Raw genomic sequence first — 72,089 nt, 5'->3', positions numbered from 1 at the left:
AAGGATTGGAAGGGAAAGTGGATTTGATGGTGGAGGAGACGCACAGAAAGGGAAAATATTCTCTTTATGTGCGTCTCCTCCTCCGTCGATTTAGGGTAGGCAACACATTTGCAATTGCAGATGTCTATGGGCAGCGTTCGCTTTGCCAATTTGGCGGATTTAGGTGGCCGCTTGCTCGTTTGCCACCGTGCTGTATAAAAAAAAATGAGACCCAATTTTAGGCTTCCTATTTGACTTTAAACTTGGTTTCCAAAATACTTTCGAAGCGTTGTCTCAATTTACTGCTATGTGATGGGAATACCTGGTTGAAGCGTTTATCAATATAAGAATTAAAAGTGGGTCTTGTTACTCACCCACTTCACAATAGAGAAGGTTCATTCTCTAACTAAATTGGCCTTAACTAATACGTTTAGTTTATTGAATATTCAAAACACATTATCAAATTAAAATATTTATATAAATTAACACATGCTTTTATTTAATTTTAGGTAAGAGTTTTCATTGGGATTATTGGTGGTACGGCTTTCGCGATGTTCGAGGGCGCGGTGATCGCTATAATCAGAGACCAGCGTGCAGACTACGGGCTGCAGCGGGTGTACGGTAGCATCGGGGGCATGATCTCATCTCCTCTTTCCGGGCTGCTCATTGACTACGCGAGCAGAGGCAAGGGATACACGGACTTCAGGTAGGTAAAAACCACAGAACGAGAACGGTTTCTGAAAAGCTTGTCTAACTGACGTTTAACTGAAAAAGATAATTGGAGAGATTTATACAAGTTTATTTGTGGTTTCATTGGCAATTTAAGCACCGAATGTAAGGAGACCTAATTCTTGTGCTCATCGCTGTAATACTATCAGTTTTGTTTAAATTCTATCAAATTTAATACTTTTTGTTATTGAAGGAATCGGATTTGTCGAGTTAATATACTATAAGCTGTGGTTTCTTGCATGACAATACCGCAATTTGACCCGTATTCAGAAATTTAATATGATGTATCGTGTTCTTTGTTAAATAGGAAATGATTGCTTACAGGCCGGCGTTCTACTTGTATGCGGTTTTGAAAGTTCTGTCCGGAGCGCTCATGCTCAGCATAGATCTAGAATTCAAACAGCCAGCTCAGAATCTTCTAGAAGATGTGATATCTGTGTTCAGGAATATTGAAATCGTCGCATTGTTTATTGCATGTTTTATAATGGGTAAGATATGTTTTATTTACCTTCAAGAATGTGAAGAAAGTAGATGCGAAGGAGGGATATTTTAAACTGCTTAGGTCTACAACCACTTATATTATTTTTGTTGCTATTTAAGTCTTAGATTTCAATGCTAGGCGATGTGTCGATCGACCTACAAACTAACGGATGTCTACGGTCGTCCATACAAATTACTTTTAGCTCGCCGCGCTAAATTAATTTCATCTTCAAAATAATAATTCAGTGAAATCGTGCCATAGAATTTTATATCGACTATTTGCGTTCTTTCGCGAAGTAAAAAAAATATTTTTCCTTGTTTCTATCATTCCACGAATTTTGGGAAAGCTTTCTTTGACAAATATAAAACAAATCTTTGTTCGTTACAACTGTGAATTCGATGTCTGTTTAATCGTTGATTCAATACATGCTTTATAGCTTTTTAGAAAATGAATTTTCTTCTTTTTCCTATTACGGTATTATAAAAGATTCAATGATTTGATAAATGGTACAAATAGTTTTTTAAATGCGCAAAATATTTCGACTCTTACTAGAAATCAAAATCAAGTTTTTAATTATGCAAAGAATAATTTCCAAGACGAAACAAAAATAATTATAGAAAAATTATTGTAAATTCCAGGTACCGCATGGGGCTACATCGAGAGTTTCCTGTTCTGGCTACTACAAGACCTGGGGGCGTCTCGATCGCTGATGGGTATCACTATCACAGTGGGTGGCATCGCGGGCCTGCCGCTGCTCGTCCTATCAGGACCCATCATCAACAAACTGGGACACGCCAATGTACTCTTCATTGGCTTCGTCTTCTATGCTATTAGGTTACTTGGTAAGTTATTGTAAAATAGTCCAAATCTAATCAGAAGGGCAAAAATTTCATTGATTTTTTAGTAGATATGTAACTTTGATTAAATTTCTGTCCTCCAGATAATTCTAGTAAATGTATTTATAATCAAATAAATATTTTACCATTAAAAATTAATATAAAGATAAGTAAGGTTTTTATCAATCTATACTAACATAATAAATCGTAAACACACACTTCTTTGTTGCCTAAGATGTCAGTAATTACAGTATATCTTTGAATATTTTTTTTTAAATAAAAAGCCCTACACTTACGTCACGCTTTAGCACGCCTATATATTTTCACGCCGTCAAACTTAGTAAACATTTTAGATAAAAACCCTAATGTGGGAAAGAGACCATAAGTTGTTGCCAACATAAAGGAAGCAAGGTTGCGATGGTTTAACATCGTGTCATGTCATTTTGACATTTGCAATTGATAATTTGACAAATGTGAAAAATACAAAGATTTTTTTATAATTTCATGCGGACGAAGTCCCATGGGAACAGCTAGTACTTTAATAAACATTTTACTTTAATCTTTCAATAATCCTTGTTTTTCAATTTTGCGGATGTACAAAAGTATCGGTTTTATTTAAGGCGACGTATTTTAAACAAGGAAATGCAACTAAAAAGAATATAAGGAAGTTGCATTTCAGTTTATGAGTAAAGTACACTTATATGACTTAATTTAAATAATTCGATATACGTAAAACAAACAAACAACAAAGGTCAAAGTATTAACTTGTTTTAACTTAACCAATGTTAAGTCACGCAGCTTTATATTGTTTATATAACTGAGATTTAAATTTGCATGTAGTTTTAATTACGTAAAAACTTATTAATAAGGATATAGTAAATGTATTTTAATGTCAAAATTCAATATTGTTAGTAAAAAAATAAATTAATTGAATGTCGCATAATGTGCCACTACCGGCAACAAAGAAATGCGGTGTAAGGATCGTTGACATTTATTGTGACATGTTTTTTAACAAACATATGACGTAATAATTACTTATCAGACATTTGCATTTAATTATCAAGCTGTTAGCAGTTCCGTATTCATTTGTTTTTTTTTTTTAATTTTCTTGCTAGAATATAAATTTGAATTGTAAACACTATACTCACTAACATATTTTAAATGTCTGTGGAAACGCATGCAAACGCTTTTGCACCGAGCTGTACATGTTCTCGCAGATAACTTCGAGCCTTTATAAAGTTTGAATATTATAGTAGCAGTATTATGTTAATGCACTGCCAAGGAGACCTTTCATTTGCGTTACATTCGATTTTTCTAGAACGATCTTATCTCGGCTTACATTGGTACTAATCTTGTCGACATATTTACGTTTGCCTCGGGCAATCTTATTCAGCCACAGATTTGTAACGAGATTTACGAAATATTATTTACATTTTCACCTCGTTTAATCTTAGTATACCTAAGTTTAATTACAGCTTACAGTCACCAAAACATTAGTCTTAAGTTATGAGTCATTTTTACTTATAACCATTTAAGTTTGGTACTTAAATGGTTTCGCGACATTAAGATATCGATACAGATAATCTAATAATTTACACTAATACTTTTATGATATTTCTTTCGTTGATATTTTTGTAGTTTACGTTTTAAGGTATAATTGTATTACTTTTTACTGAGAATTAACCCGGGTGTGAGGCAATCTCAATGACAGAAGTGACTTAACACTTATCTCAATATGACCTTAGATTAAATATATGTACTATGGTATTATGATTGTTGCAGGATATTCGTTGATCTACAACCCGTGGCTTTGTCTCATCTTCGAGGCGCTGGAGTCGGTGACGTCATCACTGTCGTTCACTGCCGCAGTGACGTATGCAGCGCGTCTCTCCTCCGTCACCACCGACACCTCCGTGCAGGGACTGCTCGGCGGACTTTACTATGGAGTTGGTATGTAATATGTTGTTTGAATTATCAACTTTCTATCACTATAATGAGTGCTAGTAATTGGTTGCGACTTTGTCCGCGTGGAATTAAGGAAATATTAAAAAATAGCCTATATTACACACTGGTAACGTAGCTTTTTAATGGTGAAGAATTTTTGCTTCGGTCCGGTTTTTTTTTGAGTTATTTGAATGCATAAAAAAATCCGAAAATACAATTTTTTCATCTATATAACATCAGTATAGATTAGTTAAATGTGACCGTTGGGAGATACTTCTTAACAATTGCATTTGCGGTAGCTGTAACATTTAAAAAAAATGCGAAAATTGTCGATGAGGAGTCATTTACCTTGTCTATTCTCTAACAAATAAAATATTCTCTAACTTTCACCTTTAGTATGCCATTGTCCGAGAGTTCACGTTACCTTATAGATTGTAAAGGTGAGCTTTAACTCTACGCTACATTCTTAAATGCGACAATTAAATATCGATTAATGATAATCGCCAATGATACGTCATTACTTAATTAGAAGTTTGATACTCTTTTGTTTTGCATTTAATTGAATATTTATAATTCCATATTTGAAAACCACGAAGTCAGGATTTTAAAATAAAAGTAAAAAACAGCTACATATTAAACGTCGATTTTTTAAAAAAAATAATGGAAACTTTCAACCAATAATGCTATTTGGAACTTTTTGTTACAGGAAAGGGATCTGGAAGTTTGATAGGCGGATATTTAATGAAATTCGTCGGTACAAGACCAACGTATCAGATATTTGCAATCGCCACGTTCCTAACAGGATGCGTTTATTATCTATTTAACAAGTTCTACATCGGGAAGCGTCCTTTCGACGATAGCAACGACATCTGCAAGAAGAGACCGCCAACTTTGGACATCGAAGACTGCGAAGTAACCAAGAAAGAAAATGATAAATCAAGTGCGCCGCTAGATGTCGTTAGTAGGATTGAGAGTGATAAATTAAAGGGTCCAATTATAGAGAGTGGTCCGAAAAATAACCAATCAATGAAAGGTGTGACGGATATTGACGGCGGCAGTGATTCCGGTGTAGACAACCCGGCGTACGCTGAGAGCGAAGTCCCCAGTGACGTCACACGAAAGGACGACTGTAAAATTACCAAGTAACGTTTGTGATATTAAGTATGTTTAGTAGTTCAAAACTTACAAACTAGATTTAGAAAATTATCTATACAATTGTTGTAAGAAAATGTATAGAATATTATAAATTATAGAATAAATTTGACATATTATTTTCTTTTGTATTATTTGTTAACGGTTTACATGATAATGGTGGATCGGTGGAATGTTTTGTTAATAATTTAAATAAACAAAAATCCGTAAAATGTTCCACGGCAAAGAAAAATAATCAGGTGCTATAGAAGAAATAATAATAATTGGTTTTGAGTGAAACAAAACCATGTCACTAAAGAGTTCTTCCTTACACTTATCACTTAACTACTATTGCATAGGTTAGTTTTTCCACGACTCTATGACAAAGGCATATTTCGAGTATGAAGATATGGAGCCAGTCCAGCCAGTTCAGCGCCCAGAAAAATGCCGACAATCTGTTGATGTGTGTTGGTTATCCATCAAATCAAAATTAAAATTCATCAAAATTAAACGTCGCAATTATATTCATGTACCCAAATTTTGAATTCTAAATTCACGTGACGACAGACATAACTACATACCTGTAATCGGTTACTTTAGCCCATTTTTATTTGAGATGCTCTGAATATTTTATACAAATATGTAACACTTTCTATTCTTGTACCGCGAGTGACATTGATTATGTCGCTAACCAGTGTAAATTGCAGTCGATGCGTGGACCATCCGAATCGTGCTTCAGGTGTTCCACATACTATATAGTACCGCTACAAATTATCGTTATTTTACTCCCGATAAGTCCTCTATTCGGACATAGTGAAAACGTACAGCATATTGTCAAATAACCATTCTCAAATCAGCATTTGAGTCGAACAGTCGTTTTCAATATTTCAATGCAGTGTGATCATTTAAAATGAAGAAATTAACATTAACTTTGTCTTTACTGGTTATCAGTGTGTTATGTAATAGTAAAGTTTCGGCAGGAAATTTACCCGGTCCAATGGTGTACGTGGTAACGCCTGCGACACGTTCTGCTCAAAATGATGAAGGAAGAGCGAGGCCGTTTTACTATCGCAACTGGATACGAAGAATGGACTCCGAAACAAGCACCACTACTGCAGCTCCGACTACCTCAACAGTTAAAGTGGATACACCCGATCTCATATTTGCTGAATTTGAATCGGACGGTCACATGAAAAAAAGCATCAGAAAATTATTAGAGAAAGAAAGGGTCGAAACCAAAACTTCTACAACGTTCCAACCTATTTACGTTCCCGATGAAGAGTTTCAACCAGTGGCCCAAAATACTAACTATGGCTTACCATTGCCCACAGATAAGCCAGACCAAAAAGAAACTGAGGAAAGTAAATATTTTGAAATGCATAACAAATTCTATAACATTGCGCCTACGACATATACTCAAACAACCTCGCCTACGACTACTACGACTAAAATACCCACGACAATATCGACACAAGCTACGCCGAGTAACATTGAAAATATTTGGCATATAATCGACAGTGAGAAATCAACCCAACATTCGGGTAATTGGGAAGAAGTGCCAATTGGAACGAATGAGGAAGAAAGTAAAAGTGAAACCCAACCTCAAACTAATACTGACGATCATGTTATCGAAGAAGATAACAAGGAAGACAACGAAGACGACGGCGTATTCACAGATTTCGCAGTACCCGGGTAACTACATAAATTATCTTAGGTATTTTGGAGAATTGTCTATTTGTATGTATGTCTAAAATGAATATTTTCTTTGCAGGTTTTCTGCAAATCCGGGAAATGACGCTGAGAACGAATCACGGGGCATACGCACGGAATCGAATTTTCGTTTCCCTTACGTTAACTTAAAACCTTTTCAGATAAAAACAATGAAGAAACCCACTAACAACCTCTTATCGAATAGTAAGAAGAATAATAACTTATTTACTAATTTAGATAATTTCTACGATTTGAAAAATCCCATTCGAGGTGAAGCGCAAGATATTGTGCCTCAACAGAAACCGATCGATCGGTATAATCCGGCCCAGCCTTATTTGCCACAACAGAGTTATGGCAGTAATTCCAAAGAGTCTAATAATGTCCCCGCGAAGGCTACAGCTAACCTTGTGCCACCTCCTCCACCTCAGGCGCCGAAAATAACCGATAATGATTTCCCTTCGCCTACAAACTACGAATCTTTTCCCCCATACGCACCTTTAAGCTTCAACAGCGCACCACAGCTGCCGTCTCCCCCGCCTCCAGCTCCTAAGCCAGTATCAAGTTACTCGCCGCCGGCTCCCGGTCCTCTACCAGTATCAAGTTATTCACCGCCAGCTCCTGGTCCTCTACCAGTATCAAGTTATTCACCGCCAGCTCCTCCTGGTGACTCAGGTGATTCGGATACATTCGACTCTCCGCCCGGACCTCCCATGGATCACGGTGACTCGGATTCAATTTATTCTGCACCTAGTTCACCCGAAGATAGCGGCGACTCTGATTTACTTAACGGTCATGGCGATGACATGGACCTGGGATATCGTTATAAGCCACCTTCAGGACCTCCGCAATCATTCGCACCCACTGCACCTCCGATGCCAGCTGAGCTCCCTATGCCTCCCATGCCGATGAAACCATTCGAAGGGTACAATTATAACAAACCTTTCATGCCGCCGGATTCTGACATGCCAGACCATGACATCAAGCCAGACTTTCACGGATTTTATGACGATAAGCCTGATGATTTTCATTATCACCATCATCACCACCCTACGACAACTACCACCGAAATGCCTCGTGTCAACAGGTACAGTTACTACTATTTGGGCAAGAAATTGTATTACTTGCCGCTTTATTTTAGTGTGTACTTCATTGTTTACGTGGGAGCCCTGATTGTGAAGGCGGTGTTGCGGCACAAGATTGTGTACCCCAACAGCTGGAGACCGAACGATACAACGGCGGGCTTCTTCTCTAAGAGATCCATAGATTCTTGGGACCTTTCAAATGAAAACTTGCACGAGGTGACTGGAAAAGTAACACACGCTATTGCAACTGCAGCTAAAATATACATGGACGGTAAAGACAAAAATGAATAGAAACAGAGAGTTGCAGTAACTTAATTTAATGTACATATATTTAGGAGAATATTAGACTAAGTCGTTGTGATCTGGACATATTTAATATCAAACTGTATGTATTCATTAATTCATCGTATTTTAAGTATAGTTCATACTCACAACGAGGCTATTGTAGATCTGTTTCTAGGTAGTATAAGTTATAATAAAGTGTGTTTTTACTTCATATCGCAATTTTATTTATTATTTTACCTTTTTTCTTACACATTTTATGGGGTTTATTCTTAAGAAGTAAAACTAGCCTGCATACTGAAATTTGTCTTTATATTTTGGACTTAACTTGAACCTTACTAAAACTGGCTTTGATTTTAATTGAACAAAATGAAAACTTGGATGAAGATACACATTTAATATATTTTTTACATCATTATTACCAATTAAAACTTAATAATTACCTTATTATTTAAGTCTAAAGTTTAAATAACTAACTAATTTATAAGTCCTGAAAATGGCGATATGTCGATTATTACTTGATGTGTGGCACAGTGCACTGCCCTTAGTTCTACTCGGGATGAGAGCGGCACTTAAAGAAGACCTCGGTGTCTCCACAGCCGATCTCGTATATGGTGAACCACTTCGGCTGCCTGGCGAGTTCATTGCTCCTTCGTCTAACCCGTACACTTCTTCAGTCACTAATTTTGCGTCGGTGCTGAGGAGTCACATGGCTAACATAAATCCTGTTCCGGCAAAGCATCACTCAGAACGGCGTCCCTTTGTTGTTGGCAACTCATGTGTTTTTAAGAGACGATACAGGCAGGTCATCATTAAAACCTCCATATACTGGTCCATTTCCAGTAGTAAGCAACGACGGGAAAACCATAACTATTACAATAGGAAAAAAAACACCAAAGTAAGCCTGGACCGGGTGAAGCCGGCGTATGTTGAAGGGTCATCGACGCTTGATTCCATCCTCCCTTCACAACCATCGTCTTCTTATCTTAACCCTTCCACTGTCGGTTCTCCTTCAAAAGTAACTACATTCATTCCTCAACAAAACCTGCATACATCTCAATCGTCATCAAATAGCACCCCTCCTGAGTACACTACCCGTTCAGGTCGCAGAGTGCGTTTCCGATTGCCCATCAAAGTTTAACATTTATCATACACCATCTTGAATTAAGGTCATGTATCTCCTTTTTCAGTATGATGTTTCAATTTGTATTCAATGTTTTGTATGGGTCATTTTACACCGTGGGGGGGGGGGTGATGTGGCGATGTAACTGGCATGCGTAGTCTCGACTACGCATGTCAAAGTTCGAGGAGAAAAAGAATGTCAGTAGATTAGAAAACTAAAGCGAGAAGGATGTAAAATAAAGATATGTAAGAAGATAAATACGTCTTTAGTGGTGAGCCCGAGTAGAACTAAGGGCAGTGTCGAGACTACGCATGCCAGTTACATCGCCACAGATGCTTATAAGCAATACAAATCAGACATTTCGGAGAATAATCGTCTAGATTCTCGTGATCAAATCTATTACAAATTATATCCCATTTCAAAAGTAATTAATTTCTCTCATGTTTCTGATGTGCTTATAATTTTATAATGACGATAGTGAATAAGATTTTAGTCTCAATCATTTTTCCTCTGAATTTATTATCACTTTTACTATTACTGCACTGATCAAATTAAAACACGAATTTAATTGAAAAGTAAAAATAGAAGCTTAGATTTTTTATAATTGCTTATGACTAAGTCTGTAAGTAAATATTATTAGCAAAGTTTCCATTCACGTGACTGTTAAGTCGTCTACATTTTTTCTTTTCAAGAGTGAAATTGCATATTGCTTGCTATCCTGAAGTCTATTTTGGAATTCCTGAAGACTTGCAGATACCCTAAATGTTTGTGACAACGATGCAACTTTCGCTAATACATTAGAGAAGAATTCCACTTTCTATGCGATAGTCTTATAGTTTATCCATACTATGTGATGTGTTAAAACATGCTAAGATGTTGTTATTAAATTACATACTGTAGTTGTTACTAACAGTATGTACAGTCAGGGAATCTAGCGGCGTTCCACATTAAAAGCTAGTCTTATGATCGTTTTGTACGTGTTGAAACGACACGAATCAATATTCAAAAGGATGCAGCTTTTAAATGTGTTTATACGAAAAAAGGTTGGTCGGTCGTACATGACTGCCTTTATCACGTCGTTTACGCAACTTAGTGCGACCTAATCCTAATTGGTTATTAGGTAAGCAGAGGCGGTGTTTGTCTTGTTGCAAGGAACAACGCTGTTTCTCCCGTAAGTAGAACATCGCGGATTTCCGCGATTGTACTTCAATGGTTTGCTTACAAATTGCATGCAAATATGAACAGTCCTACTCAAAAAATATGGAAGAAGCAGTTAATTGCATCTCATCTCATAATCTATGATTCCTCAGTGATGAGGAATTGCTAAAGATATTTTTAAACCAAATTCATTCTATGCGTAGATTCGACAAATGTAGTTAATAACCGTTTCATGTAGAGTCGACTGCGTTAATATGTAATTACATAAATATTGGATACTTGTTATTGGCCTACGGTTATATAGAAGCACGTATTCTTCATAAGCATACAAATAGTAAGAAAGATACGGACGGATACGATCATGCATAACTCGGATAACATCAATATGAAATTCAAAGGTTTGTGAAGTCAACCAATCCGCACTAAGCCAGTGTGGTTGACTAAGGTCCAGGTGGGGATTTGTGGACGTGATTACAATGAATAATTGCGGGTGCTGAGCTAACAATCGATCGAAATTTTGCTTAAACTTGATTAAACTCAGTAGTATTAAAATTCTATTTCATTCATACTAAAGCAACGGCTTTGCTATTTTCAAAATTAGAGAGAGCGGTTTACGTTATTTGTTTTACATATTTAGCACTGCATTTTTTACTCTAAAAAAAAATAACATCGTGTATCTAATCAAAGAAAAGCCTCGTAGCGACAGCTGCCCGAATAAGTTTTAAGTTTTACTAGTCTCGGTGTCAGTGAAGTGACAATCTCGCAAATTAAATTGACACGTCGGAGAGTAAGGGGAGCACGATGTGTTTGCTGAATCCATATCGCAGGCGCTCCCTTTGCGGTTAACTGGGACGGTTCGTTTCAAATCATTCAGTTTGTCTTCAGTCAACTGTGCACTAAGCACGGGTGCTGTGGAGACATTTGAATAAAATACGTTTAAATTGAAAGCGATAGTTTTCAAGTGAGAAGTTGTGGTATATTAGATTGATAGGTGATATGGCTATAAAGGGTATACTTCCGATGACTTGTCACGCGCTGGTGTGGGCATTGGCCGTTGCGTTCGCGCTGTGGGCAACCGGCGCTGGCGCTGAGCCGGCTCGCTACGATTCCGCAACACCACACTCGCCGGTCTACAGTAGATACAAATATGTACCACCGTAGTAAGTAACTTTGTCATGTATTTGTTGAAAGATATAGGTACCAAATAATTAAAAACATTTTACTTATGTTTCATAACTACTATGTACTTGATTTATTATAACAGAATGAATACTTCTAACTCTGGCATCGACGTCGTTGCTGTTAAAGTGAATTTTTGAAGTGAAATTGAATTGAAGAAAAGTTTTCAGCATCAAAAAGACTAATTAATTCCCGTTTTCAATTAAGGTTTAATTTTTTAACCGATCAATTATTTTAATATATAGAAAGCGCCTGTGCAAGAATTTGCTTAATGCTCAAATGAGTTTTCTTGCGATGTCCAATTGTCAGGCATTTTAATCATTCTGAGGTCGATATAGCAACGTATCTTTTATAGTTTGAAATGCTTTATTTATACTAGTCTTAATAAATTCTTGTTAATAATGCCATTTACTTATGTGGTTTTATAAGTAAGCTTTGAATTAAGTTAACACGCAATTAATTAATACAAAGACCATTCTTCATTAGCTAACATTGTTTCTTAAACGTATTATTAAAGCGGTGTCCACACATGCACTATAGTTTGTTGCTATGAAAATGTTATCATTGTCAGACCGTTTATGTACATGTAGTTAATTCTTTTTCACTATTGTACTGAATATTCAATTTTATGTTTCTGTTGAAGTTCATATACATACATCCAACTCTCAATTCCATCTGACAGTACGTTTAGTGTGTGACCTAACTTATTTTTAGAATTCCAAACATTTGCAGCTTAATGCATGTTAATATTTGTCATTCTTACATGTAAACTTTAAAGTTCCAGTTACAATAATTACGAACGCGAAGATGTTAGTTCTGCACCTCCTGACCCTGAGCCTTCGGGGTACAAGATCGCACCCTCCGAGCTGATACTCTCCGGATTGAGGACCATTCTGGATGTCGTCAGGAACATGAACAAGAAGCGGATGGAGAGCAAAGCTCTTCAGACTCCTGTCAATTCGACTGCTATTCAGGTGAGATTAGTGACAACTAGTGACACCGACATAGATTAAAGAAATAATGTAGGTAATAAACCTAACTACCTTACTCAGAATTGCTGATAGTTTAGATTTCTTATACTAAGACTGTGCGCAAATCTAAAACTAAATTATCGCATAACTGTTTAGTCTCGGTTTGATTCCCATGTGCTTATATTGAGGTGCGCATACTACTCGATATTTAGTTGTGAATTGAATTGAATTTGCTGCGAAACAATCGACAATCGCACAACAGTTGTTCGATAGTTAAGTCAAAGGTGTGCGCCCACTTTATATCAAAACTGTGCTCTCGTAGTAGCAATTAAAACTATCTGAATGGCAATATTTTTTTTTTCCTTAAAACATTTTTTTAAAGAACATTATGTAATAGTTTAAAACATCAATTAATTTGATATACATCTGTGGTGTTAGACTTCGTACATATTATTTTGTGGATATATTTAAATCTCTCCTAAAAGTAGTAAAAGAGAATATTTTAACATTGTGTTGTAGTGACACCTAGTGTCATGGAGATCGAATTAGGGGCAATGGTACCGGTGCGTCGGAACTGGGTGACCGAGTGCGACGGCGCTAATTGCCCACTGTGACCGCACCCTTGTTTGCACAAACAATGATAACGCCCAAAAGAAAGTTTGGGCGCTACATTAATATTCGAAAATCCCGTAATCGAACACTTTCCATGTAGGATTACCTAGCTCGAAAACTAATTTTAACGCTACGCAAAAAATAAAAGCTATAACTGGAGCCTGGAAACTAATAGATTCCTTCAATGACTAATTAAAATTCTAAGGGTTTATCCCACCAAATTGTAAATTGTCTGTCAACAATCCAACGTGTAAAATATGTGATGGAAATGTCGGATTTTGTTACCTTATCTGACAGTGACGTCATTTTTAAGCTATCTGAGCTATGTCAGCTAGTGGTGGGACAGGCCCTTAGGGTTTTACATTACCGTTACATTTTACTATAGCTTCAACAGTAATCATACAATCCCAAACAAAAGACGATAGATTGACTGAAACTTTCGCTTTTGGTTGTCCTCTGCCATACATTACAACAAGCATTAACAATATAACTAATTTCAATGGAATTGTTTTCAGTTGCGACGTGCTAAAAAATCAAACGAGACTGAGAGCGGTCGTGGCTTCGAGGACTATTACGATGAGCACCACGACCATGCTGAGTACCATGATGTGACCACCACCGCTAAACCGATGAAGCAGGGACGATACACCGACCCCTGGGCAGGGTACTATGACTGGATCATCAACGAAGGTTCATTCAAATTCTGGAGTGTTTTCCAGGTAACTATGTTTATTTTTTTATTAACTTGACATTCCTTTATTAACGTTAAATGGTAGCTAAGATATGGAATCAAGTATATTTTTCACAAAATTAGGTTTTCCACAAAACTACTACTAAGATACTTCTCTAGTAAACTTTAAACCTTGAATCTAAAGTCTAGATTCTAGACTAAGACAGGTATACATTTATACAGAGGAAAGATTTTTTAGTAACGTACAAAATTGAAAACTGCTTTGTTGGAAATATCTTTAGAATATATTAGGAGTTGGAGTATAACCAAACGTATTTAATAATAGTATTAGATTACTTATAGTAACTAGTAAATTATTAAAACAAAAACAATAAAGATTTCACGATGTTAAGTATTAACCATAAACCGTCTGACCTCAGAGGCGCTGTAGTGTATCGTAGCGAAAAATCACTGTTGTTTATATAATTATATAAAAAACACTGATTACTTTGCTATTTGACAAAATGTACGAGCGCTCGTATCACGACATTGACATAGTTATATTACCGAAATACGTATTCCTTAGGAAGTCGATCATTGTGACCTTACACGTTTGTCCTTAAGATTATAAAATATATTGTTCTTATAAATTATTTTACATGTAAAAATAGAGTATGAGTACTATATTAATATGTATGTTTACAATGAAGTGTTGCAACGAATGTGTAACACGATAGTAAAAAATAATAGATTTAAATTGTAAATTGTACAATATTACTCTAATAGTAAGGTTAGAATTATCCTATATTTTTGATGTTAACGTTATTTCCTCTCTCAAACATTCGCATGGTATTTGCGCGAAATAACAGTACTACGCCATTGTTATTGAGTTCACCGGTCATAGGCACCTTTATTGTAAAACGTCTGTTATGTATTAGATTACATATAAAAATAAGTAAACTGGGATGTTTATGTATTTCCTATTACTAAAATTTAGCTAGAAAATAACGTTAATTATAACGTCATTCTTATTGTGGTACATGGTCATGCGCTTCTTCATTAAAATGTTTCCGGATTTTTTTATCATCCAGTAAGTGCTAGCACTAACTAAACATAATAAAAATTCACATGGAACATACATTAATGTAGCAGCGTAACGTTCTTTAATTCAGATTTATTAGAACATGTATAAATGTACTATATTGAAATAATAAATTCACATTATTGCTCAAACTACGAAAAACAAAAAGAAACTACCAATTACTATGATATTTTATGCAAATAAAAGCTGTTTATTATTTTCTTTTTATCATAGGCTCAAATTGTCTCAAGTTGTATAATAAACTGGTTATTATAATCTGAATTTATAAATTAAATATTATTGTTTACTCGACCTTGATTATAACAATTACCTTGTGAATACTACGTACACGTACACGTGACACTCAAGTACAAGTTCACGTTGTGACGCGGCACCTGTCAATACAATGTGCAATACAATTTATCAAATTACTGTGTAATTGCATAGCACGATTAAGCTTTAATATTTAAATACAACACTATAATACGACATTAATTTTAACCTACCCTGCATAAGGGCGATCAGTTTGCCAGTTAAGTTGGCCCAACGGTTAACGACACCCATCTTTTATTTCTTCAAAGAGGCCTTTTTAGTCCCTTTCCCTTTCACCCTTTTCTTAAGAGGAAAGGATGGGAAGGAAAAGTAGATTTGACGGTGGAGATTTGAAGGGGAAATGTCCTCTTTATGTGGGTCTCCTCCTCCGTCAATTAAGGGTAAGCAACGTATCTGCGATTGCGGATGTTTATGGGCGACGGTCGCTTTCTATTTCGGTGGAGTTCAGGTGGCCGCTTGCTCGTTTGCCACCTTATTTTATAAAAAAAGAAAGATGCCTAGATTGTCATAAGTAATATGCAAATTGTATTTTTCAGCTCTTCACCGCTGCCCTTCTTCTGTACGCGTGCCTGTCTGCTATTTACTACGCGAAATTCAACCCTATCATACCGGACTACAGTTTGGAATACGATGACTACTTCCTTGAGCGGTCTGTAGGAAGGAAGGCCAGGAGTGTTGAACCTTGGGAATTACCATCGGGTCTTAGCTGGATGAACACTCAGACGTTCCAATTCATTTTGGATGCTATTGCTACGCATTATAGTGACCAATAGGGAAGGTTGAATTTTAGACAATTTTAAAGCGGGTGCAAATATTTATAAGGCAACGACGTGAAATCATTTAAACGAAATTGATATTTGCAACCTTGTTGCCTTGTAATTATGAATGAAGTCTGATTTGACGGAATTTCTTGATTTTGTAAGATTTCTTTGAATCGGATTTTAGGAAACAATACATCTTAAGGTATTTATAAATTAAATAAGTGTTTGTCATAGTTATGAACAGTTGTGCTCAATATTAGTTCCTAGATTACATTTGATTTACTTAGTTAAAAATAAATTAAGTCCAATTTTATATCGTGTCTCATTTCTAACACGCATTTTTTGTCGAGCACACGCTTTCAGAGGAAAATATAATAATAGGTTATATAGCTTAGGTAATAAAAACAAGGCGAGGAATAAGGCACAAGCTTATATGATGTTACAAGCGACTTGCGGCAGTAAAAGCTTCGACAGGAAAGTTCTAAACATTTAAGCACACTGAAACCTTATTTCAGTTGCATACAAGTTTAGATAATTAACTTATTGAAATTTACCACTACTGCATTTTGTTATTAAATCATGTGATTACGCAAGAAAAACATATGGGCAACTATTTTCGTACAATATCTATGCTTTAATTTAGCACTTTACGAAAAAGTCAGGTAAATTACGTATTAACTAAAACAAGAATTCACATGGCATAAATAAGATGTTATAAATTATTAACATTTTAACTTAAGCAAACGTTAAGTTTTTAAAGTAAGTAAATTTGATCAGTGTGTGCGAAGGTTTATTTCATATTACAGCTCGCAGGCGGCGTGCAGCGGGTGGCGGGCGTCCCGGGTTCGACGCCCGCTACCTTCGCTCCCCGGCTAGGACATTCACAGGATGTCGTTGTTGTAACCTCACTCGTTTACCCGCCTTCGCTAAATATAGCGATCTAAATTATTGATTCTAAATACAGACACTTTAAAGTAAGTTTAAAATTAGATTTAACCATTTCGTGTTATTTTTAATATGGTTTGGTCATTTTTCGACTCTTAAACTGGGTTGCCTTAAAAACTTTTTGTTGTAATTTGCCTAATTATTTTATTTATTCTAATACATATTGTGTTTTTAGCAATTTAAACATTTTTTTGTCACATTAAATTAAAATAGAACAAAATTCAAGACGACATTATTCGTAGATGGATAATGACAGTTAAGATGTTCGTTTCAGCGGTAAGCCACAGAACAATTTCGTTTTGCGGTTTGCTGCCCATTGCTCGTAGCCCGTATTCGTCACGACTTGGCGATGTATAGTGGGCGTAACGTCATTACGTCAGGGAGCATCCGATCAGTTCAGATAAGTGAGCTCGAGGTGGTCTCTCGTCCGTGGTCGGGTTGGCGTTAGTTCAACGTTCAAGTGCAATGCGCCGGCACATCGCAGGAGTCAGTGTCGGTGCGAGGTTGCGCCGTCGCCACACTCGCGCCCCCACGCGGCCTACATTTTAAATTCGTCGTTCGACTAACTGAGTACGATCTAGCACACAAATTGTTCTTTGAGAAAAAGAGAATTGTGACTTAGTGTACGTGTGTTTTTGAACAGTTAAATGTTGATCGTCGTTATTTGTTGGATATTATTTTAAGGTAAATTATTTATGTCTTTTGTAAGCAATAACCGTATTTGTCGTTGTGTGAAGGATACATAAATCGTTTTACTTAATTAGAAAACTTTTACCATGAGTTTTTAATAATTTTAATGAAAGCTTAATGGAGGTAAAACGTAGCCTAATAATGAACGGTACATTACTTAACAATTGACAAGATCAGATTGTCTCTAATGCGAAATCGATGTAATTTCCCCGTACAAAAGACTTCAACGAGAAAGGCACCTTGGGCATGGTTATGTTAAGTTTTGCGGAATTTTATTCACCTTATAAAAAATTGAAAGATACTTTATACAAAGGATAAGAAAGTTTGACAAGGTTATATCAATCTGTAAAGAGTTCCTTTGAGAATCTCTGAAACTTAAAGTATTTTAAAATGATATATCATCATATATGTATGTATTCGTATGACCAAAAACTATTCCAAATGTAAATATAGTATAGTACAGGAAATAGAAGCCCTGAAATATTTTTGGTGATACAATATAACCTATCCTGGAATTATTAAAAGTTATCATTATTTACAAATTGAATAAGGTTCTTCGTTCGGATGTTCCCTAACATACTGATTCGCTTAGTCTTTGTGAATTTCAAAGAAATGTATTCGATAAGAGTAGTATAACAGAAACCAGAGTGTATATCTAGGATTGCGACGTCGTAAAAGTTTCACTATCAACCTGAATATGTCATTGTATGAAACATACAGTCAGTGGAAGAAATATACAAAGAAACACAAAGTAATTATACTAAACAGATAAATGTGGGTTTAAAATCAAAAGGTTTAAAGTATACTTAATGATAGCTTAACCTGTTGATAAATAACACAGCGAAGATCGATTAAATATTTTGCATAAATACCAGCTTTCTACATATATTGATCGATTATTTAATACTTTAAGAAATACTGTTATATGTTAAATATTGTTGTCACACTATTAATATAGGTTCCGTTACTGTAAATGCATAAAATTATCAAGACCGGTTTATATACACTATCTTCTTGAGTTAAACTGGCTTGGTAGGCTCTACTGCCATAAGGTTATAGGCTTATCATCATAACTTAACATAATTTAACTTACGAAAAGTCAGTAAATTTATTCTTATCTAAAAGAAATTCAAAAACTGTTTGTGATCGACATTCATGTTTTGTTTATACAGAATTAAAATATTACTAAAAATATTGATTTTGTGTTTTCGAAGATCTATACGTCGCTTTAATAAATCTTGTACAGTCAGCTGCCCAATTTAAAAAACTTCAGAATCTGACATCTATTGGTTTTAAAAATACGTATGTACGAGTGCATGGTCGGAAGCATACGGATAGAAATGCGTATACATTTTTAAATCTGAAGGTATATTGAGAGACAAGTGTTTCAAGCTTTGTATTTAAGCACCTAACTGCACACAACTCATTCAAACAACATCTCTAAAACGTTTTGGAATAAATAATCATATTAAGAATATTGGTCAATATTTTTTAAGTATTAACTAAATAATTTAAAGAAAAAATCTCTCCAGGCGAGAGATTAATTATGTATTGAAGTAAATGCAAAGGAGTGTTGAATCGATGCCAACATTTAACATTTGAATTGCATATCCCTTGTACAAGTTTTATTCAAGTCCGTTAAGTTGTCGGAACGTGTTTGTGACACTCACAAACATTTAATATACATGTTGAATAACGGGACTCTTTGGACATCGATAGTCTACGTTAGGATTAACAAATATATAACCTTATTCCCTTAAGTATTTAACATATTGAGTATGCATAATTTTATTTAAAACTTCAAAGGTCAATCGGAAAGTATTTAGCACGAACATACTGGAAACCTCATTCTATTATAATATGTAAAGCAATCCATAAGTTTCTTTTTGTAATAATCAAATACTTTATATCTGTTGGAGCTACTATTAGGTTTTATTTTGCATAACTCATGTACAGATAACTTTCGTTTCCTTAATAAGTGAATTACGAAGAAATTTGAGGTCAATGTCATACCTTGGTATGTATATTTAGTTTATTTGATGAATTGGATATTTTCTTTCAAATTATGATAATAGAATGAGTTTAGTTTAATGCAGCGATAGCTCGAAGGAGCGACTTTCTAATTTCAAATCAGGATGGGGCTCCGTTGACCGGTTCTACGATTGGTCACATCAATCTTTATAGTTTTAAATCTGTCTACTTGAGCATCATTTTCATTCATAATATACATGTATAATTTATTTTGATAATTCTAGTTAGATTTACGGAATCAAAAGTTTTCTTTTTATGTGCCTCCAGTATTTAATTTGTTTTCACCTATCTTTTACATCCTGATATTTTTACTTAATATTACTAATCCATATTTATACTTATAAAGAGGAAAGATTTGTATTTAAGGATTTTTCTATGTATTGACATATTCAATTATTGCACCATTAAAAGCTTATGTTATCACTGAGTAACATAGTCTATATTATTATTTTTATTTTTTAATTTCACGGAGACGATGTCGCGAGCAACAACTAGTGTATTATCCTTTTAAACAAACTAAATCAAATTAAAGTCGACCATTTTTTTGAGTTAAAATACTTATGAAAAGAATTTCTTAACGATAGTGCTTACGAAATATACATTAAACTGCGATTTATGGTCGAGCATCTATTGTAACTGTTCTTGAGTGAGCGGAACAACGAGAACGATCTTTAGCCACTAAAATGCCGCTTAACTTACTGTTATGTTGCGGAAGAAAAGGTGTGGAGAGATCGTAAATATCAAAACATACGACATTCTTTGTTAAAACATAAAGATACAATGGTTTTTATAGCATCGATTGCACTTGTTACAATATTTGATATTGCATTTATATAAATTCTTGCAAGACGTAGCTCAATTTTTCAAATACTAAGATTTAGAAAATATGATTTTGTGGTAATCTTTAAATGAATAGGAATTGAACAACACTTTGACAACGTATAATATATTCTTTAAAGTGTTAGTTCCATATCTTCAGAAGTTACTTAATTCCCAAATCAGCATACTGTTACCTATTCAATGCTAATTCAGAACCGTTCTTTGGATAACAATAAGAGTCGACACGCGATTTCGTTTATTTATACCTTTGGTATGTTCTGTCTGCATTGTAAGCTGTAACGGCCAATTACGTAATTAACAGTTAACAATTAAATGGTTTTTATTTATAAGAGAAGCAAACGAGCGGCGATTTTATACGATTTGAGATGTTTTTGACCGATTTCCCAAAAGGAGGTACTCAATTCGTCTGTATGTTTTTTTATGTCTGTTACAGCATAACATTGCCGCTAGTAGACCGATTTTGATAATAGGTAGTGCTTGCAAGTGGGACCATTTAAACATTTACACTGTTAGAAGTTACTAAAGTTATGATATGGCGGTTTAAAAGTTTAAAAAGTATGTAAGAATTGCAGTGAAATGTATTCTTGGAAATAATAGCAATAAAGGTAATCCAATATTCGACCTTAACATTGGTTTTTGCTTAAATGTCATTGAACTTGTCGCATCGCAGTGAACAATAGCGCACGAATCGTGACTGCGGCAAAGCTCTCGATGTCTTCTACAACCACGTATACATTAACGATCGAAATCAATATTCAATTTCGAACCAATTTTGATTAGGTGTCAGCAGTATTTTTAATTTTTGTTTGTAATAAATTTGGTTTAATTTATACCAATCTACAGATCACAAAATTGTAAGAATAACACTGTCTATTGTTTAGAAACAAAGTAATTCATGTAAATATTACCTTAAGTATTAAATATCGATTTTAAACTGAACCAAATATTTTTTTTATATTTTATTAGACTAAAAGCAATATTAAATCGTGCTTCAAATGCAAAAAAACTTGACATAGTAATAAAAGAATAACACAAATCAAATAATTACACATATATTGGTAATTGAGCATAAAAATGATGCATTCATTACACGGTGTTATTGTAATACATAGTTAAGTAATGTAATAGCTTGGAATGAATAACCGTGACGTCATCACGAAGGTTACGATGGTTCGGAAGCCAGATACTAGGTAAGGACGCCCGGTGCTTCGTGACACGCTGCAGTAATCAACAAGGCAGGAAACGTCTGAAAAACTACATCAATGTTTCGTCTAAAGTGATGTGTGTACAGTCACGCGCTACCCGTTTCATGCTAAAATTTATTATTTATAGTAAGATATAACCGTTTTTACATCGACTGTACTTTGGTAAAGTCAGTGGAAATGCCTCAACTTAAAACAAATCACTGTTATAAGTATCTATACGGCAGTGACAATTGTTTATTTTTTTTTCGGAGGTAATTCAAAACTCTGTCTAAAATTAATAATAACTATCTTTGCTCGCGACTTCGGAAGCTTGAGATGAAGAAAAAATATAGCCTATGTTACTCACCGATAAATTACCTTTCTAATGGTGGAAGAATTTATAAAAACGCTTAATTAGTATTTACATGAACCAAATACAATCAAAAATACAAATCTGTCCTCTTTATATATTAGTATAGTACAGTACTCAATTTCAAGGTATACAAAACTTATTTAAAATACTTTTGTCACTATCGTTAACGTAAGCTCGCGGATACCGTACATGTCCTAAATCAGGAAAATTCGCGTTAGCTCACCCACATTCCACGCATTCATACATACAAAATCGTCACTTAAATATTTAGGTTCGTCCCTGACCCACAAGGCGGTATACTAGTATTTTGTAAAAGAAAACGTATGCAAATGAGACACGTTTTGTGAAGATCAATTTATGAATATCTCAAGTTCATTGCTCCGAATAGAATGTTAATAATTTTTATACTTACGTGAAATATTTACACAGATTGTCCTGGAAAATTGTTTTGGTCACAAATACTAGACTTTTCCCCTTATCAGTTTTTGTAGGATAGATAATATTGATTCACATTTTCTAAATCAATTTATTTATTGGCCGTTTTATTTGCCTACCTTCTTGATTATGTTATGCAATTTAAAAACAAGATGTCTGTTGACTTAATTTTGATAAATAAATAAAATCTTGTATCCAGTTTCATCTGTTGTGATTTTAAATAGAAATTGAATTAAACGAATACAAAAATGAATTGATAGTTCTAATATGTTTGTTATCAAATCGGTTCCGGTGCTAACGAGGCAATTGAAAAGGTGACATTGACATTGGGATCATGCGTCGCTCCATCCTCCGCTAGAGGTCGTTGAACTTGGAAATCATTCTGTTTGATATATCAAACTGTCATCAGTCATACATCAATCGACTTGAGTTGTGTAAGAAAACAAGTACCGTATTTTTTAATTGATTCGTGTGCTAATTAGTGACAAGATTTTTGAAACATAGAATGAAGTAAGTTTATCATCTATTTATTTACACAAAAAAATTAATAAAAATCATATAATATAGATATTTTATCAGGACTACATAAGTGACCTACCGAGCCTTTTGTTGGTGTGAATTTCTCGTGTGACCTCTATTAGTAAAACCCTCAAACTTGTATGGCATACCATATCTATAATTTGTACATCTAGGTTTATCTAACTTACTAATATTATAAATGCGAAAGTTTAGATGGATAGATGTTTGTTAAAGTTTGTAACCTAAACTCCTGAACGGATCTCGATGAAATTTGGCATGGATGTAGAGGTTAGTCTGGAAGAATACGTAGGCTACTTATTTCTGTATTTTTTTTTAAATTTCACGCGTATGGTATATATTTCTGTTATCGCTTTTGTTTTTAACAGTCATTCGTCTGTCAATTGTTTCTAGTTGGTACTATATAGTCGTGTATTGTTTCCCACGGTGCGTATTGTGCGTCATCGGCGATTAGAAGATAGAGCAAGGTTTACCTTCTGCTCTTGTTATGTACTCTACGTGCTAACGATCTAAACAGCGTGTCATTGCTGCGTACTGCTAAACATTAAGGGCGTCTGTTTTGAAACTTGTTCCATGGAAATAGAATTTTAAAGGTCATTTATACTATAAACATATAGGTTAAGGTATATAAGTAACTTTTTTTCTAAATAAACTGTTATTTTTATTTATTTGTTAAATGTGTAATGACAGTATGAAGAATTCATGTACTTCAAATTTTACTAGCTGTTGCTTGCGACTTCGTCCACGTGAAATTAGTAAATTACAGAAAATGTAATCTATGTTACTCACTGATAACATATCTTTATAATGGTAACAGAAATTTTGAAATTAGGCTGATAGTTTTTGAGTTATTTCAATACATACGAAAATGCAAATATTTTCTCTTTATAATATCGGTACAAGTTATATATTTGATATTGATTATTAATATAAAATTATATTTGAAGATAGAAATTAAAACAACATTGTTTGTTAAAGGCCTTTTGAATTTTATAACTTGAAAAGTAATTAAGTTCTATAATAAGTAATGCACCACTTTAAATATATTTGTTACTGAACCGAATGCTTTGCTAAATGTTATCTTTGTATTTTTTATATCTTTAAATTATGGTAGTTGAAATTTGTATTCAGAATAGGTGGTATCCAGTCATTGTTCGCGTACGAGAATTCATCTCCGTATCGTAACAACTTCGTGATAGCGATCGACAATTAATTTCGACATTGCTTCGACTTTTTGCTCAGTACGAGAATAATAGATGTGCTGTAGAGGAAACATTGAAAATAATACAGTCATTCATCCGTGCTATCAACCGGGCAAGCCTGCGCCTGCGCAGCCCTGAACTGAGGTCATCCCTCACGCCGTGAGAAATAACTTCTTATTCATAAATTCAATTATAAAATTTTAATCAATCTTACTACTTACTAATATTATAAAAGCGATAGTTTAGATAGGTTGGATGGATTTCTTAATTTCGATAAAATAGATAGATAGAGAACTGTAGCCTGAAAGAACATAGAGGTTTTTTTTAAATTCCGCACTAACGGAGTTGCAGCGAAAGCTAGTGCATATTATAACATAATAAAATAATAAAATTTCATTTATGAAGCATTTCCTTCCTTTTGGTGGTCTTAGAGTAATTTATTGAAATTGGTTCCAATGTCTTTATATCTTAGGCAACTAATTTCTTCATTCACTTTTTGTTGTTAAGAATTAATTTTTTTATTTTTTATTTACTCTTTAGATTAATTAAAGATGTCGGATATACTTATTAAAGATTTCATTAACCCGAATATTTTCTAGTCTACTTGATGGCGCAAATTAGGATAAGCCTGAAATATAAACAATGCAAAGAAATATATAAAGCCCTTTTAATTCACTCACATGAATCGAAGCGATGTGATACAAAACGAGCGTAAAAAACAAATTTTTGACAGTTATACCGATTCGTTTCCTCGATAAGTGTGGTGCATTGAATATTATCGTGAGTCTCAAAATATTCATGTTAAAACATAAACTTTTTCATTTACGTTGCAAAAAATTGAGACACAAATATTTTATACTAGCTGTTCCCCTGTGACTAAAAACTATGAAAATTTTATTTTATTGTTCACATGTGTCAAATAATCAATTTTGCTTTCTTGATGTTGGCAGCAACTTATGGTCTCTTTCCCATTAAGGTTTTTATCCAAATATTAACCCCCTATGTTTAATAGCGTGAAAATATATAGCCTAAAGCGTGACGTAAGTGTAGGGCTTTTATTTAAAGAAAGAATTATTCAAAAACATTCTGTGATTGCTGACATCTTATGCCACAAAGTAGCGTGTGTTTACACTTTATTATAATAGTATAGATAGATAGATGTACCGAAAATATAAATTAATATAAACGCTATATACATGTGTAAAACAATTTTATTTACAGGTTGATGAACTTAGCAGAATATATCGTAATATTTATATTTCAATGTACTGTTAAACGACAAGTTGACACTTTTTATTTCGATGAGTTTTTTGAACCAAAATAAAAGGTACTGAAGAAATAGTGTCTGGCTTCTTACAGCGTATTGTTCATCTAAATACCGCAACAGAGTTATTGCACGTGCATTTTATACAGACTCAATTAAATTAACGGTTCAAGTATTGTAATTATAATTGATTTAAAAGTATGTTTAAGACTACATTATTCTTAGTTTATATTCTTGATATGAGGTTACAAAATAAAATATATGAATAATACTAAAAATCTAAATAAATGCCAATAATTAGAAGTCATAAATCAATTACCAATACATTACTACACTCAAATAATCCTACTAATCTTATAAATAGGAAAGTTTATGCCGTGTTTCAAGTCCCTTTCTCTTTACCACCCTTTTCTTATGAGAGGATGGGAAGGGGAAGTAGAATAGACGATGGAGGAGACGCACATAAAGAGGTAATATCCTCTTTATGTGCGTCTCCTCCTCCGTCGGATAAGGGAAGGCGACGCATCTGCAATTGCAAATGTCTATGGGCAGCGGTCGCTTCGCCATTTTGGCGGATTCAGGTGGCCGCTTGCTCGTTTGCCATCTTATGTTATAAAAAAAAAAAAGTTTAAATGGATGGATGGATGGATAGATGAATGTTTGTTAGAGTTTGTAGCCTAAACTCCTGAACGAATCTCGATGAAATTTGGCATAGATGTAGAGCATAGTTTGGAAGAACACATAGGATGCTTGCTTTTGTTTATTTTTTATTTCATGCGGACGGAGTCGCGGGCGAAAGTAAGGTTTAAATATATCAGATATAATTAAATGTCGATTGTCTTTAATTTCTCTGTTCTAAGGCTCCTGAAGACATAGTTATCCATCGGTATCACTTCTGTAGTTTTTATACCTTACAATTAATTTCGGGCACGTTTATCATAACATAACAAGAGACGTAGCCGAAATATTTTAATGGCTACATTTATAATTAGACATAATTTCATGTGGCCACACAAACCGCATTTCTCTTCGTTGACCGGGGTAGATTTGTGACGACTGGTTTGGTGGACCGAGGAAAGTATGTCGCAACGAATCATCACATACTTCCGTAAAACACTAACGTCATGCTGAGCGTCCCACCTCACTATTTTTACTGTAATAACTTTTATTTGTAAAATGTCTTTATGTTTTTTTTTATCGTTTCGTTATAAATGTTACTTTCTCCGTGGGTGTTTGTGATTGTGAAGTAAATTAAGTTATTCATATCTTAACATAATTTTGTAGTATTCCAATATATGTTAATGTGATTTACCATTCGATTCTAACGGATTAAGCTAAGATGACAGTGTTTATTTTAATTTCTTTCTTTTTTTTATTTTCTTGAATAATATACTTTTGTTTTGATGCTTCTCTCTTTTTTTATTTTTGTCATTTATTTTTTTGTCCTACAAATAAAAAAAAAATAACGTGACAAGTTATGTTAGGAATATTAATCTGAAGGCCTATCCCACCAAATTGTAAATTGTCTGATAACAAACGATAACAAACCAACGTGTAAAATGTCTGAAGGAAATGTCGAATTTTGTTACCTTATCTGACAGTGACGTCATTTTAAGCTGTCTGAGTCCTAAGACTATTCATAATCTGAGTAGATTAAAAAAGCATTTAAATATGTTTTAAGATTGTTATCTAGTTTTATGACACAGTATGTCAAAGACAACAAAACATCAACATAGTTGAATACGACTGTTGAGTAAGACGGATAAAACAAAGCGCTTAACAGCGTGCTTTTATGTGAACACACGGTGAATAGACTGGCGCATATTTGTACACTGTGTTTACATATGCACGGCGCATCCACTGCCCGTGTTGTTAGGGTTACCAACATTTAATAAAAATATAAGAAGATCATAGAAAAATGACGAGCAGAAACGTGACAATTGTTGACATCTTTTGCAGTCGAAAACAATAGACATCGATGATAACCTAAAAATGCATAACGCATTCTTGGAGTATTAGGAACAGAACCGAAATGGCAACCCTAAGTAGTGCGTGTCTCTGCGATCCCACGATACCGATTCACGACACAAGTTTTAAATAAGTATAATTTAGCGGCAATCGTGCTTTGAGTAATTAAAGTAACGTGGCTTACGTGCTGATGATATATTATTATACGTTTGTTTCGGATGATTTTAATACAGTGTATCGCTTTGTATAAATGCTTTCCTAGGATATAGATTGGTTAACGATGACATCTCCTAGTTTAAACTAACTTTTCATAACAAACAATTCCTTTTTTAAAAATGCTTTTTCATCTAGATTTTTATCGTAGTTGCCAAATGGGAGTAAAGCCAGTTAAACTGCTATTATAAAAAAAGTGTGCAAAGTTGAAAATAAATTCTCAGCTAATTTTTTTATAACAAACTATGACTGGATTATGCATACAAATATAAATTAAAATAAAAGTAACTACATTATTTTAAAATCATTAATGAAGTCTTTTTTACTATTAAAATCAAATGTTCGATAAAAAAACATCTCACGTTTATCTAAAACTTATAATGTTTAAGATTTATCACTTTTTATTTGTATAAAACAAAAACTTAATATGGATAAAAACGGTGTAAAATCACAAAGGTTGTAAAAACATTATTCAAATAAAGACAATCTTATTTGTTTCAGAGAATGCAATCCAAGTGATATGTGGCTATGGACTTGCATCTTACACGTGTAGCGACATAACATTGTGGTAATGAGAGAGTAGTAGAAGAAGGCAAGATGCACACGATGGACACTATGGGCACGATGTACGGCCACAAGAAGTACCGGCCGCCGATATCGCCTACCAGCTTTTATCATCACGACTATTACTCCCGACACGCAACACTAAGACCTCAAGTAAGTTAATATAATCTAATACTAATGGTAGATTAATACGTGTCCAAGTACTAAGCTCAAAGTACTTTAATTATGTGAATAGTATATAAAATAGTCTATTGTAAATTATTCTAATTGAGATTGAACCGGATTGTTTAATTTGATGATATTCAAAAAGCTAGTAGTAGCGGACTAGGGCCTGCGAGTTCCGTTAGCCAACGCTCTGTTTAACGGTACACGACAATGCTCGTTTAAATTTAATAAACGCTCTATCTATTATTTAATTTATGGAAAAGACATCAACGATCAAATTACTATGCATTCTCTTTGTTATACGAATTGATTGTGTTGAAATTACTTTTTATATGTACAATTTATCTGAATTGGTATTTTTAGTACTTTAAATGTACTCGTATTTACACAAAAGACTAAATAATAGATAAATTGATATTACGATATGTATATAGTTCATGAAAAATGAAGTCAGGTATTTAAGTTTTATTTCAAACATTTCATCTCTGATAATTTTCGTAAGCTTTTTGTTATTTTCTGCCCCGGATACAGATCTTCTAATGAGACGTTTTTATAAACATACTTAAACTGTTAACATAATTTATTTTAATAATCCCTCTGTACTGACGTGTTAAAAGACCCGGTAGTCATGCCGGCTCGTGTGATTTTTTATTGTGCGATTTATTTTATGCATATAGTTACTTAATTTGAATTTGAAAGATCGCACCGATGACGTGAGGGACCGATAATTGGTACAATTTTATAAGCGAGCTATCGGTGATCTTCCCCCGGCTCCCGCTTCCGTCCACCCCGCGGCTTCGGTGTCGTTCACCGACCGCCGACCGTTAGGCTTTCCAACTTAAGATCACGGTGTACCGATATTTGTAGCCTATATTTATGTATTTTTTAACTTTTTCAGCATAACCTGTGATAGTATAATGTCTGGGTATCGATCTTTTAATCTTCGCTTCTTTCTTCTTTTGGATACTCATAAATTTCCACGTGCAAAAAATTCAGTAATATTAATCACGCATTTCTAAATAAAAGTACATTTTAAGTAAACACGATCAGATGCTAAGTGTAAATACAAACTTAGGGGCAACTTACACTCTGTTAGAGTTTGACTTTGTGCATAACCTTAGTAAATGGCCTAATTCTATTAGCAACTTAAGTTGTTTTCAAAGGTAAACTTCAATAACACGAGGACTTAGCATGACATACTTTAACAACAAATAAAGCACAGGTTTAAATGCATATTTATATAAACACAAGGTTGCCCATAACAATTAGTGCATATGTATACATAGGTAATTACAAAGTTATAGGTGACCTACGCCATAACAATGTTTTGTTATCCTTATTATGATTGTTTACAATGTCATTGCAAACTGGATATTATTACATGAAGCAAAAACAATGGCAACGGAATAGCTTCGCGTTTCTTGAGTTATTAATGATGTTCATTTGTCATACGTCATTAAAAGCACGACAATTATCAAAATGGTTTAAGATGTTGGTGAAATTAAAGTCACGTGGGACTAAGCACTAATAAGCTATATAATTTAAACTAAAATTTAATCAGTTGTGTAATCGTACACTTTACATACAAAAATCAAACAAAAAAATGGGACCCACCTGCAAGCATTTCCTTTCGGTTAAAAAAAGAATTGTCGAAATCGGTCCACTAGCGGCGGAGTTATACACACATAAAAAAAAACATACAGCCGAATTGAGTACCTCCTTCTTTTGGGAAGTCGGTCAAAAATGCAAGACCTGTTTGTTAGCTTGTCAAATTACTTATCTATACTTGCATTATATGGAAAAAAGATTTGTATTTTTGTATGTATTGAAATAACTCAAAAACTACTGCGCCGATTTCAGAAACTATTTCACCACTAAAAGCTATGTTACCACTGAATGACATGGACTATATTAATTACTATTGGTTTTTAATTCAGGACTGCTAGTCTGATATAAAGCTGACAGTTTTAAAAGGACAGGAAGCTCAAATAATAAAATACCTTAAAACTCTGTATGTCGATTGGTTAACTGTAATGGTCGGACACCATGTAAATCTTATCCGATTGAATGTATTTCAATGAAGGGCGATTACTTGCAAGAAATGAGTGAGCTATTGCTCCAGTGATCCCAATGACATCACACAATCTGAGGAATGATTACGCGACCGTCGCCTCATTCACTGAGCTAACGGCACGACTTACGACTGACTTGGAAGATGGAAATTATGGTAATGTAGATATGAAATGATCTTAATGGCGCCCCCCGTCCGGCTCACTTTTGTAATGTTTTCAATTACTACTTAGAAAACTCTAGAAGAAAATAATACAGGTCAAAGCAATGTGTTACTGCTAATGTAAGACTATGTTTTGTTTACACATGATTATTTTCTGTTGCAATCGGATTTTTAAAGGAATAAATATATTCTTTTTAATATATACTCCTTTTATATAAACTCGTTGAATTGTACAATTAGTTACACTGAAGTTTTATTTATTAAAAGTAAGAAATCGCATACATTGTTATACATTTAAGTCAAATTAAATAGATATGTAGATAAAAAAACTAAACATCTCGGAATACGTAAAAAGTATAATAATATCCCGTTAACGTAGATGTAGTAGGTAGAGCGAATCGTGAATTGTTTACAAGTGTAATGATGTAACTGTGCGCGCACGAGCGCAGCCGGGAGGCACGCGAAGTTCATCTGCATGATATCTAAAAACCCAGGAAGCTCGTCCATGCATTTAACGAATGGTAAAACTTCCGCGTTTTAATTACTTCGTCTTACGAATGAGCGGTAGGCGTACGTACCGAACAGTGGAGACACGAGCCAATGAACGTCGTCTACCGCTGTTGTATATTAATTTCTCGATTAGAACCGTAATCGATAATCGTAATAGAATTTTTAGTACCATAAGTTTGTTCTTGAATTCACTTTTAGTCTTACAAAAATGTATTTATATTAGTTACTTGTGGATCTAACCCTCTCCATAGACCTCATTTTTAGTGGTTTTATTGTCAAAAACCATTAATTACAAAATAGGCGCAACTGTGTTGCCAAGCTAAACAACGATAAAGATGGTTTTTTATAAATGCTCTTTAATGCTCAAGCGAAAAAATGAAATTCAACTTCGTTATTTCATTTTCAAATAAAAAGACTGCACTCGCTTCGGAGATAATCATGTACACAAGAAAAAAACTTGTGTTATAAATTGAGAATCGAGTCCCATTTAAAGGAGGATGTCTATACTGGGATTAAGAGGTAACTTTAAACCGGTCGCGTAAAGGGTTGTGCGAAAGTCTTTGCAAAGTATTGTAATAGTAATAATTCATGTACACTACAAGTAAAAATACTAAAACGCTTGTCCAAAATCCTCACTGACCACTTCTTCGTGACCTTCTCTTTAATTTTTGTTTATTTTATGTCGTACTCTAGTATTTCGTATTGTGTATCAAAACGAGCGTTTGTCTAAACCTGTGGCCGTTATCTAGTCGCTTGGGGCCAAAAGTCAGATAACTGTTTTGTTAACAAAGCGGAATTTCGTGTCAACTTTACATTCTCCTAATTAAATATGCTTATTTGTGGAGTTAAAGAACTTTGCATTTTTTTAACCTGTTACTCAAAGCCTCTAATTCAATTATAAAAAGAATTGTTCTTTACTAAAATGCAAAAAATAAACTTAATAAGGGCACTGCCTTAGACTGATTTTACTCGCTTATAAGTGGTGACTTATAAGCGAGTAAAGTATCTAGGAAAACCAAAGGGTACATACAACTATTCCATTAGTTAAGTAAATGTCACTGTGAGAGCTTATTTTCAACTCGTACTGCGGTACTTAATCACTTGTTAAGGTATCAGGACGACGTGGGCGCTAAAACACTTCTTTATTTAACTTATCGGCTTTCCTCTGGTAGGCGTTAACAAATGTTGATGTGGGTGTTTTGTTAAGATACGTTATGTAATACAACGAGCTGTTGCCCGCGACTTCGTACGCGGGGTATTACAAAACATACAAACTACCTACTATAAATTACAAAAAGCTACGTATCCCTCGGGAACCGGACATTTCTCGGGAATGAAGCTTATCCCATGTGTACTCCAGACTTTGTTTTATGTGCAAAATTTCAATAAGATATGTTGAACCGTTGCAGAATGATCGAGTAAACATTAAAAAATTAAATTAATGAATCCCACGGGAACCGTAACTATTACAGGGATAAAAAGTAGCCTATGTGTTCTTCCAGACTATGCTCTAAACCTGTGTCAATTTTCATGGAGATCCGTTCAGCCGTTTAGGCTACAAACGCTAACAAACATCCATCCATCCATCCATCCATCTAAACTTTCGCAATTATAACATTGGTAAGATTAGTAAGAAGTAAGATTACTTACACAAAACATATGAAATGCATGCAAATGCAAATGCATTTATTTTGCCTAAAAAATATTGTGCATTTAAAAATAATTTTATATCCAAGGATACGGCCCACCTTACATGTAAATTGAGTATGAATAGATAAAGAAGTAGGCGCTTCGGATTCCCCGAAGGATAGCGACTAAATAAAACAAATGAAATGTGAGTACAGCGCATGCGTGCCCTGGCGTCTTGCAAATTGATCGCTCATTACATTGTTCTCATCTGCAAATCTCTCCAAGTCTTGTATATTAACTCAATCTTACCTACATGGGTTTTATATAATTTGTCTAAATTTTCTAATACATGTGGAGATACAATATATAATAAATTTGCTTTAGTTAATTAACCCCAAAAAATATTTCAAAAGACCTTAAGTACGATAGGTGATTATTAAATTATGGTTAACTATAGTCATATACAAGTAGATACTTAACAATTATTTAAATTTCTTTTCTATCTAAAAATACAGCGGTAAAGCCTTATTTTTCTTATTGTGTGCAGAGAAAATAAAATAGTTATCCATCTAACCTGATTTATTCAACTTGGGGCGCCTCGCGGGCGTTCGTTCTCATGATAAATTCATCTCCTGCAAGAAAACGAGAAACAGATTCATTGGTAGAGCCGACATCGAGGATTGAACACGTCGTTACCTCGAGATAACTTATTTGAACTAAACATCCTTAGTCCTTAACCCGTCTTGAAAGATTTTTTAAGAAAAAATTATGCAAAACTAGTCTTTCGTATATTGCCTTTTTTGTTTCGTCGTCTGTTTATTTTCTCTTAATATTAAAAAAAACCTTAGCTAACATAAAAAGAGTTTGTTCTACTTCTATTCCAAAAACTTTAATATCTATTTTTATTTTCTTGTATTCAATTAATTACATACATACATTTAACGGGAAACTTTTGCTCAATTGCATGTTTTATTTGTTTACAGTGAAATTATCCACTTGCTATAATTTTTATATTGTGAGCCTTTGCATAATTTGTTAACCATTTTCGACTCGAAGGTTCTTCGTTTAAGTTTTATTGTGGTAGAGCGATCATTAATATGTCTGCAAATTCTATCTATGTGGGAATTAAAAAAAGTTGATCTTTGTTATATTTGGAAATATATTATTTAAATAATCAGGAAGTTCTGCTTCGTTAAATGATAATTATGTATTTATTAATTTTGTGTCATTTTAAAGTATAAAATTTAATATGTGAATTGCGTAATATTCGTAACCGTAATAAGACAAAGCCAAAAATTGGGCCTAACTTAAATACGTTTAGAGAATTTCTCAAAATAACGTCTATCTTTAATAATTTGCAGCTTTTGTTTGCTGCAACTCTATTTATAGAAAGCGTCGTTGTTCGATGTTTTGTTGTCGTAATGCGGTGTTACGTGCAGTTCGCCTTGCACTTGACGCGTCTTCAGTGCAACAGCCGGCGCGGAGGCCGTGAGCGACCGGCTCCGCGATTGCAACGCTACGCAACTAGATTAACCGGACTTCTTACCCACTTATCCATGGAATGCTAAGGTTATTAATACTCTGGATAGACATAATCTATGTATTAACAAGACGTATTTTTATAACGGTTAGGGGTTCGATATATTTGTAATCCAAAGATGGTTTCTACTCTGCTTTGAAAAAGACAATACTTGAAAATTGAAAATGCTTATACGTAATACACAGGACTAGCTGTTGCTCGCGACTTCGCCCGATAATAACCATAGGTACCGTAGCTTTTTTGTAGTGTATATTTGAAATCGGCCCAGTAGTTTTTGTATTATTTCAGTATATACAAAATTGATTTTTTTTTTGCCGTAAGTCTTCGTTTTAATATTAACTACACAGCTCGTTGGTTCCGGTTCGCTTCCGAGGTTATGTGTTTCAGGCTTGCTGCTTTTCATCACATTGTCTTCGCCTTTGTGCCTCTAATGTGAATATGTAAAGATCTGGTGATTCATACACGAGCGTATTCTTTACACTTCGTTAGTGTCGGCTCAATGTTTTTTATTCAAATTATAAAACAAGGTTCCTTGTTTATGATTCACATAATAAATCTCCATAATTTTACATTAGTTTATTTACTGTAATTTGTTACTTTAATGTATTCTCGATTATATATGTGCTACATATATCACTGGATGTGTATTAATTTTTCTACAGATTTTGTAATACCTTTGGTAGTTTTTTTTTTGTAAATAGGAATGTTGTCTTGGTCTATACATGCATTATTTAGATGTTACAGCTCAACAAACAATATAAATTAAAGTTGTCTTGCTACTTTTTCACTAATTTATCGGGAAAAACGTTTTAAAATAATCAAGATACAAGTTTCACTTGATTTATTTGTTGTATTGATAACAAATGAGAGTCTAATAAGCATAATTTAACGAGTTCTGTCTGCTGACAATGCAACAAGGAAAGTAATTCGGCTGACTAGGTCAGTAGGTCTTGCTTTCTCCGTCTCCATCGAGGAAAAAAACTAAACCAGCGGCCTATGCCTGTTTTATAAACAATAAACGGAACAAACTTTATTATAAGTTTACAACCCAGTGGGATGGACAGGAGTTACTAGTTCTAATTAGCGCTATTATTTTCTATGTGTATCTTTGTTGAAAAAAATAGGGAATAAGTATAAAGGGGGTGAAATTATTGATACTTTTTGAACGATTAAAGTAACTGGCAACTAATAATTTTGAGTACTGGCTGAATGTGCATCGTGCATGATAGATGTCAAAGCGACGATAGAATGACAGATGACAATTATCTTTGAATGGTGGAATGATGCGTTTTGTTATTAAAAAAGCAATTGGTAAAATCTCTGTTAATGTTTGCAATTCGATTAGAGTGTGTGGTGAAGTTATCATTTAAGATGGTGGTCAACTAATGGTGGTGTTTCTAATGTTACGCGATTGTTATTTCATTATCTCCGACATACGCACTCCCACAATGGAAGATTGTTACCGTGTATGTGGTCTACCTTCGGAATTGAGTTCTACTAACCGCTCGTCGCTCGGGCAAGTATAATACTATCGAAATTGCATAGAGGTAATTCTAAATGAAATGTAATATTCTTGCAGTAAAGTTATTTCATGCGTCCAAAGCTCATTCCAAGACTTGGATATATGCTGTTTTTTGTTGCATTTTTATGATTTGTTGTTATCTGGCTACTGATCTTGGTGAACGTGAGAGTTTGTTCAATTTTACATAGTATGTGTGCGTCAGGGTTAACGTACGGATATAATTAAGTAAATAAGATATATGAGATGTATGTTTTTCCGTTTCACTGTTGGTTTTCACTGACGAAAAACCTGTTTTAAAACACATTGTTATGTCTCGTTTTAAAATAAATAACTAAATTAAAAGCAATCCTACATCTGCTGATAAGTTGATACATTTGAAAATATTTTTTTCAATTTAAACTTAGTCGGTATTGCGAAGTTTCAAAAGAATAAAACAAATGTGTGGATACGTGGCCAGTGTTGTCCAGTGCGGGGCTTTTGACCCAGCCGGGTTCAATGCTCGTGCGCTGCTAGCCCGAACTAATTAATAACTCGACTAAATTGGGATAAACTCAAATTGATAAAAATTATAAGGACTAAAAGATTACCATATACTTTTTCAGTTTTAGGGTTAATTACCCCAGAGTTTTTAATAGTAATAATCTCTTGGTAATACATAGCCTAATATCTACATTCTCAAATCTTCCATTAGTCAAAGTGTGTAAAATGATTAATGTAATATAAGGGAGAGTTCATACTTATTCTGAAAAAGATTAAATGTGTCACACGACATCCGAGACATGCGTTATTAATTGCTTTTATGTTGTAATTAAACAAAACCAATTAAAAAGTCAATGTTGAGCGGGCGAACACGTTCGACTAAACTATCTCACAACGGTCCTGCGATTATCGATTGTTGTTTGTCAGCGCGATTAAACATTTGTGCGATAGTTTAGTATTTTATATTAAACTTTGTTACCTACTAAGTCTTTGTGATGTATTTTTATTCATAACATTTAATGTACACTCACGCCCGTTACCGAGATAGGTAGGTAGAGATTACCGTGCCAGCCGTCCGTAACCTCGTGAGAACAATTTACAGATGGAACGATTACACTAATGAAGTAATTCTTAATTTTAATTTGTGCAATTCTGTTCATTCAGTTGTCTTATTGCAGCGACCCGGACTTTGCTCGGAATAATATTTCCGTAATAAATATGAAAATCGCTTTAAAAAACACTTAGAATTGTAGTCGATGGCAAGGATAATCGTAATTGAAAATACAGTTAAGACAACATCAACAATAAACAAATCCGTACGGATTAAGTCTTATATAAGATCCTTAAGTCTAATAAAGTACAGAAAAGAATTAAAGTGGAGAACAAATATTGTTGTATTCTCATATCCTGTGTGTTTGTAAGGAAAAAATATCGTAATTCATCAATTACTTGTTATAATCTTGATCGGTCGATGCTTTAACTCGAATGGTGCAGTTAATGTATTGTTTAAAACTAGCAGGTCGGAAATCTTATCTCAGTGAGTACTACGCCTTAGGAAGAAGACTAATTATTATGCAAACTTCATGAACAATGCAAATGATTAAGCGCATACAAGCGCACCGGCTGCTGTAGCCTGCAGTGATACACCTGCATTTATGTGATCCTGGTACTTGCATTTAAAAAAAGTAATAAAAAGTACACTTTTTTCTTTACAAAGACAAAAAGTACTTTAACATATATTTTAATTATTATTGTACGAATCAATCAATAGGAATAAATTATTTATTAACTAACTTTCACCCGCGACTCAGTCAGCGTGGAATTAAAAAAAGGTATGTGTTCTTTCATACTATCCTCTACATCTATGCCAAATTTTATCAAGGTCGATTCATCCATTTAGGGTACAAACTCAAACAAACAACCTTTCAACAAACAAAAAATCTTTCGCGTTTATAATTAGCAAGTATGATTGTTAATTAAAATTTTGGAACTATTTTCAAATCTCCATCATTTGTTTCGATTCATTCAATCGGTGAATTAAAATGGAGTCAGGAAATTATTTGAAGTCAATTTTTTCCACGATAATTTTGAAAAGCTTTTAATGAAAAAAACATCAATAAACTGGACTACCAATTTGTAAGTATCAGAAATTTCGATACGCATTAATATTACACAAAGAAAGGTACGATTTTAATGACTAAGTTTAATTTGGGCACTCTCATACTTTCACACAAGGCCTCGGCAGCGATTCCCGAACACTCATTTATCACGCTCATAATGAAGGATTAAAAATGATGGATCGCAAATCCACGAACACCGAACAACTCTTACTATAATAAGACGTAAATGAAATTCTTCTGCACAATAACCCGTAAATTCTCATTACGATCACAGCTTCGCTCAATGATTCATTATAATATTTTCGATGTGGATAATTGTAACGTATGACCAATGTCATGACAGGAACATATAATGAGCAACATTCCCGGGGCGTTAACAATCTTACTCTCACTAATATGCGAAAGTTGGATGATGGAGGATGGATGAATGTTAAAGTTTGTAGCCTAAACTACTGAATCAAAGAATTTTGGCATAGATGTAGAGAATTCTGGAAGAACACATAGGCAGCTTATTTTTTTTATTCACGCGGACGGAGTCGCGGACGAAAGCTACTGTTACAAAAACTCTGCTCATATTATTTCAATCTTTAATAGTAGTTATTTAAAGAATTTTTTACGATAACATGACAAAGGTCCAAAATGCATGCACTGTTCTCGGACGAGTGGGAGGATGTCAGGTCAATGACCGATCCTTGACCCACACAAGCTTACGAGCTTGTACGCAAGGCCCTACCATTGCTCTCGAAAAGGATAATTTTTAGACAACACGGAAATTACTTTGACGGACAGTGATAGGAAGATCTTAAATTCCTTTGTTTAAATATGATAATACATTTACTTCTTCAATTAGACAAACAAAAAAAGAGCCCACGTATTATTTTCTTAATTTTAAGTTATCAGTGATGCCATCTAGTGTGCAAATCCCAAGTTGCATTCTAGAAATTGTTAGTGAGTCAGACAGTTGTTAGGAGAAAGTGGTTGAATGGCGTCCAACTGGACTTAAATTATCTCAACCGGATGAAAGACAAGAGTATTGGAATGCATTGTAACATTCTACAAGAGAAATGTTTGAAGTTTAGTTTTTGTTTTCTTTGTTTCCTGTATTTGCTGCACTTGCATGCGTTATTGTGACAGTGTGTGATGTTCAGTTTTTTAAATAATTCCTGGAAAGTGTGGACAACAAAAAGTATAAGATGTAATTTCGTATTCTTGTAGAAAGAAAAGCAGATATACGAAGAACCCTATAATGGAGAATTTACTAGCCTTCGCTGGCGACCCCGTCTGTGGGAATGAAACAAAAGTGGATAGCTCTATGTGTTCCTTCAGACTCTGCTTTATATCTATGCCATTTATTCTAAATCCGTTCAGCAGTTTAGACTACAAACTCTAACAAACACCCATCTATCAGTCTATATAAACTTTCACATTTATAATACTAGCGAGATAAAGAAGGTGAATAGAACGAAGGAGGTCTTTTGAAGTAGGTTAAAATGCCTTTGTGATATTTATATGGACATTGTTTTTGTTTAAGCTCGTTATCAGGTGTTTATAGTTGAATATGGTGTTAATTATATAATGAGCGTTTTGCCATACATTGCGACTTGACATTAGCTTATATGCTGATAAGTATACTTGGCAATGCATAAACTATTTGAAACATTTTAAGACGCCCTTTGTTTATGTATTGCGTCGTATTCTATCTTAATAGATAAGAATCTGTTTCAACTAATTTATTAATTCAACCTTTGGTAAATTATGCGCGCTTTTTATTCTTTTGTTTTCGTTACCAATTCTTGTTACGAATTCAAGGAAGTCTTATTGGCTTCTGTTGCATTTTGAATTATGGTGGCATATTTGGATAAAAAAACAAAATTTATATTTATTCAATGTCTGAATTAATACTTTTTGTGATTTTTCTTCGAAACGTTGTAGAGTACATTATTATGCTAATCTAAACTGAGACCACTTAACGTCTTGTAGCGCGGCCGTTGGTAATTTTTAAACATCGGAAGCGTCCAACCGGAGCACAGATAATGTAGGAATGGAGACTATAATCCGCGCCAGCACCGGCCGTGTCGCCGGCGTTGGACCGTGGCGGGCGTGACGCGGCGTGACGCAATCACCGTTACACGACATACTGCCTCTGACTATACTATCCGTATGAAGCTACCGTATTAATATGCTTCTTGCATACATCCTTAACGTATCATTGGCCCTTTGTTGTAGAAAGTTACAATCTCATGTTTTTGCGTCGTAAAATGGTACCGTCTTCGGTGACCGAGACTCATTATTATCTTGGTTTTTCCAGGTTCATTTTATTGATTCAAAATTATTCGTGGTAGGAATAGGACCATACTAATTCTAAAAGATAGCATCTATTTCTGTTTTCAATGACATGTCACACATTATTTTGCCAAGCAACCTAGCAAAAACTTACTTTAGATTTACAATCTGTTTACAGTTCACATTAAAGTATGATGAACCATAAAGTTGTATCATGAATTAAAATCTCAGCGATGACATACACGAGTATAATACAGTTAGATTGCATTGTTGTGCTGATGGGTTGTGGACTGCGAAGTCATTGGCAATCTGTAGCGATCGCGGAATGCGTTGCACGCTGTACGTACCGTCAGTCATCACTATAATCTGTCCTGGCAATGGACAACGTTAGTTCTGCATTCTTTACTTGATACGGAATTCTTTGTTTACTGTTATCGTTTTGTAATAAACTATACTTTTGAATCATACTTACGTTATAGTTAGTTATAGTCAAACTTGCGAATTGATTAAATTTGCCGTAGTACGAACCCACGAAAGGGTCATAAATAAAATTATCGTTTGTAGGTTTTAACGTCTTTTTGTTGGGGATGTTTATAGAATTTTATATTCTGCTCACGTATGTTTAACATCTGCATTACTAACTCCTGTTGTTAATACTTATAACATTCAAAATTTGAGCATTTATTAATAACCATTGTTAAAATAATTCTCTTTCAAGATTATTTTTTCAAAGTACCTACAATGCCATACACTCTAGTATCATTTGTGGTTGTCGTTTCCTGTAATTAATATTGTTTTGTTCATCATTCATGGGACACTCTGATTCCTTGTAATCTTCGCGACGTATTCACACAAAACCCCTTACAAAAGATGTGCCACCGGAAAATTAAATACAAAAGCTGAGAAACTAATTATTCAAGATGTCAGGAGTAACACATGAATAGGTGGAGACGATAAAACGAGTGCCAAGGTAACTCAATTAATCCTTATTCTCTATATTGTAAATGTGTATGCAACGTTAGTCTTTTTTGGGAAAGAATAATGTAGCTATTTTAATTTACTATATGACTATTATTACGTATTAAAGCTTAAAGTTCGTTAATCTTCAAAAAAAGTTTGTAAACTAATACGATATTCGTTCAATACGAACATCGACATGTAGAAATAGTGCAATGTTGAACTTTTATTAGAAACAATTGAGAACAGTACAGTTGAGGGAAGTAGGATAAGAAGGAAGATGATGATGACGATGTTGAACTCTTATTAGAAAATTTCTTTCTTTTTTCATCTTAAGTGCCAGCGCGAATCCTTTTAATAACCTTGGTTTAGTTCAAAGCCTTAGAAGCGTTTATAATAGTTTTTGTAATATTTTAACTCCGACTTATGAAGTTGGTCATGGTTTTTTAGTGAACATCAATTTGTAACATGTTATGAAGAGAAACGGTATCAACGAACTCATCAAAATTAAGTTTTTTTGTTATTTCGCGTCCATAAAAATGGTGCAATAAACGCATATTTCTCTATAGCCGGATATGTTTTTGTATTACAATTTTGAATTCGATGCACTATCATATTAACAGTACTAATATTATAAATGCGAAAGTTTAGGATAAACAGATGGATGTTTATTAGAGTTTGTAGCCTAATCGGCTGAACGGAATTCAATAAAATTTGGCATAGATGTAGGGAATAGTCTAGTTTACCTATAATTGCTATTTTTATTTTTGGGTTTCTTTAAATTTTTTCTACATATCTTGTAGAATTTAATGAAGTAAATGTAACTAACTTTCACACCCACCAGTTATTTTCCACCCTGAGGAATAGATAGAGATTGTAGGCTCGTATTTAGCACAATCCTGATACATTTATTAAATAAATACGTTACATTATAAGCGCTATTAACCCGGATACGTTTTTAGTTATAATACTCTGTTAAAACGCAATCCTTCAATCATGCGATGCTACACCTCGGGGCATCGCATGTCCTCGATATAAACGTGACTCCATTGAAGTTAAAGTATTCATTTATAATACGATAGCTATTATTACTAAAAAAAATAATTGATTAATGTAATTTCTAAAAATACCAATTTTTTAGAATGCGTTTTTCTTCACATCGGATATGCGTAAATAATTAATGCTTAAAACAAATGACGTCTGTCCGTGTGTTATCTCCAGTGATGTTCTTCTTTGTTTTTTTTTTCTCGACACATCGCTGTGTATAGGTAGAGGTCATTGTTCTTTTGATATAATTTACACATCGATTAATAAAAAATAACATGTATAAGAAAACTCTTTTAGAGTTATGCTCACCTGTGTAAACAACTTTCAATATGTATTTATTGCAAATTGTTTTCCTTCTGTACAAAGTGTAAATAAATAAATAAAAATAAATGTAATTACGGCGGATAATATTAGGATATTTCTATCAATAACTTTTAGTTATTTATTTTTGGATTCCTTTGTACAAAAATTTATATTATTAAATAAAGCGTAAACACACATTTCTTTGTTGCCTAAGATGTCAGCAATTACAGCATATTTTTGAATAATTCTTTTTTTTAGTAAAAAGCCCTACACTTACGTTACGCTTTAGGCTATATATTTTCACGCCATTAAATTTAGGGGGTAAATGTTTTGGATAAATTCCTAACGTGGGAAAGAGACCGTAAGTTGCTGCCAACATCAAGGAAACAAGGTTGTCAATGTTTGTCATGTCATGTCATTTTGACATTTGACATGTAAACAATAAAATTAAATTTTCATTATTCTATGCGGATGAAGTCGCACGGGAACAGCTAGTCATTAATAATTTCTATAACATAAGCACGGAAGATTGAAAAAGGATGCTACATCACTAACATTGTTATACCATTTAAAGTCCGCAATTAATCTATCAATTCATATTTGTTATTTCTAATATGAAATGTAAAAATAAAACACATAAATGGTACTACAATGTATATAAATCTTGAAGGTGTCAAAGAAAAAAAACGCTTCCTGTATATTAAAGCTAATAAAATAAATAGCTACACAGAAGGTTGTCAGTTGATTGTCATTTGTCGTGGTAGTTAAACACGAGGGCAGAATAGTTAATAGTGCAGTACTGTTATAGTTTGAAAGCTCAGTTGTGTTCTATCTCGGCCTTTTGTGTGCTATTACTGCAGTGTTTACTGCTCTGACTCACTCTTTTACCCTCGTGTGAAATCATAAGACAGGATGGTTGAAGCCCGTTGATGTTTCCAGCCAGTGATCTAGCTAATTGAGGACATATTCGCAACGAGGAAAATGACTCTAAGTTAGCGTGACAGCGTGAGATACGATCATTGTTATGGCTTTTAAAGCTTGCGTCGTTTGATGTTAATAACTACGCTATCAAAATTATACGTTATTTTTTTATATATTGTAAGGTGGCAAAGGAGCAAGCGGCCACCTGAATCCATCAAAATGGCGAAGCGACTGCCCATAGGTATTCCGAATAGCGGAAGCGTTACCTACTCTTAATCGACAAAGGAGGAGACACATATAAAGAGCGGGACCCCTCCTATGCTTCTCCTGCACCGTCAAATCCGCGTTCCCTTCAACAAGGAAAAGGAAAAGGGAAAGGAAAAGTGAGTAAAGTTTGATGTATCTGTGAAGTCAGAGATGAAAACCTGTTTGATTGATCTATTTGTAGTAAAATTTTAATTAATCAGACTATGCTTAAATACATTTTTAATATTGCCATTGTGCGTTTTTACCGAGTACAGTAATTTTTATACTGTGCATAACAATTAATTATGTTTTTTTTAGTTACAACATAATATAACTATCGATTGAATAATATCCAATGCTACCCATGACTAACAAATTAGTTGCCGCAATTAAATCTGCTATTATCTAAGTTTACCCTTGACCTAAACATTCTCACGTCACTCACGAATCCTTGTTCTTCATTATTTGATGAATTTTTGATCTAATTGATGATAATTGAAAACAAGCAACTCAATGAACTACAATTCAATAGGTACGGTTTTTGTAGAACGTTGAAATGCCCTCATTGTTATTTAACCTTAGTAGGTTAAGACACAAACACTAGTTATTTTGCAATTTATTTCTATATATAGTAAATAATTAAATTAATCACATTAAATATATCTATATGGAATCAGTATATTAGGTAATATGATTAAAATACATAAAAGTTGTAAAATGCATATAATAATTGAATAACCAAGGTCGTATTGGTTCCCGCGTTCAATGACAGCGGTCATCCCAGTGCGCAAGCGCGGGCTAGTGAGCCTGAGGTCGTCATCTGCCGCAAGGTCAGCCGCTACGTGCACGCAGGACCACTTTATATCTCCTATGGATGAGCCTAGGAATCTACATAAACACGCCTTAAACTCTATAAATATTTAAGCGAATTCCAACGTGTCTCACGTCTTAAATGAAGAAAATAAACTAGGACTGACTAGGTCAATTTTGAGAACTAAAGAATTTAGTATCGTTTCCAGCGTGTTAAAAAAATATTCACTGAAAACTAAAATATATTTAAATGTTTATGATTTCTTTGTCATTTATAGAATTACTAGCTTTCGCCTGCGACTCTGTGTGGAATTAAAAAAAAAACGAAAACAAAATTGGGTAGCCTATGTGTTCTTCCAGACTCTCCTCTACGTCTATGCCAACTTCTACGAGATCTGTTCAGCCGATTAGGCTACAAACACTAATAAACATTCATCCATCTAAACTTTCACATTTATAATATTAGTAAGATTTATCTAAGTCTATAACTAAGACTGTTATTACATTCTGCCATAGTATTCGTTGTTAGACTAGTAATTGGTGGCATCGTACAATAAAAAATCGTTTAATGGATTAATAGTGCTTTGTTGTAATAGATTAATTCATGACAAATTGATTACATCTAAGTCTGCCGGCACAATACGCAAGTACACACAATGCCCCCGGCGCGGCTGTAACAAACGCGCTGACTTGTGATGAGGGTAGCGCCCCGAGCCAGTCCGAACAAATCAACTTATAACAAAACAAATAAACAAAACCCTTATTACTACACAAACAATGTAAGGAGATCACATGCTAAAATTTTGTAAAACTTTCACATATAGATAGATACATACAACACTTTATATTTATGTTAAAATAACATAGAATGTACAAAAGAGTAAGGGTCTGTCCCACCAAATTGTTAATTATCTGAAAACAATCTATTGTGTAAAATATGTGATGGAAATATCGGATTTTGTTCTCTTATCTCATTTTTAGGCTATCTGAGCCTCTATCAGTCAGTGGTGGGACAAGCCATTAGCGTGTACTATTGAATCTAAAATGGTATTATGTAACAACATTAACAATATTTCATATAAAGATTCAAATAATTTGCTTACATTTTTGCCCTTTGATTCCAATATTGGTTGATGTCCGACTTATCTCAGTGAAATAAAATTATGTCCTTTCCCAAAAGGTAATGAATAGAATATATCTGAGAGTTACTGAACAACGGTAAAAGTTTTGTGCTAGATATGGCAATGGGTAGTTCTTTCTCAAGTTTACGGTAACATAAATGTATCGTATTAAGTCATACCACACTAGGTCAGTGCAACAGCCACGCATTGCTCGGACATGCGTGAAACAAATGCAGGGAAATTATACGGCGAGATTACAGAGTGCGGTGCAAGTGATTATGTTCGGCCGAGTGGCGGGCCCCGGTCACCGGGTCACCTCGTTACATGCAACGTACGATTTGCCATTCAATCGCACTGTCTTTCGTTTCAATTAACACCTTATAGAGTCTACATATGAGACTGAAATAAACAAAAGAAATTGACAAAAAATAAAGTAAAATATATGTGTGAAAATTGAGTGAAAGCTCTTGTCTCAATTTATTAGGTACTTTATTTATGAACCAATTGATATTGTTAATGATTTGATGATGATAAGTAATAAAATAATTTGAAATTGGTATGACTCTAGAGGAATATGTTAACATTGAATATATATAATACACTAGAAAACATTCTCAATTTCAAATCTCAGTTGCGCTGATTTATTCAAATATAGATTTGACCTCCACTGTACACATAATCTAAAATTGTACTACAAGCCGCAAGATGTCGCTGCGCTATATTTAGACTTCTATAGACAGAGCTTTTCGTGTACACTTCGTTATATAATTTGAGCATCATCATTTATTGAAACTCATCACAATAAATATCAAGTATATCCTAAAAGCTACGTAACGGTTCCATGGTGTAATGGTTAGCACTCTGGACTCTGAATCCAGCGATCCGAGTTCAAATCTCGGTGGGACCTGACTTTTTTAGCAGGGGAAAGTTATTTTTTATATCCTTTTTTGTTTTAACTTTGTTTAAGTATTTGAATATGATGGAAAGGTACCCTTACCTGAACATAAAGAATGAGTAGTTTTCCACGTTCAAGACATCATCGCAATTGCGTCAGGTTCGAGGACCTCATTACGCAATTCTTCATTTAAAATGGTATGCAATTACGAGACGGATGTCGCTCCAACACGATAAATAAATAAACAATAATTGCGATAAGACGGGCCGTAGCGGTATGACTTACACGAGTCTTCTCTACATGTGACCATGTCAAGTTGAACGCCATAAAATTTTCGAAAAAAATGAAATAACAAGTAACAACACTCTCATTTATCATTAATTAAAAGGCGTTCTTTTAAAATCTTATTACGCAAATAAAAAGGAATATGGAATTTCTCACATGATAAAAAAATCCTTAAGCCGGCTACACACCTTCAGATTTAACAATATTTTAACTGGCAAATGAAATTTTCTCTACACAGATATGGTTTTAACTGTACAGTTGTACTGTTGAGTTAAAACTGAATATGAAGGGGGGTTTATAACCTAATTCTCCAGTACGCACTTGTTGTTTAATAAAAGTTTTAGACGTGAATTCTTACAAATTGCACCACGTCTAAAGATTACCTGCTGGATAATGAGTATTATTTCGTTGTACTCTGTATTTTGAGTGTACATGTTACATAAGTGGGTATCTCCATGTGCGCCGTCCCTCATTCTTGTGTATATAAAATGCGAGACGTTTTTTAATGATAGCCGCTTCCACCGTGTAATTATGCGAACGAAAAAGCACCGACCAGAGATTTTTGTCTCATCGTAATTCGGGCCGTGTCTTGTAAATAATGCTCTTAAAATATTTAGGAACACACGCGTAGGAACGGTCCAATTTGCGGTAACATACTGGTTGAATTGTTCCTACGCAATTTACAACAATTTGTAAAAGGGGAAGAGAATCTTTTTGATCATTTGGTGCATTTTTCGTGCGAATTTGTTGATGATAAAAAAGAAGTAAAAGTAAATATTTTAAACTGCGTTAATTTTCTTTAATTTGTCTAACGATTTAATATTTTTTGTGATAATTATGAGTTTTGAAGACTGTTTAATCTTCTTTGATCGCTTAATTTAATTCGTAGTCGCGCAAACTCTACTAGAAGCTAAGTCTATTAATGTAAAAAATACTCAAAGCACAACATCCAATAGGCTTGTAATCGTCGACAAGGAATCTGTATTATTCCTTTGATCGGATTTATTTCTTTATTCTACCATCGGTGCATTCCCGAAGGTTTGATTGGGTGTTTTGTGACGGGCGATTAGCGTTACTGGGGGTGCGCGGGTGGTGGGAGACGGTGGCCGGAGGGTTTGACCACCGCGACCGGCGCCGCATGCCTGGTGCCGGCTCATCGGATCGGTAATGATCGTACTAAATCGCGCTGCCATAATGATACCCAGCGCCGGTGAATTCGCACACAATAAAGAAGATTTGCATTTAATGTTACGATTGGAAGGTTCGATATGCATTACTGAATATGTAAAAAGTCTCATAAGTTTTTATTTTTGATTAATAAGATTGAAAAAATATCCAATAACATTTCAATATGTTATTGAATATTGAATGTATTGGATAATATTTAGTATGATATGCGAAGTTTATTTTAAATTGAGAACTTAAGTAAAAATACACTTGAGTTTTTGGGCAACAAAATTACCAATAGCGAAGTTAAAAATAAAAAGACTGTATGTACTCTTGTAACATGAATTTTATATGCTTAGTTATAGTTAAAGCATGGACTCTGATTAAAAAAACATCCTAATTTGAGTAGTCTGTATTACAGAGCGAGTATCGGTTCGCGGGCGGGGGCTACCCGCGCGTGCCGGTCAGCGGAGCAGGGAGAGACGCGCGGGGCGGGGGACTGTGCTCCGCGGCGCTTGTGGCTGGCGCGTTGCTGGCCGCCGTGGCCGTGCTTGCAGTCGCCGCGCTCGCCTTCTACATGGGCGCCCTCAGACCTGACAACGGGGAACGTAAGTCCTACAATTAACCTATGGTAATCCCTGCTGTTTGATCTGACTTTCCCTGCCGTGTGACCTAGTCCCAAATACGTATAGACAATTAGACAATGTGAAATAATTACTAATAAGATATCGTTGTTCTATTTACAGCAATTATGACATTCGAGGGTAACTTCCGTGTGACGCGGGGTGACGTGTACGGGGGCGTGCCCGGCAGCCCCGCGTGGAACGAGCGCGCGCGCCGCTACAGCGTGGGGCTACGGCAGGCCCTTGCCGCGCCCTCGCCCCTGCGACAGGCCTTCGTCGGTGCTATGGTCACCGGCTTCGGGGATCGGAAACTAGATGTACACTTCAGAATATACTTGGATAGAAGAAAAATACCGAGGTAAAATTTGTTTACATACTCATAACTCCCTAACTAGACCGTTAACGCTGTAATTTAAAACAATAAAATCCTGCTCGATAAATGTTAATGGTTTGAGAAGGGTTTTATTGATAAAATTTCTTTTTTTTTTTGCAGTTCTGTATCGAACATAGAAGATTCTCTAAAGAATATTATAGTTCAGGATTTGTTATCAAAACAACCTTCATTTGGTCAAATAAAAATAGATATAAATAGCATAGCGATTAAAAGAGACTTGAAACACACTTATCATTCAGAGTCCCAAGTAATGGAAGCCTTAAATGAAACTTTAGCAAGTTATCAACCTAAACAATTATCGAACCAAAACGGCAGTGATAAGACCCTCCAAAGCAGGATAGGTGTTGTCCGGAAGACTACCGTTAAGCCCAACCAATCTTCAAAGAAAAGAGATCCAGATGAACCTGATATAGATACCGAAAACATTCCAGTAGTACAAGGTTCCTTTCAAATAACAAAAACAGAAGCAGACATAACAGAGAATAAACATAGCAACCTACCACCAAAGCGTGATGAAAAACCCAGTCACAAACCACTACCGGTAAAATCAACTACAACAACTAAAGCACCTACCACAAAAGTAACAACAACACAACAACCAACTACTAAGACAACCACGGTTTCTTCTACATCTAAACTGAAGCCTTTTACTATAATGTCTAATCTAGGTATAAAAACAAGAACGTCTTCGACACAAAAACCAGAAACAAGTTTTAAAACTACTAAAAGACCTCCAACCAGATCTACGACAACATCGACAACAACTTCAACTACCACTCTACAAACTACTACGGCGAATGTTTCGCAAATATTATTCGACCTTCTAACGAATGATAATCACGACAAAGATTTACCAAAGATTGATACATTATTTACAGTACCACATGTCATTGACAATGAACCTTGGCGTCCGATCACAAGACCATATTACGAAACAACAACAAGTAAACATACGACTCAAGGTACAGAAACTGTAACTGAACCTACTGCGAAAGATCGAATTGGAGTAGCCGAAGTTGTTGAAGATATTTCAATGCTAGAAAGCATGTTAACTCCGAATCCACCGACACATTACACAGAGAAAACAACTAGAAGACCATCTGGTTTATACAATATTGATCCAAATTTAGCGGCAGACATTTATGTCCCTAGCCCAGTCTATACTAGTTTTACTTTACCGAAGTTTGCACCACCACTAAAAGATTTGGAAACGCTCGGATCAATGTACCCTAAACCTTTTCCTTTGCCTGTAGACAAAATTAGTGACGTTAAACAGAATATGAAAGAAACGAATTTAGACGATGCCGATGATGGGAAACCAATAATGCGACCACCTAAAGAGAAAACGACTTCTACGATGATAAATGTTTTACGACCGGGCCCGCAAGATAGTACAGAAAGCAATAGTACAGAAAGAGTTTCGATTGACGGTACATCAATATTAAAGAAGAATAATATAACGACCTCCAGCAGCACTTCTACTACTTCTACGACTACCTCTACTGTACCAACTTCGACAGTAACCTCTACAACGAGTGCTAAATCTCAAATTACTACTGTTAATGCGACGATTTCGACAGATAAGCACATTACTAAAGAAAATACTACTCGTCGTCCTAACGATAAAGTTTCAATTATTCCAACAACAGATGTTCCATATCATACTTGGGAGTTAGTAAATACATCTACAAACGAAAATGATACTTTTTCTAAAAATTCTCCAGAAAAATTTTACAACGATACTTTACAAGCGATTATAACAAGAAATGATGCTACTTTCCCCAACACAACACCGAAATTCCCAAGTAAGATTTCAGTATTAAGAAATTTAACAGACCTTATCAAGAAATATACACAAAGCACAAAGAAACCAGTAACTACATTGCCTACATCGTCAACTCCGGTAATTGATAAAGTAGTTGTTGACGATAGTGATGATAACGAACCTATTGAAATTAGGGGATCAGTTGAGGTAATTCCTGAGGAAGAGATTGAGAGTACTACAGCAAGAGTGATAACTTTAATGCCTGTTAAATCAAATTTAGGCGTAAATAGACCTTTAAGACCTAGACCAAAGATAAAAAATGAACCACCAGTTGTGAAAGAAAACTTGCGTAGTTTTTTTAATAATGCAGTTCAAGCACAAAAACTAATTGAAGAATTAAATACAGAGAATTACATACCTGCTTTTAATCAAACAAGCGTCGATGATGACAGCTTAGAAATAACAACTTCTGCAGATAATGATGCATACGAAACAGTCAACCATGAAGTGATCGCAAGTATGCCTGATCACATAAATAATGGTGCCCACGTCCCAGTTACTAGTAATAGATTTCCTAAATCTAGTAGTGATTTACTGCCATCAACTCTAAGTGATGAATATTTTTCTCCGGACAAGTTTTACAGTAGCGATAAAACTATTCCTGAGGGAACATACAGAGTGTCGTATCACGTAACCGGAAGTGTCAGCAGTAAGCAAGCAAACAAAACCCAAAACCTACCAGCGTATGAGCTGGCTCTAGAACCTGATGTCGTTTTAGAAATCCCTATAAATCAATCAAACACCCTAACATTTGATAAATTGAAACAATTAGCAAGTCTAGCTACAATTACGGATTACAGTAACAGCAGTTTATTTCGTCGTCCCGGAAGTGTGATATCCACTAAAGCCATACCCTCAAGTTATACACTTAATCAAGCCGGATTTAAAATATTGACGAAAACCTACCATAAAACACAACCTTCAAAACAAGAGGATAATAGTTTTAATATACCAGAAAAAACGCACAGCAAACCATTCAAGCCACAGAAGGAAAAAGAAGTACTAAATGCTGTTGAAGAAGAAGGTAAACAAAACTTTAAACAAATTTTTCAAATAAATTTTAATTGAATTTACGATCTGCAAATTTTCTTTACTGTTTTAAAGATTGCAGTAATACCACATCATTTCGTTGTGCAAGTGGTCTTTGCTTGCCGAACACGTCCAGATGCAATCGCCTCATGGATTGCCCGGGCGGGGAAGACGAGCGAGCTTGTTCCTGCGCCGACTATTTGCGCGCAGATTTTGCTCAAGCAAAGATCTGTGACGGGGTAGTAGACTGCTGGGATTACTCGGATGAAAATAAATGTGGTAAGATTTCATTATTATTAAACCCTTGAAAAGGAAATTCAGGTTTTAAAGATTTTTTACATTACTATCTTTACAGAGTGGTGTAACGAAAACCAATATGTTTGCTCCAATGCACGACAGTGTATTGATATGTCGCGAGTTTGTGATGGAACACCAGACTGCCCTCTCGGTGATGATGAAAAAACTTGCGTAGCTCTATCCGATGAAATAGAAAATAATGAAGTTGTACCATATAATGAAGAAGGTAAAGATTTATCACTTTGAGAACATGTAAGATATTAGTTATGTTACTAATAATTCGTGATATATTGTATTATAATAAGAAACTTGTTCCAGGGTTCGTGATGGTACGAAAACGTGGTGAATGGGGTCGCTTGTGTGTGGAGAACTTTGCGGATGTTGTAGCTGAAGCTCATAGTTCCTTGCAACTACCAGATCTTGGTAGAGCAATATGTCGCGCCATGACTTTCGGGTAAGGTGTTATAATGTGACCACACAAATACAAATGACATAAAAATTTTCTTTGGCTTTTTTCTAAATAACGTTCACGCAGTCACTTGGTATTTCATTCCCGGTTGTTGACTCTAGTGGTTCGAGATGGTCGCGTGAAGCGCGTGAGGGTCGCGGCATCAGTACCGCGGGGTACTGGGAGGTGTGGCACAACGCGGCGGCGCGCGCTGCCGACACCAGGCTGACGTTCCGGCGCGCCGAGTGCCCGCGACGCCGCGCGCTGCGCGTGCGCTGCCAGGACCTCGCTTGTGGCGTTAGGCCCCATGCTGACGTGCAACAACCTAGGTATATAGCAATAAACATTAACATAAAAAAAGTAAGAAGGAATGCCTGCAGCAGTGCAATGAAATGACAGGTCGCAGCTTGACTCAATTCAATCTGTAATAGTTGTTAAATTTAACTTCGCGGATATTAAAACTGATATCGGGTGTATGGTGTACGGTGTACGTGAGGCGTGGTGTGTTGGGTAGGCGTGTAACTGACGAGCGCGTGCGGTGGGGCAGGGTGGTGGGCGGCGGCGGCGCGGCGGCGGGCGCCTGGCCCTGGCAAGCGGCGCTATACCGGGACGGCGACTTCCAGTGCGGAGCCACGCTCATCGCCGACCAGTGGCTGCTCTCCGCCAGCCATTGCTTCTACCAGTAAGTACCACCTGTTTAATCGACTAAGTCTTAACTCTAACTTCTAACTTTTTTGTGATACCCTAGTAGTAAGCATTAATATTTTCATTACTATTTCTTTTTCATAGAGCAACGGAAGCGCACTGGGTGGCGCGACTGGGAGCTCTGAGACGCGGGGCGTGGCCGCGCGGGCCGTGGGAGCGCGTGGCGCGCGTGCGCCAGCTGGTGCTGCACCCGCGGTACGCAGCCCGCGGTTTCCGCAACGACATCGCGCTACTGCGCGTGGACCGGCTGCAGCTGCACGCGCGCCTGCGCCCCGCCTGCCTGCCGCCGCTGCGCGCGCCCCCGCCCGCCGGCACGCACTGCAGCGTCGTCGGTTGGGGACAGCTGTACGAACATGAGCGGGTCTTTCGTAAGTCATACTAAACTCTTCATTCTAACTGCAAGTTGTAGGAGCCTGTGATAGTTAAAACTAATTGTTATTTGTTTGTTAGCGGACACGCTGCAAGAAGTGGAGTTGCCGGTGATATCGACGGCGGAGTGTCGGCGGCGCACGCGTCTGCTGCCGCTCTACCGCGTCACTGAAGACATGTTCTGCGCGGGCTACGAGCGCGGCGGCCGCGACGCCTGTCTCGGAGACTCCGGCGGACCTCTCATGTGCCAGGTACACTACCACACCATTGCCAAAGGAAGTCGTGATTTTACTGCAAATTTTTTTAGTTAAGAGAGTATCTAAGGTTTATCTAAATATTGTAGGAGGATGGCAAATGGTACATTTACGGCGTGACGAGCAACGGGTACGGATGTGCGCGCGCGAATCGCCCCGGCGTCTACACCAAAGTCTCTAATTACATCGAGTGGATCGACAGCGTTATAGAAAAGTACACGCCGCGCAACAAGAACGACACATACAACGAAGACGACGATAATAAATCAAACGAAGACTTCTATGCCGACTTGGAGACAGCAGAGAACAGAAGGCGCGCGTACTTCGATACGTGTAAAGGTTTTAGATGTCCACTAGGGGAATGTCTGCCTACATCCAGTGTATGCAACGGCTTTCTAGAATGTTCCGATGGTAGCGACGAATCCAATTGCCACGAAGCTGCACTTAACAGTTCTAGTATCGACCCTGATTGATTGTGGAAGAAAAGCGACTCTTTGTCATTTTTAGTATAGTCGATGTAAAGAGCAAGTTGTAATGTATAAGCCAGTACTTAAATGTAGAATATTTTCATTGATTTCGACTGATTTGCATTGTAAGTAGCGTTAAGTTATATTCCGACTAAAGCTACAGTCTCTGATCACTTATCTTCCAAGTAGTAAAAGTCTAAAAAACCACTTAAGCCATACAAAATGTGGGCATTGTATATATAGTTTGTAAATTAGCCCAGAATCTTTATATTTTACTGTTAAAAGCCTATTTAAAACCTATTTATTGCATTACATGGATAACCTTTTCCGTTTGAGCGATTCCCATTCAAATGGACGACGTCATCCATGAACTAAATAAAATGATTCTTTTAAGACATTGTTTTATTTACCAGGAAAAGGATATTAAATAAAAAAACATAAATCTTAAAAATTATTTTAATCTCTCCACAAATAAATTAAAAAATATAAACTTCAAATAAGAATGGCGTAATAAATAATGTCACATTGTTACATTAATAAAATTGTTACGAAAACTGATTACTATATAAATAGCGTAATAACTTCGACGTAATATGGATTTTAGATGAAAACAGACTCGGTTCCAGTAATTTAACTTACACAATCACAATGAGACAATACATAAAGTAATTAATACTAGAGTACGCCCAAATACGGTTACGTTTATCGGGGTTATATTTCACTTTAGTTACAGCCAATAATATAGAAAATGCAGAGTTTTATATCAAACTCATGACGTCACACTCTTAAGCTAACCTTAACATACCGAGCGGTATCGCACACTAAGTTTCGGAGGTCTAGCACGAAAATTTACAACAAATTACTTCGACAAGAAATTGTATGTTTATCAGTACTTTACTGTAGCACAAAACTGATACAAATGTCGATTATTTTGTCACAAATTTTCGTGCTATAACAAAACTAAACAGCGACAGATGACAAGACAAATACAGAGGTGATGTTCTGTCTACATTGAGAAACATTTACAGAAACATGTTTTATTATTTTGCATAGTATGAAGTAATTCAGTAGTTTCTTCACAATGTATGTTAGTAGATGTATTATTTCATAGAGTGCGAGGAACATTAAATATAAGGGCGAGTAAATACTTGAATTACAGTTATGTCTACGTCATTATTTATATCTTAAACGCTAATGATCGAGCGAAGTGAGCAACAAACGAATTAAAAGGACTGAATCGTTTCACATCCGGAAACTTATTTTATAATTAATGTTATTTTGTGCTTTATGTGAACAAACAACGTCAAGACAAGATTACGCAAATTATTTTTAAAAATCACAAAATGTAGTTAAGAATAGTGAAAAAGGTTAGATAATTGAAATTTACGAATTTTTTTTTAATGCTAATCTGCTGAGAAATGTAGAAATGTGGTCATAGTATTCGAAATTAACTATTTATGTACTTATTTCGAGGCCTTATGACAATTTGCGTAATCTCTGTTCATATTGAGTGTACAATTTATTGAAATACGTTTAAATAACGTTGTTTGAAGTGCGGCGGATCGAGTTAGGTAAATTTAATCAGACCGTTGTATAATGGTGTTCCTATGTGTGTTCCGGGTGTGGGGCTCAGTGCGGGCATACCCCGTGGGGGATTAACCCTTGTTCTCGACCGGCGTGGTGGTGAGGCCGGTCGGCGGCTTGTTCAACACCGTCTTGAACTGCTCCGGGATCGGGTGCTCCGACTGAAAATATAGCATAATAATTAATTGCATATAGATTTTATAGAAAAAAATATTAGATTTTTGTTAATTTCCTTATATTTTCTTTATCCATTTCAAATAAGCTTAAGGTTTGTGCTAGTCCACGACATTCGAACGGGGGGATTCGAACCCTCGACCGCAAGATCGGTAGACCGTACCCCAAACTAATATTGGCGCCTATTGGCGGCTATTGGCGCCAATTAACAAACTATAAAACGTTGATATGTTAGTAAACAGCTGTCAAAAAACCTTAAATGGAAAGCTGTGGTAAAAAGGGTTTTAGATTTCAAGGGACTAGATCATTTATGTTACTTACATAATCGCCATTAGCTTTGGGCACGAGAACGTTCATCTCCGAGGACTTGGAGCTGACGATCTCAACCTCGAGGGAATCCTGCGACAGGTAGATCTGACAGCCGTCCGTTTTGTCGATGGAGATAGTCGGCACCTTGCCCAGCACCTGCAGCAACAAACATAACAATATAAAATATATACATTACAGTTAACATTTTTTTTATTCTTTAAAGAATAAAAAATATATACTTGCATTCACGCACGTCTGTATAAATGATACATTTCCCTAATAAAGTTTACTACTTAAGTTACATAATAATAACCAAATGCCAATTAACACTGACAAATACGCGAAGATTAAATAAACACAAAAGCATTTGTCTTCAAATGTATTAAAATACGTTGAAATAAATAATTTAGCAAACATAGTTCTATCTTAGATCACCCCAATTAAATACAGTCGCAATATTTTGTTTAAAATAAAATTCAATACCATCTTACCGAACGAATCTGCCATAAAAAAAGAAACATTTAAAGAAGGAACAGTCAACAATGTCAATCAAAAGTCTTTGACGTTTTATAAAATCTTTATACTGCGAAATTTATTTACAAACATGTGAATTTTATTGAGTTTAGATGTTCGCTTTATTTGTGAAGTTAGCGGTTGTGTTAGCGTTGCTTTATTTACAGAACATATTGACGGTGGACAACAGCTCGGCGGAGGAGGACGACGAGAGGGCCCTCTGGCTATGGGAGACGGTCAAGTACATGGAAACCGTCATAGACGAATACGGCGGCTCCTTTAGGACGCAATTCATTACCGGCTTTAATATTCTTTACACAAACTTAACGCTTGTCAATGTGGTTAGTTCATTTTTATACACGCGACGAGTGTCTTTTAAAATTTCATTTTTGTGAGAGCTTTAAAGTAATTTCCCAAGCTGCGCTTAATTATATAAATTTACAAGATAATATTTTGTTCAAGAAAATCGTAACTCAAAAATAGATCACTCGAACACAGAAAAATATCTTGTCAAACTTCTACTATTTATTCAAGTTCTTTGAAGTTAAATTTAATTCAGCGGTGCTCAGCGTCCGTACGATTTTCAATGACTCTTTTAAACTATAAATGGATGAGTAAATACAGAAATACATTTTGTATTCCATTTGCAGGTCATTTTTATTTTCAAATACGTACCGACATCGTTGTTTATGTATAGATATATGAAGAATTATTATCTATCGAAAAGGGAGCATCTTCAACGAAAGCAACAAGAGTTTGAAGACATAAAACTACAGGTAAAATTTAAAAATCCACTGGAACATATTTTACTTCTTACTAATATTATCAATGCGAGGTTTAGACGGATGAATGGATATTTGTTAGTTTGTAGCCTAAACGGATAACGGATCTCGATGAAATTTTGCCTAGGCGTAGACGATAATCTGAAGGATCACATAGGTTACTTACTTTTGTTTTATTTACAGCACGCGGGCGAATGCTCGTAAGAAATACATTTACAAAAATCTTAAAGCATATTAAAATGTGTTTCTAATCCTGTCGAAAAGCAGTTTACGTGTTTTTGTGTAGGTGAAGGTAGCGACAACGAAGCTGAGCGTGCGAGAGGCGGAGCACAAGGAGCGATCAGAGGAGCTGCGGCGCGGGCTGCAGCGACTCCGCGGGGTACGCGCGCGCGTGCGGCAAGCGCTCGCCGACGACGACGACCTGCGCCGCGCTGCAGAGTCCAACGCACTCGCGGCAGACATTGATGCACAACACGCGCAAAATAACTCCGAACAAGGTCCTTTTCTTATTATAGTCTGAGAGTTTTAACGAAAGCATCCATAAAGAAAGCACAAAAAGGTTTTTCTGAAAGGAAAGAGGTGGAACATGAACAACTCATATGTTTCAGATTATTATGAGAAACATTATAACTTTTGCTAATTGAACATCATCTTCCAGAACAAAAAATTCTAATCGAATTAATGAAAGACTTAAAGATCGAACGCACAAAGTTGTCTGAAGTGGAATCGGAGAACACGTACGGGGAATATGGGGAGTACGGAGAGTACGGGGAGTATATGCCTGCCGAGCCCTCCAGCCCCGAAGCAAGCATTTATTCATCTGCCAGTGAGAGTCAGAAGGAATGTCAAGTCAAAATAGTCAAAGTCACCAACGTCTACAAAGTATCATATCTTAGGCATTTTATCAAACAAAAAAGACTCAGAAGAGCTTCGAAGCAAGCGCTTTTAAAAAGAAAGGTTTGAAATTATTTTATACGCTATAATTTTCCTATTTTGATACATATACCAATCTGATTGAACATAAACCTGTTCTTTTCAGATGGAAGACATAAAAAAATTACTAGAAGACTGGCAGAAGACGTTGAACATGGTGATCAACAGCAAACTGGCGATAGTGGACATAGACACGAACCACATGGAGCTGGCGTCGCAGGAGGCGATGGGCGACTTTAGCAAGCCGCCGCTGCGCGACTCCTCCGACACTGACAGCGACATCAGCTGGTACCCCAACGCCTTCCGCAACTCACCCTATTGTTTTCAGGTAAAATACCTCTACTGTGTAATAACTATCCTTCATAACAGCAACACCTGCTATTTGTTGCCAATTAGAAGAAAACATAAGTTTTAATAAACTACAATACGGCGTTCAATTCACGCCTTGTTCGCGAATAGTTAATCAAGACCCGGTGTAAATAGAGACCTGTGATCGAACTTTATGACATAAACGCGATCCTAAACAACCATCGAACGATTTGATTGTCAATAAGACGCTAGTTAACCATTGTTGTGATGTTATCGATCGTTTGTCAGGAATCAGCGGACATGGACATGTCTCGCGAGTACTACGAGCCGGGCGAGGGCGAGGTTGCGCTGCAGACTGGGCTGCAAGCAGGGTTGCAGTCTGGGCTGCAGACGGGGCTGGATTGCGAGTGGGGCCGGCCACGGCTCGCCAACAACCTATTCGTGGTGACGGAGGAAACCAGCAGTCAGCTCGCCATACAAGAGGTGAAGAGCGAGGCGGGCGATGACTGGGATTGCAACGATATCGCCTCCTTGTGACCTTATTATAATATAATTTACTCTCAAATAGTAAGCATTTTGATACTGTACTAGGTATCTTTAAATAAAAATACTTTTTCTTGTCATTTCAATTTAATTACCTCTTCGCTTGTTCCCAAATTGAAAAGCGGACAGACTATTCAAATGTAATGCGATAGTCGGGAGGACGATGAATGATAATAAGTAGCGATTCCAAAAAAAGAGAACATTTTATCTGATGGCTGCAGGATATTGTGTTATAAAATATATGACGCAATAATTGTGACGTAGCACAAAACTCGCGAGAGCCTTGTAGCACAAAGCGCTCAATATTCCTTGCGTATCTTTATGCAGCGTTTTAAAAATATCCCAGTACAAACATAATCTAAGTGAACCAACACAATCTCAAACATATTTAAGCTTCAAAGTGTTTCGTGAAAATATGTTCGCTTGAAATACGTCGCCTTCGTATTACTCATTTTTATAACATGTTTCATGGGCCCATAACATAATAGACTTTAAATAAATTAAATTTAAAATAGTTTTTAATTTACAACTATTGTATAATCTACTATTATAAATTCATAAATTACATTTAATTACGTGTAGTTAATTATTTAACTGTTAATTAATTTCAAATGATAATTAGGCTCGTTATAAAATGGAACGTGACTGGTAAACCCTAGCGAGTTGACAAATCTACTTTGAGGCCATTTAGCCTAAAATTACGTCACAAATTATCATAATTACAAAATAATTTTAGCATAGTTTCCTTTTAACACTAAATACAAAATATTAAAAAAGTGCAATCCGATGACTAGACGAGGTCCACATCTACAAACTTTCACCACAATTAAGCCCTTGAAAGCAGTCTCCTTGTGTTGCAAAAACACTAAACTTTATTTCCTCCATTGTACCTTTTTCTTCATGTTTCTTATCGCTAATATACATAAAGTAAGGAACAATAGGACAGATATGCTTAGTACTGACCTGCATCTGCACCGACTGGCAGTTGACGAATTCAACACTAGAGACGAGGTTGTCGAAGACGACAGCACACTTGGTGCAGGAGTCCAACACGACGCCGTTGATCTTGCCGCGCACAGTGAGAGCAGAGTCGCGGCAGCGGTACATATACACCACATTGTTCATATCCGCATTCTCTACCACCAAGTTGGAGTTGCCCTTCTGGTATTCCTAGTAAAGAATATATAAATTAATAACCCTGTCTTCCTAATATTATAAATGCGGTGGCATATTCATCCGTTTGTTAAAGTTTGTAGTCTAAACAGCTGAACGCATCTAGATGAATTGAATTTGGCACAGACGTAGAGGATAGTCTTAAACACATATGTTATACACTTTAGTTTTTTTTTCCACGCGGAAGAAGTCGCGGGAGAAAGCTTAACGTTTTATCGTTTATACTATTATACATACAAAACAAATTTATAGATAGGGATGGCTTCTTCATCCAGTGCTAAGTGCTTCCATTGAAAGACCAACTTGAATTAATAAATTTCCGATAGATTAATAGATTATAATAAATGGTTATATGAGTATCGATAAACGGCTTAAATATACTTAAAGTAGCTTTTATAAACTACGTAAATTGTTTACCGTTGCAACTAATGAGATTATAAGCTACATTGTAAAGCAATTGATATAAAAGACTTTGAAGTTTTAAATGAATTAAACCGAGGCATCGCGCGTGCCAACTAATGAATATCTCATTATAGTTACCAAATGAATTAGCAATGTCTATAGCATCGTATTAATTGAGGTTAATTAGCGTCGGTGCTACATCGTAAATAATTGAAACGTCATGAATTCCCAGCGAGGTATTCGACTGCCGCGCCTACCTCTATTGGCTTTCCAAATTAAAATTGCAATTCAAATTAACGAGTGTTTTGAATACACTAGTAGCTTCAATTTTGCCATAAGTAAAACTTTGAAAAAGATAATTACACAACAAAAGTTTAGATGGATGGATGTTTGTTAGAGTTTGTGGCCTAAACCGCTTAAAGCATCTCGATGTAATTTGGTACAGATGTAGAGGGTAGTCGGGAAGAACACATAGATTACTTTTTTTTAATTCCACGCGGACGGAGACGTGGGCAAAAGCCTGTTACATTATAAAAATAACTTTAGTTAATAAAATATATGTCAAACCTAATAAAAACACTAGAGTAACTGAAGTTGCAGGTAACGAACACGTACGATCCCCTGGGAGAGGATCACGACTTTATATTACCCTCGTAAAATAGTCTCATATTGCTTCACTTTCTATAAATCAATAGTCCTGAAGCCAAAGTATTGGTAATAAATCACGTCACTATATAAACTTTAGTATGGTTTTAAAATTTCAATTTACTGTGAAAATAAAAAAATAGGCTAACTGGTAAAAACTCTTTGATAAAAGTACGCTATATCTCAAAGAGCAGATTGTACCTAATTGCCACTTAGCGCATTCTTTATCAGTTATTCTCTTTGTTCAACTCATTTCTTACTTATCTTGTAGACTTATACACTTTAAATAAGTTGTATAATTATAGTCCTTATTACGTTGAAAGAAAGATCATATTCCAATTAAATCTGATATCGTAAAGATATTCGCAGTCTATTGTCATACTTTCTTCTAGTCCTTCAATATTTAACTTATCGTGTATTCAATTACAAGACATTTTACTTTGATTTTTCTATCGTTTATATTGGTACAGTTCTAGTTAAAATCTACATTGGAAATTACACATTTAAATAATCTAGAATAAATAGATTTTTACTTTGTGTTTTTCCATTTTCACTACACTCCTACGATGTTATATTAGATACGTAACAAAGGACAAAGGAGAAAAGTATATATATTTAATTTTTAACAGTACAAATAGCGCGTTGTTACTTATTAAATCTCACTCGTAACAAACATATCAAGCAGAACATATTTCTTACATTATATACCTACAAATAAGACCAGAGACTCGTTAATACATAACGTTCCAACTTCCATTATTAATGGTTTTGTTTTTCTAAACACGAGCAGTGGTCAAAATCTTATTTGAACAAACTGTACATACAAAAGTAAACAAAAGGGCAACAATTAAAGGACTTTGTTTACAAGTTAGAGACGTGTTCCCCTTATATCGTGCTCTTATAACTTTAGACAGTTTATAAAGTCCCGAACAAACATAAATTTCGCAGTGCCTCGAAAATAACAGTAATTATATGGGAATGTAGATTTAAGTGACTAATTTATGCAACATTTTCCAAGTTGCTAAGTTTATATTATGAGAAAGTTAAACAAAATTGCCTTTTACATATTGATTTTTAAGTACATACGTTTAATTACAGTCAGATAATAGTGTATCTACATTTTGTCACATTATTTTCATTTTTCAACGCATATGAAGTATTGACCCTTATATTGCAAAAGTTTTATTTACAGTATACCGCAACGGTTAAGCAACCTTCATTAAATTTTATGCGGGCATCCGAGAGAATTGGTCGCATTAGGGCGCAGTACAAACGATAGTCCCTTTTGTTGAGGAATATCAGAGACATAATCCACAGTCGCCACAAGACAGGAATACCGGGGAATTAGAAAAAGACAAAAAAACATAGAAAACGATACATTAAAAAACCGAGATCCTTTTTAATCAGGAAGCGCGAATTAAAAAAAAAAAACTTAATCAATAGTCCATGTGTTCTTCCAGATTATATTCTACAGCTATATCAAATTTCATAAAGATTACTAGCTTTCGCCCGCGACTCCGTCCGCGTGGAATTAAAAGAAAACATAAGGGAGTAGCCTACGTATTCTTCCAGACTATCCTCTACATCTATGCCAAATTTCATCGAAATCCGTTCAGCCGTTTAGGCTACAAACATCTATCCATCCCTCATCCATCCATCCATCTAAACTTTCACATTTATAATATTAGTATGAAGTATGATTTGAACTGTTAGAAGATACCTTCTTACAATATTCATCCATATAAACTTTAATAAGTCCCTCTATTTGTGGTTCGTTAGTTTGTAAATGCAATGTTATTCGTTTAATAATTCAGAAAGCCTCCCTGAAAGGCCACTCGCAGTAGTGAGTGCTTCAATAACTGGCAAATTAAATTGGCACCGAGTGCCGACTGTATGCCAAAGCCCCTGCCCGTATGTACACTAATATTTGCGGGAAATGATAAAAGATTGAAATACGTAGAACATCACAAAGTTACGAGGGATGAATTTAATTTATTTCTTTGGCATAAACTTTGGTAAAATTCCTTGTTATTTTCACGCAAATACATTCATCAGTTACGTGTTTGCTTTTTTCCACATTTTTTTGGATTAAAAGTTAATAATAAATCTATCAGTCTACCAGATAATAAAATAGTATAAAAGACTTATTCGAAAAGACTTATCATCTACTAAAGACCTTTTATTTCAATAATGCATATGAACTTTCACGTAAGGTCGAGAGTAAAAGGTTCATGTGGAGGCTTTATAATTTATCACTGACAGCGTACGTTCTATATAAATTTACACTTCAGTACTATAAAACAAGTTCTCAAAAAACTTCTTGAATTTCTATCAAAGAAAGTCGCAAATCGAGGTTAGTAATATCATTGGATCACCGAAGACCATGACATGCAAATGTCCTGCCAACATTTATGTGCGTACAGTACACAGTATAAGGAAGAAAAAACTAGTCTTTTGTTCATTTTCTTCTATAATATTGTAGATAGTCAGTCATCTAGGTCCTGTGAATGTGTAGAAGGGCAGTTTACTTACAATGAGCCACTTCTTGCCGTCGCGTGTGAAGACGGGCGGCTTGTCCAGCTGGCCGGCGCCGGGCTGCGGCAGCGGCTTGGCGGGGGCTGGGGCGGGGGCGGGGGCGGAGTGCGCCGCCTTGAAGGGCGCCGGCCCCTGGCGCAGGGTAGGGTTCTTGTGTGTTTGCATGTCCGCTGTCACCTTGCGCAGGTCTAAGGACAATAGGTATCGCGGATTTTACCTTTTTCCTCTTTTAAATACATCAATTAAATGCCAATGAATTAAAATAATATTTAATTTCCTATCAAATGAAGCTGAAAATACTACAGTCTAATCGAAAGCAGCAATTAGCAACGAATAAATTATGATTTAGAAAGCTGGCTGTTGTAAATTTAAACATGCTATTAATTTTTATGAAATGTTTTTGTATAAATTACAAGAAAATAACGTCCTATCACATTTCACATTTATACGAGGAATGCAAAGATTTATTGATAGCACATAATCAAGTAATAGCGGTTGCAATGCAGTTTATAGCGACGATTTAGTTAACGGTTTTCGCGGCTGGATCGTGGCTCGAGCACCGTTACATCCACACGTTAACCTCCACTTACATCACTATAAATAGAATATACACTGTTTAATGTTTAATGTAATTTGAACGGAATAGCATAAAAAAAGCTCTTTTACTGAATTTTCCTTGAACTTAAACCTGTAAAGTGTGAAAAGTGTCAACTTACTACTGGTGATGCCCTCTCCCTGGTTGATCTCAGCGAAGAGAGCACTGCGGTCGTCGACGCTGAGGTTGGCGAAGTCTGCCTCGGGCAGCACGGGCGGCGGCGGGGGCAGGCCGCCGGGCGGGGGCGGGGGCGGGGCACCGGCACCCCGGCCTGCACACAGACACTACTTGAAGAGACCGACTGTCATACATTATATGTACTAACGGTAATCCGTCCAAATACGGTAACAGAATCGAAAAAAACATGATTAGTATAAGGGGTTTAGGCTTAGGACAAATAAAAACTTTAAAATCGGTCTTACAGCGAAGTGGAAGGAGAGAAATTAACTTATCAGGAATAATATGAAAGATATAATATTAAAATTGGCAAGTTTATCGTGTCAAGAAAAAGGTGTCTTATCCAATTTTGTTAAGAAAACACAAAAATCTATTATGAGATTGAATACCGTCCATCCTTTGGCCTATTTCGGTTGAGAAAAGGATTACGTAACGCCCACACTCGTAGCTACAGTTCTGGCAAGACAAAACGAAGGATATAACAAAACTAGAACACGGAAAGAAAACAATGGATGGTAAAGTGCGGGAGCGAGTGAGATTGCGATCCGACGACGTCGAGGGAAATCAAGTAAAATACTTTGGACAATTTTGATATTCCCGTGTAACAAAATCGAATACATTTGGAGCAGAATTAAAATGCTCGTCGCGAACTCAATCATATTAATTGCGATTCGAATATCCATTTACGTGACTCGGAATATTTAACAATGGCACTCGAAATGTTTAAAAGAGTTTACTTAAACGAAATAATTTAATCAAAAGTTGAAAAGGATATCTTTAAAGTTGTTTTTCAGTTTTATTTACAACAATGATTACCGAGCAGATAAGTGTTTTGGGATATTTTTTATCTTTTAGTCGTGTTTCTTGTCTTTGATACTTTTCGACCGTTATTTTCATTTGCAATTTCTATAAATAAGAATAATGTAAGTTAATTACTTGTATAAAAAGGACTGATGAGTATAGTAATGGTCTATAGAGCAAGCAGGTCGCCGGCGCGAGCTGGCCTGTGCCTTAATTAGCCTCACCATTCTTTTGCTATTTGACTTTGCAACGGACTGATTCCCTTTCTAATTAGTACAAGATAAATGTTAAAAGCAAATGTTAGATTATTGATTTATGGCTATTAAGCTTAAAATTTGTAAAAATGATAATCTATTCCTCTTTAACTTTTACAAAAAAAATAATAAAAATAGTTTTATCAAACCTACGTGAGTTATGTTAAATGTTTACGGGATTGTTGTAAATCACTTACCAGACCAGACGAGTCCGGTGGTATGATGCTGCTTAACATAGGCCTGAAGGTCAGACAGCAGCTGGACCCAGGCGCGGCACCACTCAACGTGTCTCTTGTCCTTCTCTTTCCACTCCTTGAGGACTCTGTTCGTGTAGAACTGGCCAGCGTCGTTCATCTCTTTGACGTATGGTGCTGGCGTCGGCGACACCGCCACCCAGCCCAGAGCCGGAATACTCTCGGATATCGCTGACAGATGGTTGAAGAACGACGAAACTCGATTCTTCTCCCTGAACTGCTGTATAGCAGATATCTTTTCGCTAGTCGGAGCTAAAAGCTGCATTTCTTCAGCTTGCGATGGTTTGCTTCGAGATTGCGCCAATTGAATGTAGCGAAGCTGGGCTCTGTATAAATAAAAATAAAGTGAAAAATTAACAAAAGGTCTTAGTTAAGTACAGGTAACACAAGTAAAATATAAGAAACCTAGTAATTTAACTAAGCTGAATCGTTAAAATGTTTAATCCTACTGAAATCGCTAACATTTTTCGGTCCTTTGAGCCGGATTAATTTCAAGAATTCTAGCAGTAAAGTGAACACAACATTCATAGATCTGAAAAATGTTGCATTACATAAATAGATTGGTATTTACCAAAGGGAATTGAACTGTCTTTACAAAGTAAAACATACAAAGAGGATCATTGATCCGTAGACTATATGGTAGAGAGCTATTGGCATTGGGACAAATATTTCTATGCGCACGTAATAAAGGCTGCGGATCAATGAACATAGACAATACACTACGAGTAGCGCCCTGGCCTCAAAACACAACGATTATTTTCTTTTAAATTAAGAACATTTAATACATAAAAGAGATTATAAAATCTGATGACGACAAAAATTGAACAACAAAAGTCTACCCTTGACTTTCGGAGATAAAATTAAAACGGTATTGTGCGTCGTGTGAGTGAGGCTTATGACACTTGTGGCGACACTTACTGGAAAGCCTCGTTGACAAGGTTGGCGTGAGTGGCCACATCGCCGCCGATCTGCTGAGACAGCTCCAAGTACGTCCGCAAAGGGCCCTGGCAACAAAATAAATATATTTATAAAAATTTCTTTCACATTACCGATAAGCTTTTGATACTTGACTTTAATATCATCTATAACCTGTAACAATGCTTCTAGTAGACACTTAAAACATTAACTATTTTTTTTGGAATACAATACAAATTATGTTCATCGCACTGTTTTCTTTTTGCCCTTTTGTATCTTGTGTCAATATAACAAGGGCTGTTGATTTATTTGTCAGTACTATTAATCTATTTTATTGGAACTCGTGACGCGCGTTCGGCGCTGTAAATGAATTACGTCCGAGTTACGAGTTTGTTTTCGGCACAATCGAATGATCCGATCGCAACGAATAACCTTTTTATCAGAAGATGAGATGTAAGAGTTATTTTTATTACCACTTCGAAAGTAACATCCATATAATAAAACGTTATTTTTATTGATATGTTGGGTATTTGATGATCGTTTATTTAACAACAATTGCTAACAAATAATAGGTCAAGAGGCAAAACAATGAAATAATTATAATCAATAAATTCTTTTAACTCCACGTATAATTAAATGAAACTACTTTGTGTCTTACACATAAATAAATCAATTATCTCATCTCATCTAACTAATTTAATCATAGTATACTAATTTAGCCACACACACACACACACGCGCGCGCGCACACCTACATACACGCACACACACACACACACACATACCCAAACACATGTATTTGATGAGATATGTACCTAGACTAAGAGAAGGCACTGCCTCCTGTAATACAGGTCCCCACCTAGCTCAGGAGGCAGAGCCCATTCATTATGTTAAACTGATCTTATCAATAAAGTGTTTTTTTTTTATACTAATATTATAAATGCGAAAGTTTAGATGGGTGGATGTTTGTTAGAGTTTGTAGCCTAAACGGCTGAACGGATCTGGATGAAATTTGGCATAGATGTAGAGCAGAGTATGGAAGAAGACATAGACAACTTACTTTTGGTTTTTTTAATATCACGCGGACGAAGTCGTGGGCAACAGCTTCTTAATAAATGTAATGAATATTAATAAAACTTAATGTATTCAGTTGTTATTAATTTAAATCCTTATTAAAAAAAAACTAAAGAAATAATCGCACCGGAAAATGTCTGCACAATACCATTGTTATCCTTCCCAGGTTTACGTTAAAAAGGTTGTATTATTCACCCGTCCTTACTTAAAAGGTCAAAGGGACAAAAGGTTTATCTCAAGATAAATAAAGCCTTTTTAAGGCATTTAATACTCATTGTCAAAGAAATACTCTTGTGATTTACAATTACGGAAATAAAAATACCTTATACAATAATTTTTAATTTTCTATAGAAATTTTTATTTATGTTCATGTTTGAAAAAATCATATATACTTTTTAATTTAGAATGTAAGATGCCTAAAGAGAAAACATTTTCTATTTATCACAATGATAAATATAATATTTAGTTCGCTCGCGCGGGAGTAGATGGGCCCTTTGTGTGTCGTTTATCATGCATTACGGCGGTACAGCCGCCCACAAAAGAATAACATCGCTAACTTTATTATCAAAGCACATTCATTTCAGTTACAGAAAATTTAAACCCAAATTAAGCACTGCGATACCAGATAACTTAGCTTTATTGTGTTCGTTATCAACTTGAATTCAACTAATGATAAAATACCAATTCGTAAATTGACGCATGTATCAAGTTAGGAGTGATCAGAGAACATAGATTTACCTCTGTGAGTTTAATTCGTTTCTCTTTTCATTTACAAAGTCTAAAACATTTTAGACGATACCATCTAAAGTTTCATACCTTCATTCGTCGAATTAATAACAGTAATTATTTAATACAAAGGTTAGAACTTAGATGTAAACTAAAATACCTGTTAATTGATCCTGCGTTAAACTTGATAAGCACATGAAACAACAGCGGTTACCTACATTAACCCTACACAAACTTTATCTACATACCATAATCCTTGTTTATCCCTACCCATTAAAGGTAACTACGAAAGTATTAAGCATATAGTAGGTTAAAGGTAACAAAAAGGTCTATCACGAATATTTGCATGACGGTTGTGAGAACGTATTCGTCATCATTAGTTGGTGTATTTTACGCCCGATAGAGGCGCTACACAAATCTCATACAAATCTTGTCGATGTCGTTACTAAAAAGTTTTCACGAAAGTTCGTGATAACCCTCCGAAGTCTCTAATTTCTTGGACAATCATTTAAAGATTTCATATACTAATGATCTATTTCCCACTAACTTTATAAAATGGAACTTATCAAGATCTAAATGTTAACACATAAAACTTTAACTAGAAAAATGTAAAAGTCGGTAGCATTTTTTGCTTTAGTATTCGAAAAGTAAAATTTATACCCTGAGAAACCGTTGAAATTTCAGTACAAAATTATTCTTAATTTTGCTTTTACCATCGCATCTTTTAAGGTAATGAAGAAAGTTGGGCGCAACAACTTTTGATTAGGCAAGCAAACAGATAAGGTAAATATTGTTCCTGCCTCAGTAATTACTTTAAGTGAATTTCGACTCAGCACATTAAACTCCGAACTCGTCTCGTTAACCTTGTTCTTTAACAAAATTAAAAGTATACTTGGTAGCTGTGAAAATGAGATAAAAAAATGAAACATACCTATAAATATGTACATTCACAGTAGTGAATTCGATTTCAGAAATAATGAAACTTCGTAAATGTAGAGTCTAAAGTATCAACTAAATTATACTTTTGCATTTGATTGAAAATAAACCAAGCAAAAACATTATGAGAGAGATTTTCGAACACTTTTCGAGATTAATGTTTAACATCATTAAAAGCCAATAAAAAAGCCTTCTTACAATTTTTTAGCTTTAGAAAATGTTCTATAAAATTATTTCCGTTAATAAAGCCGGGAGTCCTCGTTACAAATTTAATTTCTTACTTCCCACGTAATAAAGGCACTTAATAAGAATACGAGACGAAGCTAGCGGCAGCATATTGCTCAACCTAACGCTAACAAATTGTACAACGGAGAACTTAGAAATTCATTGAAAATTTCCGGCCATCTTATATTTTAACCTAAGAAGTTGATGTTTTACTTACTAAGTTTTCTTTTAAACCGCTTACCTGCATCAAATCCTGATACCCGTTGACACTCATGCTGTCTTCCACTGGCGTCTCTGGGAGCTCTACTGTTTCCTGTGGCGGCGTTGGTGCCGGAGACTGAGGTGCCGTCGACTGTGGTGCCGGGGACTCAGGTGCCGACGGTTGAGGTGCCGGCGACTGCGGGGGTGTGAGTGGGCGGGAGCGCAGCGCGGGGAGTCGCTCTAGCCGTGAAGTCACACGCTCTAGACGCTCAATAAGAGCCTCGAAATCGGCAGCTGGGTTGCTACCTCCGACTAACTGCTCGCCTTCACTACCTACAACAAAAAAATATGGAAAATCTACTATTAGTCCGTAATAATTTAAAACAAAATTACGATTCTTACTGTAGCAAATTTTCCACCAAATGCGTTACCTCTATCTTTTATTTATACCCGAGCTCATTGCCATGTAGCCCGGTAACCTATCAAAGTAAAACATACTTTTATATGGTAAATTTGCTTTAACTCTCATTCCTACTTAATTGATTTAAGCACATAAATAACATGGCGTATCATTATTGATTCCTTCCTTCCGATTAATATTTAATATGCGTACGATTCATTAATAAACTAAATGCAGAAAATTAATACAAAAAGCAGCTCATTCTCTACAAGTATAATTACGTATCGGATCATTGTAAATACTTCATCTACGGAATTTAACACGTGAAGTATTTATGATGCTTGAGAAAACACGCGTTATTCGTGCGAAACGCGGTTTTACAACACAAAGAGTAAATTTCAGCCTGAGTAAATTTTTTTTCGATTTAATAAAACGACAGCATAGAAATATGTAAACTGCTTCATGGAAATGCTTTACATAAATATGTGTTTAATACACCAGTATTCAAATTTAATAAAAACGAAATGAGCACAGGATTTTTTTCCCATAAAATAGACTGATAATGTTATGCATTTATATCACTTCTTTCGCCATCAATTATTACGAAAAACAACACGATTTTTTTACATCAGTACAAATACCCATCTCACCATTTGCCCTTTCGGATATATCGGTGTCCATTGCCGATTCCTCAGTGCACACATCCTCGATAGTTGTTCGGGCTTCGAACATTCTTATAATATTCCTCATATTTGGGATCTGATCATTATCAGCCATTACTTAACCGGCACAATAATTAATGTTCAGTTCACACACGATCACGACAGAAATAAAATGAAAAATGTTAAAAGATTTTAAACAATGCTGATAGGACGTGCGCTATCATCCGAGATATGGACACGATAAACTGACTAAAACTAATAATATGATAAACATGCCAAAGTATACAATATACGCGTTACGTACGCCTATTCATTGCGACTTCTCAAAAATAACAATTACATCATTTCTCCGTATCGTGACAAACTTTCTAATTACAATACATATTATTACGATTAGACAAATTCGTAGCATTGCAATTAGTATGAGGTAATGTGAAACAGTTTCGTTTTCATTAATACTAAAAAAAACTCGGGCTTATTTGAATGAAAAACTATCACCAAAATCATATTTGAAA

General features: G+C 35.3%; 6 protein-coding genes and 1 non-coding gene across 8 annotated transcripts in view; 6 read left to right on the top strand and 1 right to left on the bottom strand.

Moving 5' to 3' along the window:
• The window catches only part of LOC106100797, a 15,448-nt gene extending 10,204 nt beyond the window's left edge, over positions 1-5,244 (top strand). The window contains exons 7-11 of the mRNA XM_013279824.1: positions 489-685; positions 1,033-1,196; positions 1,828-2,031; positions 3,808-3,975; positions 4,676-5,244. Of these exons, the coding sequence (XP_013135278.1) occupies positions 489-685; positions 1,033-1,196; positions 1,828-2,031; positions 3,808-3,975; positions 4,676-5,115 (1,173 nt within the window). The 3' untranslated portion in view covers positions 5,116-5,244. The remainder of the gene's footprint in view (positions 1-488; positions 686-1,032; positions 1,197-1,827; positions 2,032-3,807; positions 3,976-4,675) is intronic.
• A 364-nt stretch (positions 5,245-5,608) lies between these two features.
• On the top strand, positions 5,609-8,254 carry LOC106100516 (actin cytoskeleton-regulatory complex protein PAN1-like). Its single transcript, XM_013279384.1, has 2 exons — positions 5,609-6,792; positions 6,872-8,254. The coding sequence occupies exons 1-2, from the start codon at positions 6,011-6,013 to the stop codon at positions 8,181-8,183; spliced, it is 2,094 nt and encodes a 697-aa protein (XP_013134838.1). The 5' UTR covers positions 5,609-6,010; the 3' UTR covers positions 8,184-8,254.
• A 3,197-nt stretch (positions 8,255-11,451) lies between these two features.
• Positions 11,452-16,074, top strand: LOC106100344. Its single transcript, XM_013279168.1, has 4 exons — positions 11,452-11,615; positions 12,413-12,608; positions 13,733-13,936; positions 15,838-16,074. Exons 1-4 carry the CDS (start codon positions 11,452-11,454, stop codon positions 16,072-16,074), a joined length of 801 nt encoding a protein of 266 aa, XP_013134622.1.
• A 1,342-nt stretch (positions 16,075-17,416) lies between these two features.
• LOC106100583 lies at positions 17,417-54,845 on the top strand. 2 transcript variants are annotated; one of them, XM_013279480.1, is made up of 13 exons: positions 17,417-17,691; positions 28,246-28,461; positions 48,451-48,649; positions 48,788-49,022; positions 49,158-51,907; positions 51,988-52,191; positions 52,268-52,435; positions 52,528-52,663; positions 52,780-52,986; positions 53,205-53,339; positions 53,447-53,730; positions 53,813-53,982; positions 54,075-54,845. In XM_013279480.1, exons 2-13 carry the CDS (start codon positions 28,342-28,344, stop codon positions 54,456-54,458), a joined length of 4,992 nt encoding a protein of 1,663 aa, XP_013134934.1. In that variant the 5' UTR covers positions 17,417-17,691; positions 28,246-28,341; the 3' UTR covers positions 54,459-54,845. The 2 variants fall into 2 exon arrangements, with proteins under 2 accessions (XP_013134934.1, XP_013134933.1); XM_013279479.1 differs by having other exon boundaries at positions 53,172-53,339.
• Positions 46,530-46,601, top strand: Trnaq-cug. Its single transcript has one exon. It is a non-coding gene; the product is annotated as a tRNA-Gln (tRNA).
• Positions 54,846-54,924: 79 nt separating the features above from the next.
• On the bottom strand, positions 54,925-71,727 carry LOC106100584 (adenylyl cyclase-associated protein 2). The gene is made up of 9 exons (XM_013279481.1): positions 71,563-71,727; positions 70,553-70,845; positions 67,354-67,439; positions 66,379-66,761; positions 65,071-65,220; positions 64,352-64,542; positions 60,563-60,769; positions 56,532-56,675; positions 54,925-56,197 (listed from the first exon to the last, which is right to left on the bottom strand). The coding sequence occupies exons 1-9, from the start codon at positions 71,687-71,689 to the stop codon at positions 56,108-56,110; spliced, it is 1,671 nt and encodes a 556-aa protein (XP_013134935.1). The 5' UTR covers positions 71,690-71,727; the 3' UTR covers positions 54,925-56,107.
• Positions 56,928-59,677, top strand: LOC106100585. Its single transcript, XM_013279482.1, has 6 exons — positions 56,928-57,373; positions 57,683-57,808; positions 58,101-58,311; positions 58,473-58,771; positions 58,854-59,075; positions 59,345-59,677. Exons 1-6 carry the CDS (start codon positions 57,146-57,148, stop codon positions 59,591-59,593), a joined length of 1,335 nt encoding a protein of 444 aa, XP_013134936.1. The 5' UTR covers positions 56,928-57,145; the 3' UTR covers positions 59,594-59,677.
• Positions 71,728-72,089: the final 362 nt, after the last annotated feature.

The sequence above is a fragment of the Papilio polytes genome, unplaced genomic scaffold, assembly GCF_000836215.1.
Source record: "Papilio polytes unplaced genomic scaffold, Ppol_1.0 DF824047.1, whole genome shotgun sequence".
NCBI lineage: Eukaryota > Metazoa > Arthropoda > Insecta > Lepidoptera > Papilionidae > Papilio > Papilio polytes.
Note: the sequence above shows the minus strand (reverse complement) of the source record. Positions and strands in the feature narration are given on the sequence as shown.

Coding starts and splice junctions, on each gene's coding strand:
- LOC106100584 (XM_013279481.1), bottom strand. CDS start 71,689: ATGGCTGATAATGATCAGATCCCAAATATGAGGAATATTATAAGAATG. Junction 66,762..67,353: donor CTTGTCAACGAGGCTTTCCA/GTAAGTGTCGCC, acceptor TTATTTATACAG/AGCCCAGCTTCGCTACATTC. Junction 56,676..60,562: donor GCCAGTCGGTGCAGATGCAG/GTCAGTACTAAG, acceptor TTGTTGCTGCAG/GTGCTGGGCAAGGTGCCGAC.
- LOC106100516 (XM_013279384.1), top strand. CDS start 6,011: ATGAAGAAATTAACATTAACTTTGTCTTTACTGGTTATCAGTGTGTTA. Junction 6,793..6,871: donor ACAGATTTCGCAGTACCCGG/GTAACTACATAA, acceptor TTTTCTTTGCAG/GTTTTCTGCAAATCCGGGAA.
- LOC106100583 (XM_013279479.1), top strand. CDS start 28,342: ATGCACACGATGGACACTATGGGCACGATGTACGGCCACAAGAAGTAC. Junction 49,023..49,157: donor GATAGAAGAAAAATACCGAG/GTAAAATTTGTT, acceptor TTTTTTTTGCAG/TTCTGTATCGAACATAGAAG. Junction 52,436..52,527: donor TGTACCATATAATGAAGAAG/GTAAAGATTTAT, acceptor AACTTGTTCCAG/GGTTCGTGATGGTACGAAAA.
- LOC106100585 (XM_013279482.1), top strand. CDS start 57,146: ATGTTCGCTTTATTTGTGAAGTTAGCGGTTGTGTTAGCGTTGCTTTAT. Junction 58,772..58,853: donor AAGCGCTTTTAAAAAGAAAG/GTTTGAAATTAT, acceptor TGTTCTTTTCAG/ATGGAAGACATAAAAAAATT. Junction 59,076..59,344: donor ACTCACCCTATTGTTTTCAG/GTAAAATACCTC, acceptor ATCGTTTGTCAG/GAATCAGCGGACATGGACAT.
- LOC106100344 (XM_013279168.1), top strand. CDS start 11,452: ATGGCTATAAAGGGTATACTTCCGATGACTTGTCACGCGCTGGTGTGG. Junction 11,616..12,412: donor TACAAATATGTACCACCGTA/GTAAGTAACTTT, acceptor TAAACTTTAAAG/TTCCAGTTACAATAATTACG. Junction 13,937..15,837: donor AATTCTGGAGTGTTTTCCAG/GTAACTATGTTT, acceptor TGTATTTTTCAG/CTCTTCACCGCTGCCCTTCT.